At 46.3% G+C, this 70,746-nt stretch overlaps 3 protein-coding genes across 4 annotated transcripts in view; 2 read left to right on the forward strand and 1 right to left on the reverse strand.

The window, feature by feature from the left end:
- The first annotated feature begins 18,252 nt into the window (after positions 1-18,252).
- SALL2 (spalt like transcription factor 2) lies at positions 18,253-40,701 on the forward strand. Of its 2 annotated transcripts, none has more exons than XM_004609491.2 (2): positions 18,253-18,533; positions 36,092-40,701. In XM_004609491.2, the coding sequence occupies exons 1-2, from the start codon at positions 18,461-18,463 to the stop codon at positions 39,043-39,045; spliced, it is 3,027 nt and encodes a 1,008-aa protein (XP_004609548.2). In that variant the 5' UTR covers positions 18,253-18,460; the 3' UTR covers positions 39,046-40,701. The 2 variants fall into 2 exon arrangements, with proteins under 2 accessions (XP_004609548.2, XP_054986737.1); XM_055130762.1 differs by lacking the exon at positions 18,253-18,533 and adding an exon at positions 35,356-35,616.
- Positions 40,702-55,490: 14,789 nt separating this feature from the next.
- Positions 55,491-67,542, forward strand: METTL3 (methyltransferase 3, N6-adenosine-methyltransferase complex catalytic subunit). Its single transcript, XM_004609492.3, has 11 exons — positions 55,491-55,686; positions 60,141-60,358; positions 60,453-60,857; positions 62,207-62,382; positions 64,330-64,546; positions 64,770-64,957; positions 65,268-65,306; positions 65,463-65,571; positions 65,837-65,902; positions 66,074-66,186; positions 67,405-67,542. The coding sequence occupies exons 1-11, from the start codon at positions 55,587-55,589 to the stop codon at positions 67,514-67,516; spliced, it is 1,743 nt and encodes a 580-aa protein (XP_004609549.1). The 5' UTR covers positions 55,491-55,586; the 3' UTR covers positions 67,517-67,542.
- Positions 67,543-67,629: 87 nt separating this feature from the next.
- The window catches only part of TOX4 (TOX high mobility group box family member 4), a 17,734-nt gene continuing 14,617 nt past the window's right edge, over positions 67,630-70,746 (reverse strand). Inside the window, exons 8-9 of the mRNA XM_004609493.2 lie at positions 69,525-69,688; positions 67,630-68,830 (exon numbers count right to left, since the gene is read on the reverse strand). Coding sequence (XP_004609550.2) covers positions 68,770-68,830; positions 69,525-69,688 — 225 coding nt within the window. The 3' untranslated portion in view covers positions 67,630-68,769. The remainder of the gene's footprint in view (positions 68,831-69,524; positions 69,689-70,746) is intronic.

The raw sequence follows: 70,746 nt of genomic DNA on the forward strand, positions 1-70,746 counted from the left end.
TACACTTTGTTTTGCTGCTGGCCAGGGATCACACACTTCTTTGTGCCACCAGGGGATCCCAAATAGCCTTGCCCCCAGGATTGCTCTCAGTAAATGGGCAGTGCCAGGAAGCAGACGTGCAGTTTCATGTTTACAAGGCAGCTGCTTTACCACCCAACTTTCCCCTCTAAATAATTTTTGTTTTAAGTGTTGCCTTTAAGAATTGATTGGGAGGGGCTGGAGCTAGAGTACAGCAGGTAGGGCGTTTGCCTTACCTGCGGCCGACCTGGGTTTGATTCCCAGCATCTCATATGGTCCCCCCCTCCCCAGCACCACCAGGAGTAATTCCTACATGCAGAGCCAGAAGTAATCCCTGTGCAGCACCGGGTGTGACCCAAAAAACAAAAAAATAAAAGAAGAATTGACTGGGAGGAGGGGGCATAAAAGATAGTATAGTGGGTAAGGTGTTGGCCTTGATGCAATCAATGCAGGTTCTATCCCCAGCACTCGTTATGGTCCCCCAAACACCACCAAGAATAATCCCTCAGCACAGAGCCAGGAGTAAACCCTGAACATCTACAGTTAGGATCCGAAAGGAAAAGAAAAACAAAAAACTGGGATGAGGGCTGGAGCGATAGTATAGCGGATAGGGCATTTGCCTTGCACGCAGCCAACCCGAGTTCAATTCCCAGCATCCCATATGGTCCCCCGAGCACCACCAGGAGTAATTCCTGAGTGCATGAGCCAGGAATAACCCTTGAGCATCGCTGGGTGTGACCCCAAAAAGCAAAAAAAAAAAAAAAAAACCTGAGATGTAGCTTAGGTAGTTCAGAGATGGAATACCTGCCTAGCATGTATGAAGCACTGGATTTATTTTTTAAATTTTTAATTGAATCACAGTGAGATACACAATTAATTACAAGACTGTTCATGATTGGGTTCCAGTTATATAATGTTCCAGCACTCATCCCTTCACCAGTGTAAATTTCCCACTACCAATGTCCACTACCAGTTTCCCTCCTGTGTCTGTGGTGGGCATTTCTCCTCTCTCTCTCCCTGCCCCTTTCTCTGTTTCCTTTTGGGCATTATGGCTTGCACTACAAGTACTAAAAGATTATCATGCATATTTCTTTACGTACTTTCTGCACTCAGTTCTAGTCCAGAGTGATAGTTTCCAACTGTTATAGTCATACTGGTCCCTTCTCTATCCCGAGACCCTGGATTGAATCCCTAACACTGCAGAAAGAAAAGGGAAAATAAGGAAAGTAAGCAAGCAAGAAATTGATTCTCATGGACTTACAATTCCATAATCCTATAGAAAAATTGTTGTAACAGACATTGTATTGATTGATATAGATGTTCATATATAAAACAAAAATTAGAGCCAGAAAGAGTGCAGCGGGTAGGGATGGGGGCTGGAGCGATAGTATAATGGGTAGGGCATTTGTCTTGCACACAGCAGACCCAGGTTTGATCCCCAGCATCCCATATAGTCCCCAGAACACTGCCAGAAGTAATTTTTTTCTTTTCTGCTTTTGATATGGGATGCTGGGAATCAAACACCCTACCCACTGTGCTATCACTCCAGTCCCTGCCAGGAGTAATTTCTGAGTGCAAGACCAGGAATAAGCCCTGAGTATTGCCAGGAATAGCCCAGAACTTTTTTAAAAAGAAGGTAAAGATAACTTTAAAAAAGAGGGACGGTGTAACTTCATCATTGCAGATGAAGAAACAAGTCTAGAAAGTAAATTTTCTCAAGGTTATTTGATTGAGAAGTGAGAGTGTGGCTAGTATTCTAGCCAATTAAAAATATAAAGATGACCCATATGAGCTCTGTTAGGTATAAGCAACTAGAGGGTAGGAAGGACATGAAGTTAAGAGCTGGAGAGACTGTAATGGGCAAGGCGTTTCCCATACACATAGCCCACCCTGGTTCAATCTGGCACCACGTATGGTTCCCCAAACACTGCAAGGGGTCATTTTTGAGCACAGAGCCAGAACTAGCTCCTGAGCACTGCCAGGTGTGGCTCCAATACCCTCCAAACACAAAAACTAAATGATGCATGAGACTTTTGGCTCCAAGAAGACTAAGATGCGACAGAAGTCCCCTCCTGCCCCAATGCATCAGACACCAGTTGCTTCTACTACAACTTGTTCCACCACAGAGATATCAGTCATATGCTTGAAGGACACTGCTAAGAAAGATGCAACATTGGCTGCTAGAATTAACACCCTGAGTCTGTCTGTAAGAAAGGTTGCTGGGCCTCTCAAACTTCTTCCACAGTTCTTAGGATTGCTATCACTCCCGACCTCTCCCAGAGTAGGTCCTTTCCAGTTTCCTCTTCCACTTCTACCCACACCTGTCTTCAGCAGAAAACATTTTGTCCATAATCAGGCCCACAGTGCTAACTTGGTTTCTAAGCCAGATGTTTAGTTAGGATTCCCCGAGTACTGCCTGCTATTGCACCCACACACACCCCAACACCCCAGGAAAGGGTAACAATCAATTCACATCTGCTATGAAAATGTATCTTTCAAAGCAGGGCTCAGGACAAAAACCTGTAGCCAGGAATTTTCTGAAAAAAGAAAACATTAGGGGGCCGGAGCGATAGCACAGCAGGTAGGGCGTTTGCCTTGCATGCGGCCGACCTGGGTTCGATCCCTGGCATCCCATATGGTCCCCCAAGAACTGCCAGGAGCAATTCCTGAGTGCAAAGCCAGGAGTAACCCCTGAGCATCGCTGGGTGTGACCCAAAAAGCAAAAAAAAAAAAAAAAAGAAAACATTAAAGCAGAGCATATTGGGGAGTAAGTGGGGAAGAGGGAGAGTTAAAAAAAAAAGGTTGGGGGCTCGAGCAATAGCACAGCGGGTAGGGAGTTTGCCTTGCACGCGGCTGACCTGGGTTCGATTCCCAGCATCCCATATGGTCCCCCCAAGCAACACCAGGAGTGATTCCTGAGTGCATGAGCCAGGAATAACCTCTATGCATCATCGGGCGTGACCCAAAAAGAAAAAAAGTTAGTGATGGTATCACCAAGAAATCTAAAGATTATGGTAAAACTGATATTCAGAATACAAAGCTCAGCCTGAAGGGGCTCTATCAAAACTCTCAAAGAACTGTCATGAGACAGAATGAAGCACAAAAAACATTTTGTTTTTTTGTGCTTTTGGGGTCCGAAAGATAGTACAGAATGCAGTGCGCTTGCCTTGCATGAGACCAACCCAGATTTGCTCCCCTGGCATCCCATATGGCCCACCATTTCCCACTAGGAGTGGTCCCTAAGCACAGAGGTAGGAGTAAGCCTTAAGCACAGCCAAATAGAACCCAAAATCAAATCATTGTAACGAAGTTCGCTTGATCAATCACACAAAAACTATCTTTAAGTAAAAAAAGCAAGGAAATTTAATTATGTAATCTCTAACAGTCTACTGCTAGACAAATTGGCCTGAAGCTGTGGCCCAGAATAGGGGTTCAGATTGGGTTTTATAGGAATTGTTTTGGCAATCATACTAAATGGTGAGACAAAGAGAAAGGCATTAGAACAGAATTTTTTGATTGGTTACTATACCACAAATCACCCTGTAGGAGGAGTACAAGGGGTCCTTGTATCTAGGAATCTTTGTGATGGATATATTCCATTTTAAGTTCCATATGGACATAGACATATGGACATAGACATACAAAACAAGTACTTGGCGGCCCAGTACCCCTTCCTGCCTGGGCAACAGGTTGGTCTGGGGCCTTCTGTTCTGTTTTTAATCAAACCTTATGATTTATGACCCATTTATCGCTGCCCAGTTCCCAGAATAAGTGTCTCAGAGTTCTTGCCTCTTAGTTATCTGTTTAGCAACTAGTTTATGCCCCTAACTTTGCTACTGCACTCACAAGATGGTGATTTAGATCAACAGTGCATCATAATAAAGCATTCCTAAGCAAAAAGTAAAATATTAAAAGAGTACATGAAGATCAAAAACTGCAATTTTGACTTTTTTCATATCAAAAAAGACAACTAAAATAAAGATTTTCCCAGCCACACTCAGGAACTACTCCCAGGACACTGTTCAGGGGTTGTTGCTGGTGATGCTTAGGGGACTACATGGTACCATGGATCGAACATGGGTCTCCCGCATGCAAAGGATGCATTCTACCTCTTTGAGCTATCTCCCCAGGCCCAGCCCACTACCCTGCTCCCCCAAACACCTTTTGTTTTTCCCCAAGTTGGAAAAATATCACTTTGGATGAACTCATCAACATTCTCTATAGATGCAACACAGGTCTTAGCCTAGAGAGTTTAGGAATCATTAGAGAGATCCAGATGACAGATGACATAAGCAGTGGCACAGAGCAATGGCCAACTACTTGCAAGCAACAAAGGAGGAGCCAGCCAGAGAGATAGCTCAAAGGGCTGAAGAACATGCTTCACATATGGAAAACCTGGGTTCCAACCAAGTAAGCACTTCTAGGTGTACCCCCTACCAGAAACAAAAATAAATATAAAGGAAAGTGTAGGAAGGAAGGAAGGAAGGAAGGAAGGAAGGAAGGAAGGAAGGAAGGAAGGAAGGAAGGAAGGAAGGAAGGAAGGAAGGAAGGAAGGAAGGAAGGAAAGAGGGAAGGAGGGAAGGAAGGAGGGAAGGAAATTGTATATGCAGAATGATAAGGTTTTTTGTTTATTTTTTAATAAAAATGGGGATAGATATTGAAAGAATACCTTGCCCGAAGTGACAGGCCTATTTCTCCTGGATCTCCTTCTTTACCTCTTCTTTCTATCGTATGTTTACCCAAATTTTTGGAAATACATACACACTGGTAACACTTATCCTCTGACCAAATATGGGTGTACAGATAATTGAACCAGATAGGACAAAGAGGCTGGGCTGGAGCGATAGCACAGCAGTTGGGTGTTTGCCTTTCACGTGGCCGACCCAAGTTCGATTCCTCCGCTCCTCTCGGAGAGCTACCGAGAGTATCCCGCCCACACGGCAGAGCCTGGCAAGCTACCCGTGCATATTGGATATGCCAAAAACAATAACAATAAATCTCTCAATGAGAGACGTTACTGGTGCCTGCTCGAACAAATCGATGAGCAACAGGATGACAGTGACAGGACAAAGAGGACTCTAAACCTCATCAAGTAGAATGTGGTCATTAAGCCTCCTCTCCATTATCCCCAATTTCTGCTCCAAATTCATTGATTCCCCTGAGGGACCAGGGCATAGCTCGGTAGTAGAGCTCTTGCCTTGCTTGTGTAATATCCTTGTTTGACCCCTGGCACACATAGAAAAATAAAAGGGACGAGTTAGAGGCCAAATGGACTGATCCCTTCTTTTTTAGTGGCTATGGGTAGGTTTACCTGGCAGGACTCAGGGGGACCATACGTAGTGCCGGGATTCAAACCAGTGTTGCAGCCACAGTAGTATGTATGCAAGACAAATACCTTAACCTCTATGCTATCTCTCTGGTCCCTGGTCCATTATTCTTAAATTTGTATATATATTTATCTTTTGAAGGGCCAGATATTGAACCCAAGGTTTCATGCAGGCAGGGCAAGTGCTCTACCACCAAACTGTGTTCCTATCCTATGTATGTATTTTACTATTTAAATATTTATTGATTTTAGATTTTGAGCCACACCTGCCAATGGTCAAGAGCTACTCTTAAGTCTGGGAGTCATTCCTGGTGGTACTGGGTGGGAGCTGGAGAGGGACGTGCTGCTTTGTGATGCTGTAGATTCAGCCCAGACCTCCTGCATGTCAAGTATGCATTCCAGGCCCCTGAGCTCTCTCTGGTCACTAATATTCATATTTAATACCTTTGCCATTTACCTCAAATCTATCCGTAAACCTAATAAAGTCAATATTCACATCAATCCTTTCAATTCTTTTGTCTGTTTGTTTGTTTTGGTGCATACCCAGGGATTTGAGAGTGCTCCAGAATAGAATATCCCCCCACCCCACCCCATCCCCCTGCACCCCCTTGCAAAGCATGCACTCTAGCCCTTTGTGTTATCTCTCTATCTCTCTAGTGCCAATCCTTCCAGTTCTCTATTTTGGAGCATACCCATAGTGCCCAGGAGCTATTCTTTTGGTTGGTTTGTTTTTGTTTTGGGGTCACACCTAGCAGTGCTCAGAGTTAACTCCCATTTGTGCTCAGGTATCACTCCTGGAGAGGCTTATGGGTCGTACGTGGTGCCAGGGATTGAACCCAGGTCAGCTGCATGTAAGGCAAGCACCAGCAGACTATCTCTTGGCCCCACAAGGACTCCTCTGGCTGCAGGCCGGGTGGGTATCATCCTGGAGATCAGGGGACCATTCAGTTCCATCCATTGAAGGATGGAAGCCAGGGTGTCCAATGCAAAGCATGAGCTCCAGCCCTCTGAGTCATCTCCCAGGTTCTCCTTCCGGTGTTTTTTTGTCTGTTTCTTGGGTGGGGGGAGAGGTTTGAGGGGCACACCTGGCTTAATGCTCAGGAATGACCTCTACTCATGCGCTAGTCGTGCCAAGGATTTCATCCAGTGTATGGCACATGCCAACCAAACACCTTACCTTATGTACTGCTTCTCTGCCTGCTTTCTTGTTCTTTGCTCCGCTCTCTGCTAACTCATTTTCCATCCTATTCCAGCCTTTGGACTCATAGGTTGCTTGTTGAAACCTCAGCTCCTCCTAGTTCTCAAGAATTTGGTGGGTGGAGAAATAGTAGAACAGGTCAGGAGCTTGACTTGCATGTGACCAACCTGGATTCCATCCCCGGTGACACGTGTCATTCTGAGTACAACCGGGAATGATCCCTGAGGACAGAGTTAGGAAAGTGGCCCAAAATCAAATAAATAAATAAATAAATAAAAGGGACCAGGTATATCACTCAAGTGGTAGAGCACTGGCCCAACATGTGTGAATCCCTGAGTTGAATCCCCAGAACACCATGGGCTCCTAGCCCACAATCAGCACTAGCTGATATAGTCCACAGCACTTCTGGGTATGGCCCCTATTGAAAATAAATAAATAACAGAGAGGTTAAAGTTCAAATAATTACAAAATAGTTGCATAATAATGAACTGTGCTGTATTTTATTTTTGTCCTCCAGGTACATAGAAGATCTAAAAAGAAAAAGAAATATTTTTTGAATCTGCACTTAAAATCTGAAATTAATCTGACCTTGTCAAAGAGTACTTTTATTCTTTTCATTTTTGTTACTGTTCTTTATTTACAGTTCACAAGGTAACAGGAGTCAAAAGCAACTTCTGTGTCCAACACAGCAACTCCAACAAATCTTTTTTTTCTTTTTGGGTCACACCCGGCATTGCACAGGGGTACTCCTGGCTCATGCACTCAGGAATTACTCCTGGCAGTGCTCGGGGGACCGTATGGGATGCTGGGAATCAAACCCAGGTCAGCCGCATGCAAGGCAAATGCCCTACCCACTGTGCTATCGCTCCAGCCCTTCCATCAACACTTCAAGAATTTTCTTGATCTTGAAATTAGTTGCTGAAGGATCCCTTTCTTAGGAAGAGTGTGTAAAGTGGGAAAGGGTTTATCATCATCTGATTGAAATGACGTAAGATATAAAGTTACGAGAATGGAATTAATCCACAAAATTAGAGTGGGTCCTCACAAGAAAAAAATGAATCCTAGATTGATGGGGAAAATTAAAGCTCTTAAAAGAAATTAAGGTTACTTTTACTTGCTTCCTCCTCATTGTTGCTCATCTCTTTTCCAGTTCTATGGAAACAAAAACAGCAATTTTCTGAGATAAAATCTGCTTCTGGGGGCTGGAGCAATAGCACAGCGGGTAGGGCGTTTGCCTTGCATGCAGCTGACCCAGGTTATTCCCAGCATCCCATATGGTCCCCTGAGCATTGCCAGGGGTAATTCCTGAGTGCAGAGCCAGGAGTAACCCCTGAGCATCGATGGTGCGACCCAAAAAGAAAAAAAAAATCTGCTTCTGCAGAACTTTTAAAAAGTCACTTAACCTCTCTTGGTCTTAGTTTCCTTACTTGAAAAGTGAGAGATTTGGAGATGATCCCTATGGCCCTTTCCAGCACCGGAAATCTCTGGGTGTTGACTTGTTCAATTTTCTTTTACTCTTTCTTGTTTCAGTGCCAAGATGAAACCCAGGACTCACATATGCCAGGTTGAGTGCTCTGTTACTGAGCTCTATCCTGGCCCCTTTGTGTTTCTTTTTCTTTTGAATCACCATGAGCGACACAGTTACACAGTTGTTTGTGATTGGATTTCAGTCATACAATGTTCCAGCACCTGTCTCTTCACCAGACCACCAGTGTACATTTCCCACCACCAGTGTCCCCCATTTCCCCCTATTTTCCTCCTGCCACCCCCTCTGCCTGCCTCTATGGCAAGCACTTTGCTTCTCTCTCTCTCTCTCTCCCTCCCTCTCTCTCTCTTCTCTCCCTCTCTCCCTCTCTCTCTCTCTCTCTCTCTCTCTCTCTCTCTCTCTGTCTTTCTCTCTGTCTCTCTCTGTCTCTCTCTCCCTCTCTCTCTCTCTCCACCCCTCCTCCTTCTGGGCATTATGGTTTGCAATAATAAGGTACTGCAAATGCCCTACCTGTTGTACTCTCGCTCCAGCTTCTGAAAGGTTATCATATATCCCTTTACCTACTTCCAGCACTCAGTTCTTGTCCAGAGTGATCATTTCCAACAATCATTATCATAGTGGTTCCTTCTCTATCCTAACTGCCTTCTTCCCTGCCCCCCCACCCACACTTTGTCTTAAGGCCCCTCCTTAAGAGCCCTCTGACTATGCATCTGTAAGGGCTGTCAGTGACTCATATTTTCTGACATACTTCAGTCCTCTTCTACAAAGCTTGTCTCTGAGACTCCTTTCAGTCTGATTTGTTATCCTTTCTCATCTCTCAGTTAATCATTTTTTTTGTTTCCTTCCTCATCATGCCCCTGCACCGCCACTCCCTTCACTGTTCCTACCTGATCCCCATCCATTGTGTGATGTGTTGGTTTTATTTCTTAGGAGCAACTTTAAGATTCCCAGAGTCTTAGCAAAGTGTCCCTAGAGTTCCCCTTGGAAGCACTCACACTCCTCCCCGCCCCCATCCCAAACTTCTCCCACTCCCGCTAGGCTCACAGCCCTGCCCCCAACAACCTCCCTTTCCTGTTCCACTACCTTGTCCCAATCACAAGTGTTGTGTCCCCCTTTGTTTAATGTGAGTAACAAGGAGCAATGAAGGAAAACGAAGAGAATAAGTTCTATCCTTCCCTTTATGAAGGTTGAAATTCCTACAACCCGTGGCAGAATGAACTCTGAAAAGAAACAGCTGACGAGCCGCGGTCTGAATGACTCTCCTGTCCTCACCCCCTCCCTCTGCCTCTGAAACACCATGGAGACTGCCACCTGAAAGAGGCGGAAATCATCTCATCAGACCCAGGATTGTTTGCCAGTGCCTTCTAATTTAGTCAAGTTTTACAAAAGACACTTTCCCCTCACTCTTTACTGCCTTACTCCCTCAAAGCTAGCAAGACAAAACAACTGGTGGTAACATATGGAAGTAGAGAAACAGGAGGGTTGCTTGTAGATATTTATTCACAGGTCCTTAAATTGTCTTCATAAGATTAAGTCATTCTTCAAATCTGCAGTCAGGAAGTGAAGTCTCTAACTTCCTAGAGAATGAAATCAGCAGGGTGGCAGTAAAGTATCACTTCGCAGTAGAAAAGCAAGCTGTCCAACCAAGCATTGCTGCAGCAAATTTCAACCTGCCATTTATCAGCCAGGGAGATTTGGGGGAGGGGCTGTGTCAGGACTTAACTTGTGGCTCTGTGCTCAGGGATCAATCCTCATGGTGACCATATGCATCATGCAGGGCATCCCACCAGGGTCTGCGATGTGCAATGTAAGAGCCTAACCCCCTGCACTATCTCTCAAGCCCTATTAGCTATGAAGATATTGAGCAAGGAACCTGATTTTGCCTCTTGAAGTCTCAGTTTCCGGGACTGGAGCGATAGTACAGCAGGTAGGGCTCTTGCCTTATATGAGGCCAACCCGGGTTTGATCCCCAGCACCCCATCTGACTCCCGTGCTTCGCCAGGAGTGATCCCCAAGTGCAGATTCAGGAGTAAACTCTGAGTTCCCCCCACAAAAAAACAAAGAACCAAACTATCAAAATCTCAGTTTCCAGGGCCAGAGAAATGTTAGCGGTGGTAGAATGGGTGCTTTGCACTCAGCTGGCTTCCCTTTTGGTTCCCTAAGAACCTCCAGGAGTAATTCCTGAGTGCAGAGCCAGAAGTAACCTTGAACAACAACAAGTGTGGCCCAAAACTAAAAACAAAAAACAAACTCAGTTTCCTCAGTTGTTAAATGAGATGCTCTGCACTACTAAAATGTGTGTTAAATTAAGTTTCCTTTACAGTTGTTTTAAGGATTACATGAGAGCATACTCAAAGGATGAAGCTTTGGCACAAAGGGTGTGTCAACTAAAATAAAATTCTTCGTAGAGGCCTAATTCTTTGGAAAGTAGAAGTACTTCCATAATACTCACTTTTCAAAAAACCTGCAAAAGAGAGATACTGACAGCATTGTCCTGAGAGAAGAGGCTTCGGATGAAAACTAAAATTTGGCACCCATGTGACTATAGTTGTTATTATTTTCAGGACAAAAGCTACTCTGAGTTTATCAACACAGATTGGGTTTTGGTTTGGTTTGGGAGGGAAGGAAGTTTGGGCTATACCTGGTATTGCTCGGGTGTTACTCCCAGCTTGTTGCTAGTAGGCAGGGCAGTTACTTCCAGCAGTGCTGAGGAATTGAGCATGCAAAGGGGTGCTGTGAAATTGAGCATGCAAAGTGTACACATGAGCCCTTTGAGCTGTCTCCCCAACCTTTAAAAGCACTTTTGTTTGTTTACCCATTTGCAGCACAAAGGGATTGAACCCATGGCCTTACACATGAGAGCCATGTGCTCTACCACTGAATCATATCTTAGTCCCCAAGAAACACAGTTTTGAATGAAGTGGAGTTTGGTATCACATCCAGTAGTACAAAGGTTTTACTCCTGACTCTGTGCTCAGGGATCACTCCTTGCAGTGTCTGGGGGATCATTTGCAATGCTGGGATTGAACCAGGGTCAGTGAACTCATGCAAGTATCCTAGGTAAGACAAATGATATTTTTTTCTACCCTCCCAGAGCACTTTTTTTTTAAGTGGAAAGGTACACCCAGCAGTGTTCAGAGTTTACTCCTGGCTCTGAGCCAGGGATCACTCCTGGACTGGCTCAGGGAACCATCTGTGGTGCCAGAATTAATACAGGTTTGCTACTTCCAAAGCAAGTTCTTTATCCTCTACACGATCTCTATGCCCCCTCCCAGAAACACTTTTATTAATTTATTTGCTATTATTATTAGGATCATACCCTGCAGTGTTCAGGGCCTAGTCCTAGCTCCATGCTCAGGAATCACTCCTGGCAGGGTTCGGGGGGCCATATGCAATGTTGGGGATCGAATCTGGGGCAGCCGCATGCAAGGCAAGCACCCTACATGCTGTTCTGTCCTCTCAGAAACACTCTTTTTCTTTCTCTCCTTTTTTTTTTTCTGCTTTTTGGGTTACACCCGGAGATGAACAGGGGTTATTCCTGGCTCATGCATTCAGGAATTACTCCTGGCAGTGCTCGGGGCACCATATGGGATGCTGGGCATCGAACCCGGGTTGGCCGCGTGCAAGGCAAATGCCCTACCCGCTGTGCTATCGCTCCGGCCCCCCAGACACACTCTTAAATGACTTTACAAAAAGAAAAAAAGACTTAAAGGTATGTTCCTCTCAGTGTTGGCTCAAAGGGCTTTGCAAGCAGGAGCCCTGGGTTCAATACCTAGTAACTGTATGGTTCTCTAAGCATAGTCATGACTGCTGCCCAAACAAAAAGAGGTATGTTAGGAGCCAGAGCAATAGTACAGTGGATAAGGTGCTTGCCTTGCACGTTGCCAATCTGGGTTCAATCTTTGCCATCCTATATGGTCCCCCAAGCACTGCCAGAAGTAATTCCTGAGTTCAGAGCTAGGAATAACCCTTGAGCATCGCTAGGTGGGTGGCCAAAAATTTAAAAATTTAAAATGTATATTAATCTCTACAAGTTCAGCATGCAGTTCACACAGCAGAATATACATCAGGAAGGTGTGTGACTTATTTACACCACAGACCAGGAGTGATGTAAGTGTGCAGAAAAATGTGCAGGAAAAACTGATAGTCAAACATAATGATTTTTTTTTTAAAAAAGCAGTAACATGGGGCTGGAGCAATAGCACAGCGGGTAGGGCATTTGCCTTGCACGAGGCAGACCCAGGTTCGATTCCCAGCATCCTATATGGTCCCCCAAGCACTGCCAAGAGTAATTTCTGAGTGCATGAGGCAGGAGTAACCCCTGTGCATTGGTGGATATGACCCAAAAAGCAAAAAATAAATAAATAGCAGTAACATATCTTTGCTTCTTAAAGACTTAATTTTGATATTTTTTTAAAAATACCTGTATGTACAAGGACACTCCTACAACAACTCCATAGACCCCTCAGAATCTACAGTTCATAATTCAGAAACTACCACTCAAACACCACTGTCTCAAACTTGACTCTTCAAAAGAATCATCTGAACCAAGCCATATTTAAATACCTTAGCCCCCCAGAAATTCCACTTAAATAGATCTGAGGCAGAGGACAGAAATGTGAATTCTGATAAATTCCCCATGTGATTACAGTGAGTCCAGAGAGAGTTTAAATCTCTGGGAATTAGCATTCCTGACTGACTCCTCATCTTTCTCTGCCAGGAATCTCATTCCAATCACCTTCTCTTTGTTCCTCAAGGTTCTGCGATTCTTTAACGGAGTGTTGTGCTGATATCATACAACAATGTGTAGAATAAAGGTGACCAAAAAAAAAAAAATTGAGGCCTGGGAGACAACTCAAAATTCCAAGGTTAAAGGGCCAGAATGTGGGCTGGAGTGATAGCACTGCAGGTAGCCCTGCAATTGCTTTGCATACAGTAAACCCAAATTTGATCTCCAGCAACCCATATGGTCCCACAAGCACCACCAAGAGTGATCTCTGAGCACAGAGGCAGTATTAAGTCCAGAGCATTGCCAGGGTGCCCCCCACACACAAAGTAGAAAAGAGGCCAGAGCAATAGTACAGTAAGTATGGTGCTTGCCTTATATGTGGCCAACTCAGGTTCTATCCCCAGCACCCAATACTGTCCTCCAAACCCTTACAGGAGTGACCCCTGAGCACAGAACCAGGAATAAGTCCTGATGACTCAAGGCTTGGTTTCCATGTCTCAGCATGTAGAAGGGAGTACCCTGTCCAGAGCAGCCTCTGCTAGGTATGTTCCAAAAACAAAACAAACAGAAAAATGTGCAAGAAAATCTGATAGTCAAATATAAATTTCTTTTTAAAAAGCAGTAACTTATCTTTGCTTCTTTAAGACTTATTTTTACATTAAGATTAAAAAACCCTTCATATCCTTGTTTTATTTTTTGGTTTGGGGGTCATACCTGGTGATGCCCAGCGGTTACTCTTGCCTCTGCACTGAGGAATTACACCTGGCAGTACTTGGGAAACCACATGGAATGCTGGAAATTGAACCTGGGTCAACCACATGCAAGGCAAATACCTTACTTGCTGTACTATTACACTAGCCCCCTTCATATCCATTTTAACTAATTTAGATATGGACTCTCCTCACACAGATTATACACAAACGTCCCAGCCTAAATTAGCACTTTGAGCTATTCCTGAAGAGAGAAAAAAAATGAGGCGATCAATAGACTATAGGGGAGTCAAAAGAGAAAATAATGCCAGGAGTAACCCCTGTGCCAGGTGTGACCCAAAAAGAAAAAAAAAGAGAGAAAATATTGGCTGGGATGTAGCTTAGTGGTAGAGTGCATGGTTTGATCCTGAGGCAACACACACACACACACACACACACACACACACACACTGATTAAACAATGTCATAAGAAGGAACCGCAGGACCAACGAGGGCTCACAGGGCTAGAGCTCATGCTTTACGTGTTGGAGACTGGTTCATTTTTTCAATTTCTGGCATTACAGGAACTATGTTGTTCCCCAAGCCCCACCAGGAGTAACCTCTGAGCACAGAGCCTGGAGGAGCCCCTGAACACCACAGGATGTGGCCCCAAATCCCGTCCTGTTCCCCACCCCACCCCCCAAAAAAGGAAGTACAAAGGTCAGAAGGTAGAGTCCACCACCACCACCTCCAGAATATTCTTCCTAGAGCTTCTCAGAATCTCCCACTTCGGAAGGAACTGGGGTAAGGTGTCAGGATAAATCCCTTTATTATCTTCAGTACCCTTGAGTGTCTCTTCGGAGGCTTGGGAATGTAAACCTTTGGTTTACAAGGTCAAAACAACTGTAGATTATTTTCCAAAAATCAAATCACCAAATGAAGAAAGTGTTGTTTTAATGTTCTCTTCTGTTAAGAGTATCTCCCTCTCCTTTCCTCCCTCTCTCTGTCCCTCTCTTTTTGCTTTTCATTCTCTTGGGCCCTCTCTCCCTTCTTTTCTCCCTCTCCCTCTCTCCTTCCCCTCCCCTCTCCACTTCACCACACACAGAAACCCCTTTTCAAAGGGTCTTTTTTCCAACTCAGTGAAGTAAAGTCTTTGCCCCTTTGTGGGGAAGGCTCATTAACATTCCCACAGCAGCATCTCTTCAAGGATTTTACTTTTGTAACTCTGTGGGGAGGTCAAGAGGCCACAGTGGAGAGGTAAAGGGGGGAAAATGGTAAATGGGGGAGGGCAGAAAAAAAAGAAGAGGAGGGGAAAGAGTCCTTCCTTTCACAGTAAGGCCAGGGAGAAGGAGGGTGGAAAAAATAGGAAAAGACAAGAAAGACAAAGAAGGAGACAAATATTGGACCTCCACATCTGCCCTTTGGGGATTTCATAGACTCACAAGAAAAGCTGAAAACTCTTCCTCCTCTTTTTTTTTCTTTCTTTTGAAAAAGGAAGCAAATGGTGGAAACAGTGGGACAGAAAAGTGACAGGACCCTGTTTCACTGAGACATCAGCAGCTTTCCTGGCTTCGGTGTTTTCTTGAAAATAGCCTGTGATGACCACACCTGTCCACCGCTGGCAGCTTCACAGGGTGAATTGAACAATGCCAGCAGAGTTCGAGGGTGGAATGTAAGGCAGCAACCCAGGGTCCTGACCCCAAAGGAAAGGGGAAATAATGGAGGTTCAGTGGACTCCAAAGCAAAGATCAGAGTTGCCCAAATCTCTTCAGATGCCAGTACCTGCCTCATTTGTCACCAGCAACCCCCCTTCTGTGTCATTGTCTCTCTCAGGATTGCTGAACAAGGAGCCTGGACTTAGGAAAGAAGTAAAGGGAACTTCCAGTTTACACTCAACACTGCAGCACTGTGAGCGAACTTTTCTTTTTGTTTTTTGTTGGTTTGTTTTGTTTTTGGTTCACACCCCATGGTGCTCAGGGGATACTCCCAGCTCTGTGCTCAGGGGCTCACTTCTGAAGGTGCTCTGTGGGTCATGTGTCTCTGGGGATCAAACCTGAGTCTCCTGCATGCAAAGCATATGCTCAGTCCAATGAGCTATGTTTCCTGCATTTACTTTGCTTTTCTCTAAAGATAAAGCTATTAAGAAATTTATAGCCTAAAGTGCAAAGGGGAAAACGGTACTTGCTTTCCTATTGGTGTTTCTGATGTTCTCCCATCTCAGCCAGAAGAGTAAGAAGTAAGGTTAAAGAAAAGGACCAGGACATTCTAGCTAGAAGATAGGGGATATCTGGATGTTCTATGCCCATTGCACAGTATTACTCTCATTTATGTGGCTAAGAATGACTGGAAGTTAAAGAGCAACAAATGAATCAGTATAAAGTGGAAGGCTGAGCAGGAGAAAATGGATTAGCTGCTAAATTATGTGCTCTTTAAATTTATTTATAATTTGGGAGGCCACACCCAGTGATATGCAGGGGTTACACCTGACTCTATGCTCAGGGATCACTCCTGGTAGGATTTGGAAGCACATATCGTATGTCAGGGGTTGAACCCTGTTTGGCTACATGCAAGGTAAGCCTCCTACCCATTATACTATCTCTCTGCCCCCACTATAATTTTTGTTTTAGGGCCACATCCACTGGTGCTCAGAGGCTACTCCCGAATGTGTTCAGGGGGGTCCCTCCCGGTGGTGCTCAGGGGGCCATATGTGATACAGGAGATCAAATTAGTTTGGCCACATACAAAACAAGCACCATAACCTTTGCACTCTCCAGCCAAAGTGATGTGTTTTGAGGGGACAAGGTTTGGAGCCCCACCCAGGGATACTTAGGAGTTACTCCTGGCTCTGCACTCAGGAATTACTCCTGGAGGTACTTGGGGGACCATATAGGTTGCTAGGGATCAAACCTGGGTCAGCCATGTGCAAGGCAAACTCTTACCCACTGTACTATCACTACAGTCCTCAAAGGGATGGGTTTTAAAGATTGATGGGGTGGGGTGGGGGGGGGTGGTGAAGGAAGGAGGTCATACCGAGTAGTATTCATGGCTATTCCCAGCTCAAGGTTCAAGGCTCTGGGATCACTCTCTGCAGTGGCAAGGATCAAACTTGGGGTCTTGCAAGCAAGGCCTGTGCTCCAGTCCTTTGTGCTCTCTTCCTAGCCTAAAGATGCTATTTTACAGGTCCAAATTCATATACTCAAGGACAGTCTATGGAATATTTGACGATTGTTTTCTGCCATTGTGAGACTATTTTACAGAAAGTTCGGATATCCGGGGCAGGAGCGATAGCACAGTGGGGAGGGCGTTTGCCTTGCACGCGGCCAACCAGGGTTCGAATCCCAGCATCCCATATGGTCCCCTGAGCACCGCCAGGGGTAATTCCTGAGTGCAGAGCCAGGAGTAACCCCTGTGCATCGCCGGGTGTGACCCCCCCAAAAAAAAAAGTTCAGATATCCACTGGAAAGTCCATTGCACTATTAATCCTTTATATTGAACTAAACTTGCCCTCTTGGAGCACTCCTCCTTATATGCAGTGTCACAGAATCCATCAATATGGTCTTCTCAAAGGTAGGATCCTCCAACTATTGGGAGAGAGAAAAGCCACTAACCCTGTTGCCCTTTGTTTGGTTTTATTGGGGGGGGAAGCTGCTGATGATATTCTAGGACCTGTCTCAGGGCTGTGCTCAGGGCTTTCTCCTGTCTGTGCTCTGGATCACTTCTGAGGTGTTCAGGGGATTATATGAAGTACCAGAGGTCAAACCCAGGTTGGCCATGTATCAGCTCTTCCATAGCCCTGGCCCCACTTTTGCTGTTTTAAACATGATTCCTTATTATCTCATCTATTACTTTCGTTTTTTCATGGTAAGAGTCTGATGGCCTATTGCACCAATTCAGAATAGAGTGAAGAGACTGGAGAAATGCTATAGCGGGTAAGGTGCTTGCCTGGAATGAGGCAGACTCGGGTTCAATCCCCAGTCCCACATATGATCCTTTGAGCCTCACCAGAAGTGGGTTCCTGAGTGCAGAGCCAGAGGTGAGTCCTGAGTACCACCAGGTGTACCTTTCACTCCCCCCTGTCCCCTACAGAAGAATAGAAAGGAAGAAATACTAGGTACTGTCAGATGAACCTGGCTTCCAGGACATCTCAGCTGTGCAGCCTTGAATAGGTTACTTGACCTCCCTGAGGCTTCTTTTTCCTACGGGTAAAGAGGAGCATCTGTAAATAGGAATATGAAAATCTGTGTGCTAGTCTGGGTTGTTACATTCAAAAAATGTCACTTGCATGAACGTATCTTACAAACTACCGAAAGCTATAAACATACATTATTAGAATGACTGTGAATCTTTTCTGAATTTTTTTCAACCCTGTCAAATCTGCGCTTTGGAGTGGAGGTAAACTGACTTCGTGACTTCAAATCAGGATCACTGCTAGAAAGTTCTCTTTTCAGTTTATACCGCAGAAGTAATCGCAATGCCAAACAATGTCGCAGAGAATCATGCAAAAACCAAATCAAGCAAGAACCAAATTAAAAAAAAAAAGTGAAGGGGGGAGTGTGAACATCTTGGAAAAGGAATTAAAGACACCGGGTGGGACCTTTTCTGAGCAGACTGCCCGGGAGAGGCCGGGCCGGGCAGGGAGGAGAGGGTTAAATCCTTCCCTCCGCAGTACAAAAGAAAAGAGTGTGCGGAAAGATTAGGATTTTTGCTTTTACAATGGGAGCTGCAGAAGCGTAGGGAAGAAGCTGAAGAAAAAAAAAGGGGGCGTCTCCCCTTTAAAGACTTGCTGAGATTGAGAGAGAAAGAGAGAGTCAAGGGACAGAACCCGAGCGAGAGCCAGCGCTCGAGCGCCGGTGCGCGGGTCTGTCTGTCCGTCCGTCTGTCCCGGGGCAGAGCGTGCACAGGGCAAGAGGCGTCAGTTGGCTTCACACCCAAGGGGGAGACGCGACCAGGTCACCCCGGTTAGGACTCAGTGAACGTGAGCGTTGCCCCCTCCCCGCCCCACCTCTACCCGGGAATGTCTCGGCGAAAGCAGCGGAAACCCCAACAGTTAATCTCGGACTGCGAAGGTCCCAGCGCGTCTGAGAACGGTGGGTGCCTGGGGCGGGGAGGGGAGTCCTGAGTCCAACCTGTGTGGGTCAGGCCGGGCCAGGGGGGTGCTGCCGGGCCCGGGACGAGGCGGGGGAGGACTCGGCTCCCGGGACTTTGCAGGAGCGGTGATGCAGGAACGAGCAGAGCTGGGCAGAGAAACCCCTCTTGGCTTTTCTCCTCCGCTGTAATTCTGTTTGTATTTTCCACGTTGTTGGGGTTGTTGGTGGGTTTTTTTGCCCCCCCCCCCGGGTGAAATGGAGTTTTCAAACTAGCTCTGGATCCCCACCCAAGAGTTTTCTCTCCAGGTCCCCCCTCTAGCTCGCGGGTCTTTGTGCGGTTGCTAAGTAACGTCCTCAGACCTAAAGACCGTCTCTTAGGGGTGGGATTTTCCCCCTTTCTCTTTCTGAAGAGTTGGGTTGCAAGAGAATGAATTGGAGAAACGCGAAGGTTCCCCCCGAGGGAGCAAGAGAAAAAAGTTTCTCATTGTTGGGCTGAGCTGGGAGCAGAAGAGAGCTCCCGAGGGAGAGCGCGAATGTCGGTCAGATGCAGCCGCTGCGGGTGCGCGCCCGCGTCACCTGGGGGAGAGGCTGGACACGAGGTCAGGACGTCAGACTTCAGCGTGTGCCTCCCCAAGCATTTTTTTTAAAGACCAAGCTTTACCAAAAAAAAAAAAAAAAAAAGCAGAAGATCATATATGTGTTGCCAGGCTATTCTGTTTTTGTGAGTAACATATTCTTGATGAGGTGGGAAATATTTTTTTTTCTTCTTGTATTCTTCTATCATTCCAGTAGAAGAGACAAAATTCGGCAAGGACGGTATTGAGAAGTGACATTGCCCAAATGTCAGATAGAGCCAGGATAAAACCTCTCTTCAGGGCCCTGTACTAAGTGAGGCTTTCCTGACTCTGGGGTGGAGTCTGGATATCTGTGTTCTTTGCAAGTGCCCTGGTGCTTCTTAGATCTAGCAAGTTTTGGATATGCTGGCGGCTCCCTCTGCGTACAATGAAAGCCTGAAAATCCTGCTTCAGGGATGAACGATGGTACTTATTTAAATCTTTGATTTGCCCAACAATGTAGTGGAGGATTAAGCACAGGAATCCTGAAGCCAGACTTGCAGAATTCAAATCCTGGCTGCAGAACTGGGTTAGCTGTGCACCCTGGGTGGTTTGCTCTGCCTCTCCGTGCTTGTTTCTTCTGCAAAACACCGAGGGATGTCGGGACTAGCTACCTGATTATTATTGTTCGTCTAAATGAGTTTATACATATAAAACCTTTGGCAAGACCACCGACATAAGAAAGCGCTTGGTCCCCGTGGATCCAGGCGCTTTGCGCGAGTGTCGCTGTTATCATTCTGTGTGAGTTCAGCAGCACATTCGCTAATGCTGATGCCCCAAATTCAGGAACCATTTGACCAATTTCTGGCTGGTTTTTTTTTAATGATATGTATGCCATAAAAAGCTCTGGGATAAGGTTTTTGTCATGACTAAAACTAGATTGTGAATCAAAACAACCTTTCCACCTGTTGTTTTTTTAAAAAAAAAAAAAAGAAAAAAGAAAAATTCTGGAGATGCAATCTGTGCAGCTGGTGCTGTAGAACAGCCTTTTGGCACTTGCTGAGTCTTAGCATCTTGTGTTTGGGAAGAACAAACACATCCTCCTCAAGTCACCGCTCCATCGGGTTCCCACTGTGCCCATATTTAGAGGTTGGCGGCGGTGGCATTCTTCCCTTCTGGGACCCATTAGCCCTCCTTAATGCCACTGCAGGCCGAATGCTTCCCCCTGCTGCTCTATAGGAGACTTCCCTCAGCGCCCAGAGTCGCCTCGCAGTCCTGCTCCCCTGCTGGTTCGATTGTGCAACTGTGCTCAATCCCCTTACCCAACCAGCATCCTCTCCTTTCTCCTCTCCCCCGCACCCCCACATCTCCCAAGTCTGCCCCCTCCACCAGCCCCAACCCTCCCCCCCTCCAGCCTCCTGTGAGGGCAATCTTCTATAAATGAGCCAAAAGGAGGGGCTGGAGCAATAGTACAGCTGGTAAGACTTTTTTGCACACAGCTGACCCACAGGTTCAATCCCCAGCATCCTAAGTGGTCCTCTGAGCACCTCCAGGAGCAATCCTTGAGCACAGAACCAGGAATAAGCCCTGAACAATGCCAGGTGTGCCCCCCCCCAAAACCAAGCAAACTGGACTCAAAGGAGTCATGTTCACAACTGCCCTGTGGAGATAGATTCTCCATCCTTTGAGCTACAGCTTCCATGTTGGGCCACGAACACTTGAGACAGGTGGGAGACAGGGAATTGCTGCTTCGAAGCTATCCCCATAGGAACAATTCAGACTGGAATTCAATGGCACCAATACACTTCAGTTGAAATTCTGTCTCTGAGGCATGACAGTCAGACACATAAATGCAAGAAACAAGAAAAGCAGTCATAACTTCTGAAGATCTGCTTTATCTGTCGATGGGTTTTCTCATTGGAATTCAGGGTTTACTTGTGTGACCAGGACTGTCACTGTCTTATATAAGATAGATCGTCTTCTTTATTTCCTTAAATATTAAGCCTCCCAAGATGTATGTCTGAGTAAATCTAAAATTACTGATTTTGTAAGACAAATTTCTCATTCCCCCCTTTTTCATGGATAGGTTTTCTTTTCTTTTCTTTTTTGCTTTTTGGATCACACCTGGCAATGCCTAGGGGTTACTCCTGACTCTGCACTCAGAAATTACTCCTGGCGGTGTTTGGGGGACATGGGATGCTGGGAATCGAACTCGGGTTGGTCGCATGCAAGGCAAATGCCCTACCCACTCTGCTATCGCTCCAGCACCATGGATAGGTTTTCTACTTATTTATATGATATTCAAACTCCTCACTGTTCCTTCTACTCCAGAGACACTTTCTTATTCTTTGTGTCCCAAAAATTACCAAAGGAGGGTTCTTCATCGGTGCTTAGTCTTCGGTATGCCTGTGAAACAACAGTCATCATGACCGGCATCAACAGACAGCTAGTTTGTCACTCAAATTTTCCAGGACTCTACCTTTAAAAAAAAAAAAGCTATGCTTATTATATGTGACAATCAAATATTAAGCCTTCATGCACATTTTTGTTTGTTTTTTTGGGGGGCCATACCTGGGAGTGCTCAGGGCTTACTTCTGGCTCTGCTCTCAGGGATTACTCCTGGTAGGCTCGAGAAACTATATAGGATATTAGGGATTGAACAAGGCAAGCACCCTACCCACTGTAATATTGCTCCAACCCCATGATATATGTTTTATTCTTATTTTAACATAATTAATTTTTTGTTTGGGGCAACAGATGGTGATATTCAGGGGTTACTCCCTGTTATGTGCTCAGGAGACCATGGGCCCAAGATCCAGGGGCCAAAATCAGGCCTCCTGCATTCACAGCTTGTGCTGAAGCCTGTTGAGCTATTTCTCCAGCTCTTCTTGCGAGTTTTAATTTATTTTATTATGGGGGGGCATACCCATTGGTACTATGGAGGGATTGGGGGTTATTCCTGGCTTTGTGTTTAGTAGTGTTCCCTGTGTGCTAAGGCTGGCATGGGGATAAAGGGGGTGGGGGCAACGTGCAGTTCCTGGGATTTGAACCAGGGTTATAGCCAAGGCAGCCACATACAGGGCAAGTGCCTTCCTTCCTGTATTGTCTCTTCAGTCCATCTTGCTAAATTTCAAAACTTCATCTCTGCAGTGACCTTACACATCACCAGGGCACAGTCTTTCTGAAAAAAGAAAAAAAACAACAACCTGTTTTTCAGTCACTTTTGCTCATCAAATCCTCACAGAATAGTTATTGCACATATGTGATGAGAAGGAAATAGACTATTTACTTTAAAACTCTGGAGAGGGGGAAAAAAGTTCTCTCTCTACAGAGTCTAGAAAACTGGATTAGAGAGCAGAAGGGATGTGAATAGGGAAAATGTAAACTAGTCCATCTGGGAAATAAAAAAAAAACTATCAGAAACCCAGATATTTAGTGAGAAGGAGAAACCAGGACAACAGTGAAATAGATCTAGAGGGAGAACTGGAAATTGGCAGACATCAAGAGCAGCAAAGGGAGAAAGAAGACAAAATAGAGACTTGAAGGCTGTCTTTCTTTGGAAGTAGAGAGCATCAGCTATTGGACCACAAAATCCTTAGCCTTTTACCCACAAGTACCCTTGACAAAGTACATGCCTTATATGGCTGAGACCTGGGTTAATTCTTAGTACTATCAAAAAGAAAAGAAAAACAACAAAAGAGTTATGGGGTTGGAGAGATAGTCTAGGGATTAGATAGCTTGTCTTACATGAAGCTAACCCTGGTTCTGTTCTCAGCACTATACATGGTTTTTTAAGCATTGCCAGGAGTGACCCCTGAGCATAAAGCCAGGAGTAAGCCCTGAGTACCTCCAGGTGTGACATAAAACAAAACAAAACAATGATGGGAAAAGTAGAAAATCTAGTTTTCAATCTAGACTGAACCTTGAAGCCAGGTGACCTTGGCAAGTTCCCTTCTTCTTCCAAGACTTTATCTTTTTGCCTTTATATTTCTGTTTTAGCTTTTAGCCTTTTTTTGTTTTTGTTTTTGGGCCACACCCAGCTGTGCTCAGGGCTTACTCCTGGCTCTACTCTGAGGGATAACTCCAGGTGGACTTGAGGACCGTACAGGGTGCTGGGGATTAAATCCATGTCTGCCTCACAAAAGGCAAATGCCTTACCCATATGTATTTTGTTGCTGTTATTGTTTTGGGGCCACACCCGGTGAAATTCAGGGCTTACTCCTAGCACTTCAGTCAGGAATCACTCCTGGTGGTGCACGGTGGACTATATGGGATGCTGGGATGGAACCAGTCAGCCACATGTATGACCTATCGAATGTACTATCTCTCTGGCCCCACCCACATAAACTTTTTTTTCTAAATCATTTTTTGCTTTTAGGACCACACTTGGTATTGCATAGGGGCTACTCCTGGCTCAGTGCTTAGGGTTTACAGTTGAACTCAGGGCTGCCCCACATATGCGGGTAAGTGCACTGAGCCTCATCCCCTCATCAGCTTTAAAACATTGTGAGAAGTGTGTGTGTGTGTGTGTGTGTGTGTGTGTGTGTGTGTGTGTGTACCCATACATTCAGATATTCCTCCTGGTTCTAAGTTTGAGAATCACTCCTGGCAGAACTCAGGGTACCCTAAGGGTTGCTGGGGATAAAATAATTTTATTTTCGGGTCTAGGAATATAGCTCAAAGGGCTAGTACACATGCTCTGAGTACAGGAAGTCTACATTTGATCCCAGTATCACACGATCCCCAGAGCACCACTAGATGCCACACCTGGGGGGGGGGCTGGGGAAGTAGTCCAACAAACCGGAGTATGTCTTTGAACACAGGAGATCCAGTTTCAATCTCCAGCACCACATGGCCCCACACACACCACTGGGAGCAAGCTCTCAACCTCTGAGCACTGAGCTTGGAGTAGCCACTGAGTACTGTCAGCCACTGAGTACCCTTACAAAAAGAACTATTTCTGTTTATTTATTTATTTATTTATTTGGCTGTTGGGTCACACCCAGCTATGCTTGGGGCTTACTCCTGGCTCTGTGCTCAGGGATCAATTCTGGTGAAGCTCAGAAGACCATGATGGGTGCTAGGGATTGAACCCATGTCAGTTGCGTGCAAGGTAAGTTCCCTACTCATTGCACTATTGCTCCAGTCCAACACAAATTGTATATATTTTTAAATTAAATTACAAAGTTATTCATGATTGAGTTTCAGGAATACAATGTTCAAGCACCCATCCCTTTAGCAGTGTCCACTTTCCTCTACCAATGTCCCCAGTTTCCCTCTTGTCCCCAGCTTACCTCTATGGCTGACACTTTCTTCTTTTTTTTTTTTCCTTTCAGGAACTGTGGTTTACAATACTATTACTGAAATGGTATGCATATCACTTTATCTCCTTTCAGCACTCAGTTCTGGCCCAGAGTGACCACTTCCCTCTGTCACTGTCTTACTAGTCCGTTCCCTGTCCTATCTCCTCTCCCCCTACTGTGGCAAGCTTTCTATGAAGGACCAGTTCTCCTGCCCTTCATTTCTGTTGTCTTTGGGTGTTAGTTATTCTCCTACTCTACATTTCTTTATATTCCACAAATGAATAGATCATTCTCTGTCCCTCTCCCTCTGACTTATTTCATTCAGCATGATACTCTCCAGATCCGTTTACATAGATCCATCTACATTGCAGCAAATTGCATGAACAGATCTTTTCTAATGGCCAAATAGTATTCCATTATGTATTTTATTTGTGCCATAGCTTCTTTTTCTTTCTAATTGGTTCACACCTGGTGATGCACAGGAGTTATTCCTGGCTCATGCACTCAGGAATTACTCCTGGTGGTGCTCACGGGACCATATGGGATGCTGAAATTGAACCGGAGTCAATCTCGTGCAAGGCAAATGGCCTACCCTCTGTGTTATCACTCCAGTCCCTAGTGCCATAGCTTCTTTATCCATTCATCTGTTCTTGGGCACTTGTGTTGTTTCCAGATTTTGGCTATTGTGAGTAGTGTTGCAATGAACATAGGAGTGAACTTAGATCTATTGGTGGTCCTTAAGGTATATTCCCAGGTTTTGGAACTGCTGAGTTATGATGAAACTCAATTTCCAGGTGATATGTGTGTGTATGTGTGTGTGTGTGTTTAGGAATGTCCATATTGTTTTTTGAAATGACTGGACCAGTTAACATTCCCATCAGCAGTGATGAATTATATCTTTTTTTTTTTTCGCTTTTTTGGTCACACCTGGCGATGCACAGGGGTTACTCCTGGCTCTGCACTCAGGAATTACTCCTGGTGGTGCTCAGGGGACCATATGGGATGCTGGGAATTGAATCTGGGTCTGCCATGTACAAGGCAAATGCCCTACCCGCTGTGCTATTGCTCCAGTCCCTGAATTATATCTTAATAGGAGTCACTCTTGGTAGTGCTCAGAGCCACCAGGGTTATAACCATGATGTTCAAGGGGCAATGCAGTGTCAGGATTGAATGCAGGGTCTTGAGTTAGGTATGTGCTCTACATAATTCTACCACCACATGAACTATCAGCCTGGCACCTAAAGGATATTTTTTTATTGCAGCGAAATATTCATTACAAAATTTACTATTGTCAACACAGTATTTGTTTTGCTTTTTGAACCACTCTGGCTCTGAACTCAGGATTAGAACAATATGCAGTGGCTAGGGATTGAACTTGGGTCAGCCATATGCATGGCAAGCACCTTATCCATTGTACTATCACTTGAGCCCCAGAACTGGAATTTTAACTTGTTTCTGTGATTCAGAGCTGGCAGTCTCCATCACTGTATTCAATGAGACTGGGTCACATCTTGAAAATCCTTTCCAGCTCCACAGTGTATAAATTCCACATTAAATTCTGAGTCCTTTGATGTCAGAAAAAATGTCCATAAAAATCCTTTTTATGGGGTCTGGAGTGATAGTAAAGCAGGTAGGACATTTGCCTTGTATGCAGTCGACCCAGGTTTGATTCCCAGTACCCCATATAGTTGGTCTCCTGAGCCCACCAAGAGTGACCCCTGATAGAGAGCCAGAAGTAACCCCTGAGCACACTCCAATGTGACCCCCAAACAAAACCAAACACAAATCCTCTTTATGGGGGCCAGAGGAATAGTATAGCAGGTAAGACGCTTGCTTTGCACCACATGTGGTCTCCTGAGCAGCTCTCTGAATGCAGAGCTAAGAGGAGGCTCTGAGCATCACCCGTATGGCCAAAAAACAAAACAAAACAATCCTTTTTATGTTGTTTGATATACGATACTCCTTTTCTTTCTTTCCTTCTTTCTTTCTTTTATTTATTTGTTTATTTATTTATTTATTTATTTATTTATTTTGGTCATACCTGGTGATATTCAGGGGTTACTCCTGGCTCTGTGTTCAGGAATTACTCCTGGCGGTGCTCAGAGGATGCAGGGGATTGAAACTGTCTCAACCGCGTCCAAGTCAAATAAATGCCCTACCCACTGAACTATTGCTCAGGCTGCAAGATACTCGTTTTCTAGAAAAGAAAATATTTTTTTTCTCAGCAACAAATATAATAATCGTTTGTCTACTGTATGATACAGTCCATGAAATATTAGTAGATGTGGGTGCCAAAAGAGCCTGTGCCACCTAAAACTTATATGATGTTATAATGCAGAGTAGGGATGTGATAAAGTTCCTTTCTTACATATGCTTGAGACCTGGGCTTTATCTTCAGCATCACACACAAAATAAAATCTTAAAACTTCAGCCAGAGGGGTTGGAGCAATAGTACAATGGGTAAGGTGCTTGCCTTACAAGTGGCCGACTCGGGTTTGATCTCTGGTATCCCATATAGTTCCCTGAACATTGCCATGAGTAATTTCTGAGTGCAGAGCCAGAAGTAACCCCTCAGCATCGCCAGGTATGACCCCCAAAAAACTTTTAAAAAATTCTTAACCCCTCTGGGGCTGGAGCGATAGCACAGCGGGTAGGGCGTTTGCCTTGCACGCGGCCGACCCGGGTTCTAATCCCAGCATCCCATATGGTCCCCTGAGCACCGCCAGGGGTAATTCCTGAGTGAAGAGCCAGGAGTAACCCCTGTGCATCGCCGGGTGTGACCCAAAACCAAAACAAAACAAAAAAATTCTTAACCCCTCTATCTCTCCCATCCTCGATCCTGAGCCTCTATTTTTGTTGTTGTTGCTATTGTTTTGTTTTGTTTTGTTTTGCACCTGGCGATGCACAGGGGTTACTCCTGGCTCATGCACTCAGGAATTACTCCTGGTGGTACTCAGGGGACCATATGGGATGCTTGGGATAGAACCCAGGTCGGCAGCATGCAAGGCAAATACCCTATCCGCTGTGGATTGTTGCTATTGTTAATTTGATTTTCTTTTTGTTTTTGGGGGGAGCATTCCCAGCAGTGCTCAGGGCTTACATGTAACCTATATAGGCTCTATACTCAGGAATAACTCCTGGTGATGCTTGGGGAACTATATGAGGTGCTGGGTTAACCAGGTGCAACGTACAGCCCACTGTACTGTCTCTCCAGCCATGACGCTTTATTTTGGGAGGTTTCTCAACTAGTGTTTATGAGCCTAGGAGCTACTGCTGGCAATTCTTGGCTACCTGTGGTCAGAAGCTCAGTGCTATAGCCCAAAGACGCAATGCTGCATGAGCCCCACCATGCTAGGAATCACCCAGGCCTTCTCAGCAGTGCTTGGGGGCCTCCAGGGCTCCAAATGTTGCTGGGGGTGGAACCAGAATCAGCTGTGTCCAATGCGATTTTTTAAAACTTGTACTATCTCTCTGGCTTCAGTATTTTTATTTTTGTTTTCGTTTTGTCTTGTTTTGTGGCCACAGAGCATACTCCTGGCTATGCACTTAGGGATCACTCCTGGCAGGGCTCAGACCATATGGGGAGCTTTGGGTCAAACCCAGGCTGGTCATGTGCAAGTTAAGTGCCTTACCTGCTGTACTATTCTCTCTGCCCCCATATTATTTATTTATTTATTTATTTATTTATTTTGGGGGGACTTTTGGGCCACACCTGATGGTTCTCAGGGGTCCTTTCTGCTGGTATTAGGGGAATCCATGCTATGTAAGGGATCAAACCAAGATCAACCACATGTAAAGCAAGTGTCTTATTCCCTTTACTGTCTCTCTGACAACTCCCTATTTTTATTTAAAAAAAAAAAGGTGGGGCCAGGGATGTCGCTCCATGGTAGAGCCCTTCCCTTGCGTATAAGAGATTCTAGGTTCAATTCCGGACCCCACATGTTCCCCTGAGCCCCACCAGAATTTATACATGAGCAAAGTTGAGAATACTCTGGCACCACTGGATGTCCCTTTTTCCCCCACCACCAAGAAAAAGAAATAAAATTCAAAATTCAAGAAGAGGCACTAGGGATGTGACTCAATGGCAAGATCACTTGCATATGTGAATTCAATCCCCAGCCCTAAAAGGGAGGACGGGGACACACTGTATTTAGAGAAGAGGGGTGAGGGCTATCCTGCCTTGCATGTAGACTGCAGTGGGAGTTACTGAAACAAATCATAATGATGGATACTATCATAATAATGTTAGTAATTGGGTCATAATAAAGTTAGTGTTGGGTCATGTTAGTAATATATTTAGGCAGGTACTTGGACTTGTTTTGTTTTGTTTTGGACTACTCTGGACTTGGTGCTCGGGGTTGCTCCTGGTGGTTCTTGGGGAACCATGTGGTGCCAGGGGTTGAACCTTGGTCTTCTGCATGCACATATTATACTCCAGTCCTTTGAGCCATCTCCTCGACCCTTTCTTTTTGTTTTTAGTGGGTGGATAATACTTGAATTGTATAGAATATGGCCTTTCATCTTTTTCTCTGTGTGTGTGGGGGGGTGGGAAGCACAGTTGGCAGTGCTCAGGGCTTACTCCTTTTGGCTCAGTGATCTTTCTTGGTGGAGCATGGGGGACCATATGGGTGTAGGGAATGGAGCCCAGTAAATGCCCTACTGGCTATATTCTCTCTCTCTTTCTCTTTCCCTCTCTTTATTTCTCTCTTCCTCTCTCTCTCTCTCTCTCTCTCTCTCTCTCTCTCTCTCTCTCTCTCTCTCTCTCTCTCCCCTCATCCTTTCACCTTATAGTTAGAAATATGGCTCCTGGCTCAAAATGTATAGAATGGCCCTGAAAGATGGCTCAAAGAGTTGGAGCACCTGCTGTGCAAGTGGGAGTCCTGGGTTTGACGCTGGCACCTCATAGTCTTCTGAGTACCGCAAGGAGTGAGCTCCAGAGCACAGATATAGGAATAACTCCTGAGTACTGCCAGGTGTAGTCTGAAAAACAAGAACTAAGGGCTAGAGAGATAGTTTGGAGATCAGGCTCTTGCCTTGCAACCTAGCCAATCCAGTTTTGATCCCAGAACCATATATGATCCCCTGAGCATTGCCAGAAGTGACTCCTGAGCACAGAGTAAACCCTTGGTGGTCCCAAACCTCTCCAAAATAATAATAAATAGCACTATAGCACTGTCGTCCCATTGTTCATCAATTTTCTCGAGCAGGCACCAGGGAAATACTCTCAATAGCTTGCTGGACTCTCCGAGAGGGACGGAGAAATCGAACCTGGAAAAAATAATGAAAAATAATCAATAAATAATAATAAATAAGGAAAGAAAAGATTCACATACCTTAGGGAAGGCAACACTAAATGACTTAAAGTCACTGCACTGTAGCACTGTCGTCCCGTTGTTCATTGATTTACTCAAGCAGGCACCAGTAACATCTCCACTGTGAGACTTGTTGTTACTTTTTTTTTTCTTTTTTAGGTCACACCCAGCAATGCACAGGGGTTATTCCTGGCTCTGCACTCAGGAATTACTCCTGGTGGTGCTCAGGGGACATATGGAACACTGGGAATCGAACCCGGGTTGGCTGCGTGCAAGGCGAACGCCCTACCCGCTGTGCTATCGCTCCAGCCCCTTGTTGTTACTGTTTTTGGCATATCGGATACACCATGGGTAGCTTGCCAGGTTCTGTTGTGTGGGCGGGATACTCTTGGTAGCTTGCCGGCCTTCTGAGAGGGATGGAAGAATTCAAACCCGTCACAGTCATATTAAATTCTGTTCAGGACACAGGAGATTTAAGAGAAGAAAACAAGTCCCACAGATTTAGCACTGAGCAGTTCATTTTGCTGTATCCTAACTGGACAGGTTGCTTTTCTTTCTATTTTAGTTTATTCTTTGTTTTTGACCTGGTGATGTTCAGTGCTACTTCCTGCTCAGTGCTTGAGGGCTACTCCGTGTGTGGTGCCAAGGGAACCACGTGGCACTGAACATGGACCTCCCCACGTGCAAAGTACAGGTTCAACCTGCTGAGCTGTTTCTCAGAATCTTTTTTTGCTGTAGCTTTCTGTTTGGTTGTTTGTGTAATTTTTGTTTTGGTTTTGAGCCACAGTCTGCTGTGCTGAGGGCTTATTCCTGGCTCTGTGCTAGGAGGTCACTCAGTGTGCTCACGGGACCATATGTGGTGCTGGAGATCAAACCAACTTGGCCACATGCAATGCAAGCACCTGACCCACTGTACTATCTCTCCAGCCGTGTTGTTGTTTTTAATTTGGGGCCACAACTAGTGGTGCATTAACTAAGTTAGGGATACTGTGAGCATAGTGCTGGGGGTTGATCCTAGTGGTGCTCGGTGGAAATTGCACCCAGGGACTTACTCTTACCAGGGGACAAGTGACAAGTGACAAGTGACAATTGACAAGACACTCAGCCCTCTCTTTCTTTTAAAAAGTGTTCTTAGCACAGGTGAAATTTGTTGTGAGGAGCAATGTGGGAAGGCTTGATATAAGGAGAGTGCTCTGACACATACTTACAGATACAAACGTCAAGTTTTCAGATGCCTTGATCCCCTGCAGGGTTTTTCTTTTCTTTTCTTTTTTCTTCCTTCCTTCCTTCCTTCCTTCCTTCCTTCCTTCCTTCCTTCCTTCCTTCCTTCCTTCCTTCCTTCCTTCCTTCCTTCCTTCCTTCCTTTCTTCCTTTCTTCCTTTCCTTCCTTCCTCCCTCCCTTCCTCCCTTCCTCCCTCCCTCCCTTCTTCCCTTCCTTCCTTCCTTCCTTCCTTCCTTCCTTGGGGGGAGGGGGTTTAGGGCTTAATCCTGGCTCTGCGTTTAGGGATCATTCCTGGTGGGCTCAGGAGACCATATAAGGTGTTGGGGATTGAACCTGGGTCAGCCACGTGCAAGGCAAGCATCTTAACCCCCTGGATTATCTCTCAATCCCTATTTTTTCTTAAAAATAAATATTTTTTAAAAGTTTTTGAGTCATACTCAGCAGTGCTTAGGGCCCTTGGCTCTGTGCTCAGGGGTCACTCTTAGAAGTTCTTGGGGGAACATATGGGGTACCCTGGATCAAACTGGGATTGGCCATTTGCAAGGCAAGTGCCTCACCTAACTACTGTACTATCTCTCCAGCCCAGGGATTTTTTTAAAGTCCTCAGTGATTCTAAGAGGCAGTAATGTTGAAGAGCCTGTCACTATGCCAAGCCCTGCTGTCCCCCACCCTTCTATTTTCCTCTTTGCTCTCTCCAGGAATTCTCTTTGGAGCCTAAAGCAGTAGTCTGAGGACCACCAGGTCTAGAGAGTTATTTAGTTTTCTTTTCCCTTGTCCTTTCAGCTCTTTAGAAATTTAAACTGGGATGTCCAGGTCTTTATCCTACATCCATCCCAGACTTTGCAAGTGGCCCAGGATAGTTTACCTCACCTTATCTGCTATCTAGGGACACTAATACCAGCTTAGTTTATCCCTGTGTTTATGACTTCATTTGTGTCTGCCTAAGAATCCTGCCCCCCTTTTCAGGATAGGCAGTGAGTTGCAAAGTGCTGAGAAAAAAAAGGGTTCCTCTTACAGGTGGCTGTTGATCCGTCACCTTTCACCAGAGACTAAATTTACCTTAAAGAAGAGCGGGGATCAAATTACGCATTGGAAAGCAAGTTTCATTAAAGAGCAAGAAAGGGGACAGTGTTTCCCAGGAGAAGATGAAAAGAAAGGATTTCTTTTATTTTTTTTTTTTTTGTCTGAAGACTTGACAAAACAGCAACTTGATATCAAATATTCAATGCTAATTAACAAATGCTCGGCAGAAAGCCTCCATCTGATTCCCTCTCTCTTACCGAGGCCAGAGAGCAAATGGCAGGTCTGAGCCACACAGAGTCCTTTCTCTAGCCTTACGGAAGCCACGCATTGTGGATGTGCCTGAGAAAGGACAGCACAGGAGTCCAAATGTTCAATGCTGGCATCTCTGTATTACTGTGTGAATGCGGAAAAGCCACTTCACTTCTCCAAGTTTCAATTTCCTTATCTGCAAAAATAAATAACACTGCACTAAACTGTGACTTGCCACAATTGAAAGAGACCTTCCTTTTCCTAGTTTCAGTGATCAGGCCTGCAAGCAGGCACGTAGAGCATCTGTTCACAATACTAAGATCCTGGGCCCAGGAGACAGAGAGATAGTGCAGAGGCCTTGTAGATAGGGCACCGGTCTTGCATGAAGCTGCAGCCAAAACAATGGCCAACGGTCCCCAGCACTGCCAGGAGTGGCTCCTGATTATAGAGTCAGGAGTGGTCTCAGAGTACAAAGCCAGGTGCGACCATCTCCCCAACAACCCTCCCCCCTACATAATCAACATAGACACACAGACACAGACACAGACACACACACAGACACACACACCTACAGAGTACTGAAGTTGAGATGGGGAGCTAACTTAGAGGACTGGAACTCATGCAAGAGGCCCAGCTTGAGTCCTTGGTATTACCCCACTCCCAAAATTCTTTGTTTGTTTGGTTTCTTTTTTTTCTTTCTTTCTTTTTTTTTTTTTTTGCTTTTTGGGTCACACCCGATGATGCACAGGGGTCACTCCTGGTTCTGCACTCAGGAATTATCCCTGGCGGTGCTCAGGGGACCATATGGGATGCTGGGAATCGAACCTGGGTTGGCCACGTGCAAGGCAAACGCCCTACCTGCTGTGCTATTGCTCCAGCCCCCCCATATTCTTTGATTATCTAAAATTTCAAGTATAATTCAGTTACTATTTTTCATCAAGAGTGGCAACAGCAAAAGTGCTTTTTAAAAAAATTTATTTTGGATCATACCCAGTGGTCATCAGGAGTGACCCCTGGCAGTGCTCCGGTGACCGACCATATGTGATGTAGGTTTATTTGAACTGGGATCACAGATGATCTAGACATATACAAGCTAAATGCCTTACCTCCTATACTGTATCTCTTCAGCTCTCAAGTGACAATGAAATTTATATTGAAAAGTGATGTACTGATATTAGGATACCAATCTTAGTCAACTTTTCACCTTAGAAATCAGTAAGGGGGGGCCAAAGCAGTAGTACAGGAGGTAAGGTGCTTGTCTTGCAAGTGGTCAACCCAGATTCAGTCCTGGTACCCCATAAGCCCTCTGGTGCCCGAACATAGCTGAGAATAGTTCCTGGGCTCAGAGCCAGGAGTAAGCCTTCAGTACCACTAGTGCGGCCAATAAACAAAAAGAAAGAAATAGTATAGTGGGTAAGGCACTTACTTTGCATGCAGCTGTCCAGGGTTCAATTCCTGGCACCACATATGGTTGGGCCCCTGAGCACTGGCAGGAATGATTCCTGAGCAATTTTGGGTATAGCCAAAAGCAAGTTGTTTAAAAAAAAAATCATTATTTTTCAAGTTTGCGACTTGGAGTGGTAGTGTAGGGGTTAAGGTGTTTTCATTGCATGTAACTGACACCAGGTCTTTTTTTTTCTTTTTGGGTCACGCCTGGTGATGCTCAGGGGTTACTCCTGGCTTTGCACTCAGGAATTACTCCTGGCAGTGCTTGGGGGACCATATAGAATGCTGGGAATCGAACTGGGTGGGCTGCATGCAAGGCAAACGCCTTACCCGCTGTGCTGTCACTTCAGCCCCATGGCCCCAGTTTTATCCCCAGCACTGTAAGGTCCCCCAAGCTCACTGAGAGCTTCCTCCTGAGCACAGAACCAGGAATAGCATTGAGCACTAGCCCTACACATGCACCGCCCCCCCAAAGGAAAGTTTTTCACGTTTTTGTCTCCACAATTTTTTCTCTGAAGAAGAGTGTGACTACATTACCACTTTACAGAAAGTGAAACAGTGGCATCGTTTAGTATGACCACAAGAACCTAATGTACCACCAAGGCCAGAATAGCGCCGGGATGGAGACCATGTATGTTCGCTGATGTTCCTGCAAACCATAGAAGGAGGGACTTTCCTGCAAGTAAAATAAGCTCTTTCAGGAAGTGGGAAACCCAATTAAGACTCATTTGAAGGTGGAAAGTGAATGCGAAATCCCTCCAGGAAGCGTCTTACCCCTACTTAGTTGGACTGAAAAGGAGGTAGTGTGAGCAGGTATTCAGTCTTTTCTAGGTATTCAAACCCGGGGAGGGCTGAAAAGAGCTTCCGACCGGCTCCTGCATTCCTCCCATTGTCAGGACAAGCCCTGGGGGGCTTTGAGCTAGGTGGGCCCGCGAGGCCTCCGCGGGCCAGCGCCCCCACCCCCACGGTCCCCCCCCCTGCGTGCTGAGTCCGGGAGAAAGACAATGGCGGAAGAAGGGTAAAGACGCGGGTGCGAGCAGAAGGCAGCTCGTTAACTAAGCATGAAGTCTGTGCATTAGGTGTGGGCCGAGGATCCGGTGGGCGACTCGCCTGCAGCTATTATTCCGGGGGAGGAGGGGCCGGGTTTGTAAAGGGGCTTAGCGTTCCGCAGAGCCGAGTCCTGGAATGACTTCCTTGGAAATTCTACCTCGCTGCTCCCCACCCCGAGCAACTTCTTTTGTGGAGGGGGCTGGGCGTCGGGTGGGTGATGGAGGTGGCCTAGCCCACACACCGTAAACCGTGCGTGCGCGCTTGTGTGTGTGTGTGTGTGTGTGAGTGTGGAGTGGGGAGCGTAGGGGCACTCAGACCACTCTCGCAGGGGTCCGCGTTTTTTCTAGGCTCAGCAGATCCTTTATCCAAAGGGAAAAAGAAGTCTGTCGCTTTGCTCTATCGCGCAGGGCTGCTTCCCACTGTGCCCCCTTGGGCTTGCTGAGGAGGCTGGCCTGGGCCAAGACATCTGGAGATGGGGGGGTGGCCGGCGGAGGGCACGGGCCGGCGGACCCCACCCTGCTGCCCCCGCCGCACCTGTCCTGGGGCCTCGGGACGCCCTCCTGGACGCCCGGCTCCCGCCCCCCGACCCGGCCTCTGCCCGCCCCCTCCCTCCTGCTCCCGCAGCGACTCCTCCCCACGCACCCCCCCTCCGCCGCGGCTCCTCCCCCATCTCCCCTTCCCAGCTTTCTCGCTCCAGCTCCTCCCCGCCTCCAGCCCGCTCCCCTCCCCCCGGCCGCCGAGCTCCATCTCCGCAGTCTCGGCCGCGGGGCGCAGAGGCTGCCGCAGCCCCCGGGGCCGCTGCCGCCTCCCCCGATCCCAAGACCCATTGTCTTCAGCCTCCCCCGCACCCCGTGACTATGGCGCACGAAGCCGGGAGGACCTCTCGTCTCGGGGGGCCCTGCGGGGAGTCCGCGGAGCTTGGAGGTGCGGTAGGGCCCGGCCCCAGGGTTAAGGGCGGAGGGGACGCGGGGTACCGGGGGCTGGTGAGAGGTTGGGAGTGGAGGGCGTGCAGGGCCTTCGGCGCACAGGGTACAAATGCACGTTTTCCTGCACGCATAGCAGCTCCCGTCGCGCCCCCCACACCTTGCGCGCCGGGGGCGGGGGGGGTGGGTTGGCTCGGTGTTGGGGGCGGGGGGAGGGGGGACGGGGAAATGTAGCAACGTGCGCGTGCCCGCCCCTTCCCCCATGATGGAGTGTCTGGTGTCCCGGAGGTCAGGCGGGACGAAGCCCGGTCTCGCCTTCTTTATGGCCTGGTGATGAGCTCATCTCCCCGCCCCCCAGCTAGCCGTTACCAGGGGTGGGGGGGCCCGCGGGGCCCTAGAGTCGCGGGAGCTGCGTCTCAGCCGCTCACCCACGCTCTGGCCTGTTTCCTCCCCCTTCCCACCCCCCTCCCCCGCAGGTGATGCTAGCGAGGACGACCACCCCCAAGTCTGTGCCAAGTGCTGCGCACAGTTCTCCGACCCAGCCGAATACCTCGCGCACCAGAACGCATGTGCCACGGATCCCCCCGTCATGGTGATACTTGGGGGCCAAGAGAACCCCAACAACTCTGCAACGTCTTCTGAACCCCGGCCCGAAGGTCACAGTAGTCCCCAGGGCATGGAGACCGAGCACAGCAACCTCCCCGATTCTGGGACCTCAGGACCCACAGAGTCCTCCTGGGCCACAGAGCGCAGGGGAGAAGAGGCAGCTGCAGGACACTTCATGGTCGCTGCCACAGGTACAGCTGCTGGGGGAGGCGGGGGCCTGATCTTAGCCAGCCCCAAACTGGGAGCCACCCCATTACCTCCAGAATCCACCCCTGCACCTCCCCCTCCTCCCCCTCCTCCTCCCCCGCCAGGGGTGGGCAGTGGCCACTTGAACATCCCGCTGATCCTGGAGGAGCTCCGGGTGCTGCAGCAGAGGCAGATCCATCAGATGCAAATGACCGAGCAGATCTGCCGCCAGGTGTTGCTGCTGGGCTCCTTGGGCCAGACGGTGGGCACACCTGCCAGTGCCTCGGAGTTACCAGGCACCGGGGCTGCTGCTGCCACCAAGCCCCTACTACCGCTCTTCAGCCCCATCAAGCCGGTCCAAAGCGGCAAGACGCTGGCACCGTCCTCCACTTCCTCCTCCTCTTCTGGGGCAGAAACGCCCAAGCAGGCTTTCTTCCACCTTTACCATCCTCTGGGCTCCCAGCATCCTTTCACTGCAGCTGGGACCGGGCGCAGCCACAAACCCACTCCTGCCCCCTCCCCAGCTCTGTCGGGCAGCACTGACCAGCTGATTGCCTCGCCTCACCTGGCGTTCCCTGGCACCACCGGACTCCTGGCGGCACAGTGCCTTGGGGCGGCCCGAGGGCTCGAGGCTGCTGCCTCCCCAGGGCTCCTGAAGCCAAAGAACGGGAGTGGTGAGCTGGGCTACGGGGAAGTGCTGGGGCCCCTGGAGAAGCCAGGTGGGCGGCACAAATGCCGCTTCTGTGCCAAAGTATTTGGCAGTGACAGCGCCCTGCAGATCCACCTGCGATCCCACACAGGGGAAAGGCCCTATAAATGCAATGTCTGTGGCAACCGCTTCACCACCCGTGGTAACCTCAAAGTGCATTTCCACCGGCACCGGGAGAAGTACCCGCACGTGCAGATGAATCCTCACCCGGTGCCCGAGCACCTGGACTACGTCATCACCAGCAGCGGCCTGCCCTACGGTATGTCGGTGCCACCCGAGAAGGCTGAGGAGGAGGCGGCCATGCCCGGTGGAGGTGTGGAACGCAAGCCCCTGGTGGCTGCTACCACAGCTCTCAGTGCCACGGAGAGCCTGACGCTCCTGTCCACCGCTGCGGGCCCGGCCACCACGGCGCCTGCGCTCCCCGCCTTCAATAAGTTTGTGCTCATGAAAGCGGTCGAGCCCAAGAATAAAGCGGATGAGAACACCCCTCCGGGGAGCGAGGGCTCTGCCATCTCTGGGGTCGGGGAAAGTGGCAGTGCCACTCGCATGCAGCTCAGCAAGCTGGTGACTTCGCTGCCCAGCTGGGCGCTGCTTACCAACCACTTCAAGTCTACTGGTAGCTTCCCCTTCCCTTATGTGCTGGAGCCCCTGGGGGCCTCCCCCTCTGAGACCTCCAAGCTGCAGCAGCTAGTAGAAAAGATTGACCGGCAAGGCGCTGTGGCTGTGGCCTCCACTGCTTCTGGAGCCCCCACCACCTCGGCCCCTGCAGCGTCCTCCTCGGCCGCCTCCGGACCTAACCAGTGCGTCATCTGCCTGCGGGTGCTCAGCTGCCCCCGTGCTCTGCGCCTGCACTATGGCCAACATGGAGGTGAGCGGCCCTTCAAATGCAAAGTGTGCGGCCGCGCTTTCTCCACCCGTGGCAATCTGCGAGCACATTTCGTGGGCCACAAGGCCAGTCCGGCGGCCCGGGCCCAGAACTCCTGCCCCATCTGCCAGAAGAAGTTCACCAATGCTGTCACTCTGCAGCAGCACGTTCGGATGCATCTAGGGGGCCAGATACCCAACGGGGGCACTGCGCTGCCCGAAGGTGGGGGAGCTGCCCCAGAGAACAGCTCCGAGCAGTCCACTGTCTCCGGGACTGGAAGCTTCCCCCAGCAGCCCTCCCAGCAGGCGTCCCCAGAGGAGGAGTTATCAGAAGAGGATGAGGATGAGGACGAGGACGAGGAAGATGTGACTGATGAAGACTCCCTGGCTGGGAGAGGCTCGGAGAGTGGAGGCGAGAAGGCCATCTCTGTGCGTGGTGACTCGGAGGAGGCGTCCGGGGCAGAGGAGGAAGTGACTTCCGTGGTGGCAGCCCCAGCCGAGAAGGAGATGGATGGGAATGAGAAAGCGCCTCCGCAGCCCTCCCTGACCGCGCCTGCAGCGCCGCCCGACAGCCTGGATCAAGTCCAGTCCATGGAGCAGGGAGGCCATGATGTTGTCGCGGCAGGAGGCCCAGAAGAGGGGCCCAAACCCGAGAGGAGCTCCAGCCCCCTGGTGCTTGCCCTGGAGGGGGAGGGCAGCAGCCCCATCCTGGTGGAGGAGCTGGGCGTGCAGGAAGGCTTGAGAAAGGAGCCTGGGGAGAGCAGTGGCAGGAAGGGCTGTGAGGTGTGCGGCCAGGCCTTCGCCTCCCAGGCAGCTCTGGAGGAGCATCAGAAGACCCACCCCAAGGAGGGGCCGCTCTTCACCTGTGTCTTCTGCAGGCAGGGCTTCCTCGAGCGGGCTTCCCTCAAGAAGCATATGCTGCTGGCTCACCACCAGGTACAGCCCTTTGCTCCTCACGCTCCTCAGAATATTGCTGCTCTGTCCCTGGTTCCCGGCTGCTCGCCCTCCATCCCTTCCCCAGGCCTCTCCCCCTTCCCCCGCAAAGATGATCCTACAATCCCATGAGCCTGTGCACCCAGACCTGCTGCCCTTTGACCAGGGAGCATGACCCCAGAGCTCTGTAGAAGGAACCTGAAGATTGATGAGCCCTAACCTTCCCCACTCCTTAGTGTCCCTAGGGAAATCATTGTGCTCCCAGGTGGAAGGGGGGGTCCTCCCGAGGAACTTTCCTTCACTCTTCATTAGATCTGAAGAAAATAGATTCTCTCCCCTTGTTTCATTCCCTAAGGGAACCCTCTTCAGATTTCCCCGGATGACCATTCTCCCCTCTCCCTTCTTCCTCTCCCTTGCCTGCTGGCAGGTGCACCTAAAGCACCCACATTTGAAGTGACAGTTCAGCCCCCAGGGGCTGACAACTGGTCCTGGAGGACCCCAGGGCATCCTCTCTAGTGACCAGGTCTGCAACCTGAAGGACTTCTTGTCCCAGGACATTCCTGTGCGGTGGCAGAATGTGTACCCTGTCTTTCTAAAGCCGGTACATGGCTTTTCCTGTCAGGTGACTTGCCCACTCAATCCCGGAGTTCTAGCCCCACTTTCACCATCACTTTGGGCTTACCAAGCACTGGTCCTGTTGGCCTTGGAACTCAGACTGGGATGGTGCATCTGACAATGCTATCCAGAGAGGCCAAGGAGAAGAATGCTCCCCACCGTCTTCCAGCTGACCTCCTGCACCCGAGGCTGTGCCTGAGAAGCCCAATATAGAACAGAAGTGAAGTAGCAAATTGTAGATGCCTCCTTCCTTCCCCTGCTCGAGAAGGTGCCAGCACTGAAGAGGTCGCAGTATTTGTATTTGGTGGCTCAGCACGGGTGGACAGGGAGAGAAGTGCTTAAGACACTCTTTCCAGTAAATTATTCGATAGTCATATTGAGGGAAAGTGTTAGCTGCTTGATATGCCAAGACATCTCCAACTTCTCATATTTTTTTCATCGTGGCCTTTCAGCATGAGGAAGCAAGCAGTTTTCTTGCCAAGAAGTCTTCCAGGGGCTATCTTGGGAAACATGAAGTTATTCTATATCTTGAATGAGCATCTGTTGGGAAGGGTAACTGAAAGAGTACTGTTGGGGAGTTGAGGAATGTTGCTAATGCAAAGAGCTTGCTCAGAATATATAGATGATTAAGAAAGGGACATGCTGTACGGGAGGGGACTTTGAATTCTTGATTGGATGGATGTTATGTTTGTTCTCTTGGACTAATAGTGACTTTTAGTGTGCAGCAATGCACCATGGATCATGGGGAATTCCCTAGCACTAGTACGCTTATAGTTGTAGATAGCCCCTGCCTACATTCCCTAGCCCCTTCTGTTTTCCTCCTCTTCCTCTTTTAATGCCAATTTCCTCCCCATTTTACCTATTCCTGGACCAGGGCTTAAGCCTTTGCCACTGTCTGGTCCTTAGCATTCCAGACTTTGGGAGATGTGATCCTGGTGGTATCCTTCCTGCCTCACTGTCTTGTAATGAGATGTAGTATTTACTCTTAACATAGGACCGTTTGGAACAGGAGTTCTGAGGAGAAGGCGGTGAAGGTTCTGCTTTTGATTGTTTTGAATGATGGCTTCTCCTCTAAAGGTTAGGCTCCAGGGCTCCTAACATAGTAAGATGTAAAAGAGCAGACAAGGGAGATATTAGTGTCTTCCCCTCTTCATTAAAGGTGTTTTAACCAAATATTTGTGTGTTTCTCCTTATTTCATGACTAAATAGCCAGCTGGAGTGTGATATGGGCATTCCCTAACATTGAGATTCCTTCCCACTTATATTTCCTGCCAAAGCTGAACATATGGTGTTGAAATATTTGATTTATTCAGCTTTGTCCTAAAACAACCTCTAGAGAATGTAGTTTCCCAGTAGAAACGGAGTTTACATTCTCAAATGGTAAGGGATTTGTCCACTGTGTGCAATTATTGTGCCTGTTTTCTCTTTGCCTAGAACTCCCACGGTCAGGCTTGTATTTTGTTTGGAGGTTGTAACCTGTTGCTGTCAGTCTCCCCTGAACCCCAAGCCAGCCTAGCCCATACCTCTTCATCTGCGGACCCCAAATAACATAATCTCTGTGGTCCTTGATATTGGATGTCAATAAAAAGATAAAAAGCATTTCAGATCTAAATTCCTACCAACAAAATAATATAAGGATGGGAGTACCTTCGTTTAAAAATGAAGCTTTTCGGGGCTGGAGCAATAGCACAGCGGGTAGGGCATTTGCCTTGCATGCGGCCGACTCGGATTCGATTCCCAGCATCCCATATGGTCCCCTGAGCACCGCCAGGAGTAATTCCTGAGAGCAGAGCCAGGAGTAACCCCTGAGCATCGCTGGGTGTGACCCAAAAAGCAAAAAAAAAAAAAAAGCTTTTAAAAACATTGTGGATTTTATTTGGGGGCCACACCCTGCAATGCTCAGGACTGCACTCACCTGGCTCTGTACTCAGAAATTACCCCTGGTGGTATGCTCAGGGGAACATATGGGGTACTGGGGATCGAACCTGGCTTGGCCATGTGCAAGGCAAGTACCCACTATATTATTATTCTACCTCAGATTTTTTTTTTTTTTTGCTTTTTGGGTCAACCCAGCAATGCTCAGGGCTTACTCCTGGCTCTTCACTCAGGAATTACTCCTGGCGGTGCTGGGGGACCATATGGGATGCTGGAGATCAAACCCGGGTCGACTGTGTGCAAGGCAAACACCCTACACGCTGTGCTATTACTCCAGCCCCTCTACCTCAGATTTTTTAAATTGAACATTATTTTATCTCTATAGTGTGGTAAAAATTAGGCATGTTAAAGTTTTAAAACACGGTAAGTTCTTTTTTTTTTCCTTTTTGGGTCATACCCGGCAATGCACAGGGGTCACTCCTGGCTCTGCACTCAGGAATTATCCCTGGCGGGGCTCAGGGGACCATATGGGATGCTGGGAATCAAACCTGGGTTGGCCCCGTGCAAGGCAAACGCCCTACCTACTGTGCTATCACTCCAGCCCCCAAACATGGAAAGTTCTTTTGTTTGTTTGGGGGTCACACCTGGTGGTGCTCAGGGCTCCTGGCTCTGTACTTAAGGGTCACTCCAGGAAGGGCTCAGAGGCCATATGGGTATCTGGGATTGAACCCAACATGGCTGAATGTAAGGCAATCACCCTACCTGCTTGGGTGTTTGCCGACCCACCCATGATAAGGTCTTAAAAAGACCTTGCTTTCTAGTGGCCAGAGAGTATAGTGGTTAAAGCACTTGCCTTACAATGTGGCTGACTCTGGTTTGATTCCCTATCACTGAATAGGGTCTTCAGATCACCACTTGTATGGCCCAACTCCCTCCCAAAAGGAAAAAAAAAACTGCTTTCTGAAGTCAAGGATACAGCTCAGTGGACTGGAGTATATGCTTTGCATGCTGAAGTCCCAGGTTTGAATCCAGTACCACCTGGTCTCCTGAGCACTACCAGGTGTGCCCCCAGAACACAAGAAGAGATCACCTTCCTTTTTTTTTTTTTTTGGTCACATCTGATAGGGCTTCAGGAGCCAGGTGGTGCCAGGCAGGGATTGAATCCAGAGTCCCTATATGTAAAGTATAAATATAAAGTATATATAAAGGCCCAACTATATGAACTATCTCCCCAACCCTTTGCTTTCTGAAAGACAGCAATCCCTAGAACTTTAACAATTATATTCATTAGATTATATCACTGAGTCATATTGCCACGGGGTGGAACCTGTCAAATAATTTGGGAGGGGGATTGGAGGCACACCCAGTGGTGCTCCAGGCTCATTCTGTGCTCAGGGATTACTCCTGGCAGGGCTTGGGACCATATGGAGTTCCAGGGATCAACCCCAGATTGGCCATATGCAAGACAAACACCCTGCCCATTGTACTATTGCTCTGAACTGAGTAAAATAACAATAGAAGCCAGCCAATTAGTGTGATAATTGGATTAAGAGCCAAGACAGGCAGAATCTTAGGGCTACTTCCAAGTGATCAGGCATGGTGTTTGCTTCTCGGTACATCATTCAAGACTCCTGCTATGAGGCTGTCTGGAAGACAGAAGGTAAGGTAAGTAAACCTTTTCTTGCTTGACTCTAGTCAATGAGAACGGATGTTTGATTCTCATGAGCCCCACCAAAGCAATGTGGAATCTCCTTAAACGGAGGTGATGGGCCGGAGAGAGTACAGAGAGTAGAGTCCTTGCCTTGCATAAGGCTGGCCTGAGTGCGATTCCTGGCATCCCATCTGGTGCCCTGAGCACTGCCCAGGTGTGCAGAACCAAGAGTAACCCCTGAATACCACTGGATATGGCCACAAAACAAAAAGATGATGGGGCTGGAGCGATAGCACAGCGGGTAGGGCATCTGCCTTGCACGCGGCCAACCGAGGTTTGATTCCCAGCATCCCATATGGTCCCTCAGGCACCGCCAGGAGTGATTCCTGAGTGCATGAGCCAGGAGTAACCCTGTGCATCTTTGGGTGTGACCCAAAAAGCAAAAATAAATAAAGTGATTGTGGGTAGGGGGCGCTAGAGATAGTACAGGGGTAAAGGTACCTATTTTGCTTGCAGTCAACTTCAGTTCAATTCCTGAGCGCCACCAGGAGTGACCCCCTGAGCACTGCCTGATGTGGCTATGCTCACTGTTTTGGTGTTGTTTTTTTTTTTTTTTTTGCTTTTTGGGTCACACCCGTCGATGCACAGGGGTTACTCCTGGCTCTGCACTCAGGAATTACTCCTGGCGGTGCTTGGGGGACCATATGGGATGCCGGGGATCGAACCCGGGTTGGCCGTGTGCAAGGCAAACACCCTACCTGCTGTGCTATCGCTCCGGCCCCCTCACTGTTTTGGCTTTTGAGGAGAAGCCCACACCCTGCAGTGCTCTGGGACAATTCATGCTTTTGTCCAGGAGTGACACCTGGTCAGAGGCATGAACTGTGGTCACTGTGGTCACTGTTCAAACCAGGCTGTGACAGCCACCTGAAAGGCAAGTGCCCTACCTCCTATGCCATACCTCCAGTCTCTCAGCTTATTATTTGCCAAGTATGTTTGCTTTTTGAACCACACCCAGTGGTGCTCAAAGCTGACTCCTGGCTCTGTGCTCAGGGGTCACTTTTGGCAGTGCTTGGGGGACCATTTGGGGTACCAACGTTAGAGCCTTGTTCAGATTCATGCAAGGCAAGCGTCTTAACCCCTATACTATCTCTCTGGCTTCACACTGCCAGGTATGGCCCAAAACATCTTTTAAAAAGCAGATTGGAAAGATACACTGTGGGTAAGGTGCTTGCCTTGCACGTGGCTGGCCTGACTTCCATTCCCCAGCACTCTATATGGTCCCTTGAGCCCATCCCAGGAGCAATCCCTGAGCACAGAACCAGGAGTAAGCCCCGAGTACAATCATGTGCACCCCCCCACCACAACCAAAAAACAACAAAAAAAGAAGTCAGTGGTGATTAGGGGGCACAATAGGAATCTTGTGAAGCCCTTTGGGAAAGAAATAGCTTTTATCTCTTTTATTCCTGACAAAGCTTTATAACTCTCTTTGCCCATTCATCCTATGGAAGGAGGTGGGTCACCAATCCTTCTCTTCCATTTACCTCCCTACCCCCATTGGACATTGATAATGCCATTTAACTAATTAAAGTAGACTTGGCCTCTCTTTAACTGCCAGTTCCCATTATGATAACAGCTGTCTGGGAGGCTTCAGATGAATACCTCATAGAGATCAGCAGGACTCCCCTCCCCCTTCATTGCTCTGCTTTATTACCTCTTCTGTCTCTTTCATGCTTCGTTTTCCTCTCCTAACCTACATATTCTCCTTTCATTGATACCTGACAGCTTTTATTTACTTTTCTTTTATTCTCTTTAATTTGCTCTGTCTCGGAAACTTTCCCTTGCACCTTCAGCCCTACCATTTCTTAGTCACTTTTCACTGGGTCATCTTTCCCAAAAGTGAATTTGTTCTAACTTGCCAGGATGAGTATATTAATGCAGCTTTCAGGAACGTTTCTTTTTTTTTCTTTTTCTTTTTCTTTTTTTTTTTTTTTTGGTTTTGGGGTCACACCTGGCAATGCACAGGGGTTACTCCTGCCTCTGCACTCAGGAATTACTCCTGGCGGTGCTCAGGGGACCATATGGGATGCTGGGATTTGAACCCGGGTCGGCCGCGTGCAAGGCAAACGCCCTACCCGCTATGCTATCACCCCAGCCCTCTTTTTTTTTCTTTTTGGGTCACACCTGGTGATGCACAGGGGTTATTCCTGGCTCATACACTCAGGAATTACTCCTGGCAGTGCTCAGGGGACCATATGGGATGCTGGGAATCGAACCCAGGTCAGCTGTGTGCAAGGCAAACACCCTACCCGCTGTGCTATTGTTCCAGCCCCTCAGGAACATTTTTTTTTTACTTTTTGGGTCACACCCGGCGATGCACAGGGTTACTCCTGGCTCATGCACTCAGGAATTACCCCTGGCGGTGCTCAAGGGACCATATGGGATGCTGGGAATCGAACCCGGGTTGGCCGCGTGCGAGGCAAATGCCCGACCAGCTGTGCTATTGCTCCAGCCCTCCCTCAGGAACACTTCTTAAAGAGTGGACGCAGTTCAAACTGGCTAGATCAAAAAACATCATTATTATAGGAATCAAGAGTTATTGTAGGAATCAAGAGATTGATTTGCTCATTCAACTTGCTTTGTTTTGATGGTGTGCAGGGGCTACTACTCCTGGCTCTGCTCAGGGGTCATTCCTGGTAGTGGTTGGGGGACCAGGTGGTGCTGGGAATGGAACCCAGGTTTACAACAAGAAAAGCATGTGTTGAACCTGTTGAACTATTTTTTCCAGCCCTCATTCAACTTTCAAGGATTTCTTCTGGGTTCAGATACCAACTGCTGGATAAGTGGAAAAACAAATAAGACACACTTATGCATCTAGGAAAGTTTAGTCTAGGAAAAGAGCAACATAGGCACATATTTTGGGGGGGAACATTTTTTAAAACTATTTTTTGTTTGTGTTTTGGGTGACACCCAGCAGTGCTCAGGGTTTACTCCTGGCTCTGCACTCAGTGTTCATTTCTGGTGAGCTCAAGGGAGCCAAATGGGATACTGGGGAGTGCTCCATTTTCTGTACTCTCCAGCTCTCCAGCCTCTGATATGAACATTTTTAAGATTTTACTCTCTCTCTCTCTCTCTCTCTCTCTCTCTCTCTCTCTCTCACACACACACACACACACACACACACACACACACACACATACACACAAGCTTTCGGGTGCTCAGAAATGACTCATGCAAAGATGGGCAATGGGAAGAATCATATAACTACTTTCAGATATACTTATTCCATACAACTTGTGGACCAATTCAGTTACCATTTACGAACCTATATAAGAACCTTTCCAAGTTCCCTTTGACAATCACAAAAATATGCAACTCTAGGGATGTCTTCAACAAAGAACCTGTTGCAGGAAGCATGGTTAATTTACAAACTGATAGTTCCTCACTGTCTAGCTCTAGTCCCGACCAAGGACAACCAAGAGGTGGTGGCACAGAGGCTTAGCCTTTCCCATAGAACATGTGACTTTGAAAGCATGAGATCTAAGCTACAATCCCTTTATCTTTGTAATGTGCCTGTCAAGTTGACAGGTTGGGATAGGCTAGGGGTTGGGGTGTGGAGAGAATATGGGAACACTGGTGAAGGGAAGTTGACACTGGGGGTGGGATTGGTGTTGAAATATTATATGCCTAAAACTGAACTATCAATAACTTTGTAAATCACAAAGTTATCACAATTTTTTTGATAATTCTATTTTTTATTATCCATTTTATTGGAACAAGTAATATGAAATAAATTTGTCATATACCTGCAAAATTGGCAGGTATATAGGAGGGATGAAAGGGAACCTAGGGACATTTATGGGGAGAAAGGGACATTGGTGGTGGGACTAGTGTAAACAGTATATTTCAAACACTATGAATTACTACTATTGGAATAATAATGAGTTGAATTTATTTCCAAAACACAAAACATTTTTAATTATACGAAAAATTACAAGTTATTGCTTACCTTCTTAGTTCTACATATTTGATTCTCTTTCAGGACCTCCATGCAAGTCTTCAGGGTCATCAATGACCGATTAATTTTTTATTTTTTTTAAGCTTTCATAGAATTTTTAACCACACTCTGCTGACTTTACATTATTCTGAAGTGCATGCAGTATATATTTTAAGAACAATATGGGACAAAAACCAATTATATTGAGGGCTGGAGCACTAGCACAGCGGGTAGGGCGTTTGCCTTGCACGTGGCCGACCCGGGTTCGATTCCCAGCATCCCATATGGTCCCCTGAGCACCTCCAGGAGTGACTCCTGAGTGCAAAGGCAGGAGGCAACCCCTGTGCATTGCCCGGTGTGACCCAAAAAGCAAAAACAAAAAAACAAACCAATTATTGATAAATTTCTGAAGATTAAATTTACCAAGTATTTTTATGATTATTTTGTAATGCTACAAACTCAGAAAGCATACTCACAACACATACCCTTCAAAAAACAAACTAAAAATTCATGAATGAATCACAAATTTTTTTTAACTTAAAAAAACCCATACTATCCTGTTGAGTAGGTTTGGTTCATGAAGTTCACATTGGACTGGAAAAGACTTTATCAGATCTGCGTCATGGTCTGACAGCTCTCCCTGCTCAGTCCTACTTTCTCCCTTATTTTTTTCTTCCCTCCCCCCTTTTTTTCTTTCTGGGTCACACCTGGCGGTGTTCAGAAGTTACTTCTGGCTCTGCACTCAGGAATCACTCCTGGGGGTTCTCGGGGGACCATGTGGGATGCCAGGGATTTAACCTGGGTGGGCTGCATGCAAGGCAAACGTCCTCCCCACTCTACTATCACTCTGGCCCACCTTTTTCTGTTTTGTGTGTGTGTGGGGGGGGGAGGGAAGTGGGATACACCCACTGATGCTCAAGAGCAACTTTTGTCTCAGTTCTTGAGGGTTGTTCCTGGCAGTGCTCAGGGGACCATATGGTGTCAGGGATCAATCTGGGCCTCCAGCATGGAAAGTACATGCTCTAGTCCTTGGAGCGATCTCTCTGCTCCCTGGATTTCTGATTAAGGAATCTCTGTCTTCCTGATACCCAGAACAGACTTCTACTTTATTCTCAAAACACTTTGACTTCCCTTTACCTTTCCTTGTCTTTTATAATGTTTAAAAACTGTAGAGTAGGTTGAAGCAATGGTTCAGCAGGCAGGGTGTGTGCCTTACATGAAGCTGACCCAGGTTCAATCCCTGGCATCCTATATGGTCCCCTGAGAACCAGCAAGGGTGATTCCTGAGCACAGAGCCAGGAGTAACCCCTGAGCATTGCTAGGTGTAGCAACTGCCCCCCTTGAGTTTGGGGTTTTGTTTTGTTTTTTTCAGTTAGGGTTTTTGTTTTGTTTTGCTTTGTTTTATTTTTGCTTTTTGGTAACACCTGGCAATGTTCAGGAGTTACTACTGGCTCTACACTCAGGAATTAACTCTTGGTGGTGCTTGGAGGATCATATGGACTATTGGGGATTGAACCTGGGTAGGCCACATGCAAGGCAAACACCCTATCTCCCTACCTGCTATGCTATCTCTCCAGCCCCAAGATTAAGAAAAAAATTTTAAGTCATTTTGAGCCTTTTAAAAAAAAGATTGTACAGAAGTTAAGGCAATTGTCCCATATGCAGGTTTGATCACTGCCACAACATATGCTCCCCTGAGCCCTGCCAAGAGAGATACTTCAGCACAGGAGAAAACCCTGAGCACTACCAGGTATGGTCAAATAAAAAAAAAAAAAAAAAACATTTGGAAGGGATGCAGGCATGTGGCTCAGTGGGATGTGTAAGGGGTTGGATCCCAGAACTGCCCAATATTTTTTTTTAGTGTTATTTGTTTTGCCTTTTTTTTTATTAGTTTATTTTTAATTAGAGAGTCATCGTGAGGGTACAGTTACAGATCCATACATCTTTGTGCTCATGTTTCCCCCATACAAAGTTCGAGAACCCATCCCTTCACCAGTGCCCATTCTCCACCACCAGTAAACCCAACATCCCTCCCCCCCTCCCCAGTCCCGTCTCCCCCCACCCCACCCTGCCACTATGGCAGGGAATTCCCTTTTGCCAGAACTGCCCAATATTGAGCATAATCCCTGCCTGGTACTGCCCACAACAGAAGAAAAACCAATTTTAGAACCACATAAGAAGCGTGTATTTGATCAGGATTGATCATATGTTCATTGTTTCCATTCATTGCCCAGCCTCTCCAAGCTTTTCTAGTATTTGCTGTGATTCTATGGGCTGTCTGGGCAGACCTCGATTATGATGATTTTTCTGTATGTGGGGGTTTCATTCACTCAGGATGTTTCAACTTGGCTTGAAGGATCTAAGATGACCTCATTTACCTTTGACCCCTTAACAGAATGACTGGAATGCTAGAATCTCTCTCTTTTTCTTTTTTTCCTTTTTCTTTTTAGGCCACAGGTAGCAATGCTCAGGGGATACTCGTGCTCATGCTCAGTAGTCCATGCTGAATGGTAATTTTTACATAGTCTTTCAAACTTCAGGGCTGCTTTCTATCCCAAGGGCGCTCTATCTTCCTCCTCCGAATGCTTCTCCTCTCTCTTGCTCTCTTGTCCTCTCACTGTGTCTTTCTCTTAACATGGTCTATTTATCACAATAACTGAACTCACTGTAATATCTATTTCTCTTGCCCCTATTTTGAGATTTAAAGTCTATCTGAAAAAGCCTTGTGATTTCCTTGGGGGGACAGACAATACAGAAGGCAGGGGGCTTGCTTTGCACACAGCCGACCCAATTCTGGCACAACGTATGATCCTCTGAACCTGCCAGGAGTGATCCCTGAGCACAGAACCTAGGAGTAAGCCCTGAGCACTGCCAGTTGTTACCCCTAAATAAAATCATAAACAAAAATTTAAAAAAATATTTACCCATGGGCCAAAGTAATAGTACAGCAGGAAGGGTGTATGCTTTGCATGTGGCTGAGCGCGTTTGATCTCCAACATCCTATATAGTCCCCCCAGCAGTGCCAGGAGTGATTCCTGAGTGTAGACACAGGAGTAAACTCTGAGTATCACTGGTTGTAACCCAAACTACCCAAAAGTGATGTGAAAGCATTAATTTCCGGCAACTGCCCTTGATTTGATTTTACCTATGCTACTTTGGCTTCCTGTGTAGACCAAAGTAATGTCCAGCCCTTGGATAATACTGATTATACCAGAAACTGAATGTCTTCCACTCAAAGACCCTACCTTTCCTAAATAAAGTGCAATTACTGGGTGGGAGAGGTATCTCAAAGGGTTAAGGGCACACTTTGTATGTGGGAGGCCCAGGTTTAATCCCTAGCACCGCATAGCCTCTGCAGCGTGACTCCTGAGCTCAGAGTTAGGAGCATCCCTCTAGCATCACTGGACATGGCCCCAAAACAACCAAAAAATATTTAGAGGTTGGGTTGTGTAATATTCTCTCACTCCCCTCTCACTTAGATGAATTAATGTCATTCACTCAATTTATTTTTATTTTGGGTTTGGGGGCCAAATTCACATATGTTCAGGCTTAATACCTGGCTCTGTGCTCAGGGATCACTCCTGGCAGTGTTCAGAGATCTGTATTTGGTGCTGGGGATAGAATTGGGTTCAAGTGTGTGAGGCAAGTGTCTAATCCTTGTACCATCTCTCTGACCCTTCCCAAGGCTTAAAAAGTGTTTATAGGCATTAAAATATTTTCCATCCATTTATTTGTTTATAATATAATATAATTGGTTTACTATTTCAGGGGGTTAGCTTCAAGCCTCTATATGTGCATAACTGTCACCAAAGTTCCACTGCCATCTTATCCCAAAAAGGTCCCTCTTTCTCCCTCCCCATCACAGGACTATCTAGTTTAACTGTTATATAATACTATAGATTTCACTTTTATGTTAAGGACTTTGAAAGAAACAGTGTTCTTATAACAAGTGAGGGATTCATACTTAGGAACAATTACTCTAACAGCAATAATGGGCTTATCTCAGTTCAATAGTGATACATATGTCTAAACAGTGGGCCTCACAGGATACATTTCAAACTAGCATAAAAGCTAAAAAAGAAAAAGGAAATTTCTTTTTAAAAAATTTATTTATTTATTTATTTTTATTATTTTTTTTCTTGCCAACTTTCTTGATGGCAGTTGCTACATATGGGTTATTGGGGTTCCCCCAAGTCCAGTCAGGAGTGATCACTGAGCACAAAGCCGGGAATAAGTCCTGGCTCAAAAACCAAATTTAAAAAAAGCTTACTTAGAGCAGTATCCTGGAATAGTATTCCATGATCTCCCGTGAGCTGAAGAAAATTGTTTGCCTCCTAATAAGTGTAACTTTTCAATGTCCAGAGATGTACGTGTGAACCTATCCATCCGCGTTCATTTTGTTTTGTTTTGTTTTGGTTTTGGTTTTTGGGTCACACCCGGCGATGCACAGGGGTTACTCCTGGCTCTTCACTCAGGAATTACCCCTGGCGGTGCTCAGGGGACCATATGGGATGCTGGGATTAGAACCCGAGTCGGCTGCGTGCAAGGCAAACGCCCTACCCGCTGTGCTATCCGCTGTGCTATCGCTCCAGCCCCCATCCACGTTCATTTTGGTGTATTCAATTTTCACTCACTCATCATTTTTTTGCTTGTTTATTTGGATTTGGTTTTGGGGCTACACCTAGTGGTGCTCCAGGCTAACTTCTGGCTCCATACTCAGGGATCACTCCTGGTTGTGCTCAGGGGACCATATAGGGTGCAAGCACCTTAGTCACTGTACTATCTCTCCAGCCCTCAGTCACTCATCTTGAAAGCTAGTATAGCACTGGAGAGACGGTACTGAAGGTAGGTCTCTTGCCTTGCAGGTAGATGACTCAGGTTTGATCCCTAGTGCCATTTATGGCCTCTCCCAAGCTCTACTAGGAGTGATCCGTGAGCACAGAGGCAGGAGTAAGTCATGAACACTCCTGGGTATGTTCCCAAAACAAAACAAAAGACAGTCTAACTTAGTACCACCAGCTAGCCTAAGAGACTGAAGCACATGCTTTGCATCCAGAAGAGCTGGGTTTGTCCCCTTAGAGTAGTCTTGAGCACTGCTAAGTGTGGCTCCAAAATAAACAAACATAAAAGATGGAAATGGATATTTTGAGAGCTTTTGTGAAGGTTCTAGTAGTTGAGAACAGCTCCTTGTTCTTCAGTTAGCCCTCAAATGAAAAACATTCTGTCTCTATTCAATCGAGTATGCAGCTTCAGGAGGAATGCACAAGGAGCGGTGAGGGATTAGTCCAATCAACCCTGATCAGTGGGTGACAGATGTTGAAATACTGATAACTCTTATATCCAGAAACAAATACTTTGATCAATATTAAATGTTCACAGTAGCACATAGTAGTAACTCAATAAATACAAAGAAAGAGTAAAGTACAACTGCTTTATTCCAATACTTCTTTATCTTCAACAACACCCCTTTATATTCACCTCTTTCTTTCATTTTTCTTTTGTACCTGTCTGGCTGCCACCCTCCAGTCCTACTTCTTGCCACCCCTTCCCCTAATCCTTTCACCCTTTCCTTTTCATTTCTATCGATAAATAATTAAACATGTTTCTTGTCTCTTAACTCTTCTTCCTCTCTATTCCCTTCCAACTAGAACACAAGACTGATCATAAAAAAATATGAACCAGGGAGTTAGGTCGAGTTATAGAGCACACATCTAGCATAGGTAAGACTCAGAACACAAAACTCTGCACTGCATGCTCCTCCTTCCCTACAGCCTAGGATCGGAGAGATAGTACAGAAGATAAGGCACTTGTCTTGCATATGGATGTGACTGCAACAGCAGTTTGAATCCCAGCACCACATACGATCCCTTCAGCATGCCAGGAGTGATCCCTGAGCACAGAACTAAGACTAAGCCATGAACACTGCCAGGTGTGGCCCCAAAATAAACAAAAAAAAAAAATCCCCAAGTTCAGCTGAGAGAAATGAGGAGGAGGGCTGGTAGGACTCGGGGAACCATATGTGGTGCAGGGATTGAACTTGGTCAGCTGTGTACAAGGTAAACACCTTACCAGCTGTACTATCTCTCCAGTACTCTTATTGCTTTAAAAAAAAAAATTAACCTGATCCAAAAGCTTTGATAACAAAACCCATGCCTTTCTCAGCTATTCTTTCTCACTCTATTTGTGCCTCTATTTGGCATTATATAGACAGTTGGTAAATCAGTGGTTTCCGTATGAATCAGAGGACTTCATTAAAACAACAATAACAACAAAACTTCTTAAGTTTACTTAAGTTTACTAAGCAAAGAAGTGAACATCTCAAAATGTTTGGCATCAATTAAGTTTCATAAACTTCATATGCACTGTAGCACTGTCGTCCTGTTCATCGATTTGCTCGAGCAGGCACCAGTAATGTCTCCATTGTAAGACTTGGTTAATGTTTTTGGCATACTGAATATGCCACGGAAGCTTGCCAGGCTCTGCCATGTGGGCAGGATACTCTCAGTAGCTCTCTGAGAGGGACAGAGGAATCAAACCCGGATCTGCTGCGTGCAAGGCAAATGCCCTGTCCATATGATCATCCATAAAATCCATATATATACTTATATATATCCCCTCTATGATTATATAAATATGTATTTACATAAATAAATATATTTATGTTATAAATATATAATATATTTATATATTAATAAATATATATTTATTAATATATAAATATATATGTGCCTCTCGGAGAGCCCGGCAAGCTACCGAGAATATCCTGCCTGCATGGCAGAGTCTGGCAAGCTCCCCGTGGCATATTCAATATGCCAAAAACAGTAACAATAACAGGTCTCATTCCTCTTATTGTTCCCTGATCCTGAAAGAGCCTCCAATCATTGGGAAAGAGGAGAGGCTGCTAAAATCTCAGGGCTGGGACAAATGGAGACATTGTTGGCCTCCACTGGAGTAAATGGATGATAGTGATAAGGTGAAACTTCATACTGATACATCTAGCTCCCAGAATATGAAAACACAAAGTTGAGTTGGAGAGATAATCTACTAGTTAAGGCACTTTCCTTGCATGGGGCTGACCTATATCTCCTAGCACCACATAGGATTCCCCAAGCACCATCAGGGGTGATCCATAAGCACAGAGACAACAACAAGGTCCGAGCACTACGAGATGTTGCAGAAAGAAAGGTAAAGCAAGCCAGCAAGCAGGTCTTGGTCCCCAATATGAAGACTCATGTTTTGTTTGTCTTTTTGTTTGCTTGCTTTAGGGTCGTACCTGGCAGCAGTCAGGGCTTACTCCTGGCTCTGTGCTCAGGGATCACTCTTGGCGGCACTTGGGGGCGTCAAATGGGTGCCAGGAATCCAACCCAAGTTTATCACTGCAAGGCAAGTGACCTACCCGCTGGTCTTTTGCTCCAGCACCTTAAGACTCAACATTTTTTTTGTTGTTATTTTGGTTGGAGGGGGTACACATAGTAAGGCTCAGGGGTTGCTTCTGGTTTCTGTGCTCAAGAATAATCCTGGTTGTACTGGAGAGACCTATGGGATGCCAGGGATTGAACCAGGTCAGCTGTGCCCTAGGCAAGCATCCTACCTGCTGTACTTCCCGCCCCATCCCCCCGCTGAAAAATTATTTTTTAAAGAAGTTAATTGTTTTGTTTTGTTCTGGCAGTGCTCAGGGATCACCTCTGGCACCCTCTGATGCCAGGGGATGGAACCTGGGTCAGATGGATGCAGGTGCATTGCCCACGCTACTATTTCTCCTGTCCAGAACTTATTTTTATTTGAGAAGTTTAAAAATAAATTTAGGTTCTGATCTATGACCGTTAGTGATGGAGTTTCATGCACACAACATTCTAACACCACATTCTCCATCAGTGTCCTCAGGTATCGATTTTCATTACACCTTATACGTGAAGATTTGGTGTATATGTATTTACCAAACTTTTATACCTTCACATCTCTGCTGTGTCAGCCCTTTCTTTCCCAAAGAAAACATGCACATTCCCACTCTCCCACAGCCCACACGTAAGTCGGTAGAATAGCTTTGTAAATGAACGCGCAGACATCTATAAACGTGGGAAAGGAACGTCAATATCAAATCGTGAAAAGCGATGTGTGGTCCTGCTTTTCAAAAGTGTACAACACGTATTGCTTCCCCCTGCAGTTCACAGCCCTTCGCGGCGGGACTCACTTAATATTTAACATGGCCGCGGGGGCGTAGTCTAAGCAACATGGCCGCTCTGCCAGGCACCAACATGGCAACGGCGGCGTCAGGGCTTCCGGAAGCGCAACTGAGTGCCCCCGCCCACTCCAACACTACGTCCGTCCTCTTGCCAATAGCTAAGGTGGCTCCCATTTCGGCTTCAAAGCCAGCGCGAAAACAGGAAATGGCTTTCTCCCTTGAGCGCATTTCCCGGGATCTTTTTCCGGTTAGCCCAGGGGTGTCCGCGTGAGAATTGGATTATTTCCTGGTGCTGGGGCTGGGAGGTGCTAGCCCGCCGCGCCTGATTCGAGACTGGTCGGGGCTGGGAAACTAGGATGTCGGACACGTGGAGTTCTATCCAGGCCCACAAGAAGCAGCTGGACTCGCTGCGGGAGCGATTGCAGCGGAGGAGGAAGCAGGACTCGGGGCATTTGGGTGAGGCGCGGGGCTGCCGGGGCCGATGCTAGGCCAGGGGACAAGGGAGGGAACCGTGGAAAGAAAGACAAGCTACCCCCTAGGTATCTTTGCTCACAGTGGCCGTTCCTCTGTTGCATCTTACACGGTGCCCACTCGTCTCCGCTCAGCGGTGCGGCTCCTGCCCTCCTGCAAGTGGCCGCCGGGTCCTTGCAGCTCCTGTCCTCCTGCAAGTGGCCGCCGGGTCCTTCCTCTCCACCAGTTGACTTCCCCGCGTCCTGTTCGCCCGCTTCAGAATGTCGCCCTTGCAGACTCTCGGCCCCACTCCCTTAAAGCAACTGGGCCCCCTTTTTTGCTTGCCCCACCGGCCGCTTTGTTTTGCCTTGTTCAAAGCGGCTGCTTTGTCTTCACCTCCACCGAGGACACCGTGAGAACCAGGTCCGAGACTTCTGAGAACCAGTGCCCGACCCAGTTCTCTGTGTTGCTCAGGGAGTTAAGAGGGAGGACTGGCAGTGTCCCGGCTGTGATAAATACTCCGAGCGGGACTCTGAAAACATGGAGTTTAAATTTTAATCATTTTAATCTTTAATTTTTTTTTTTTAATTTTGGGGCACACCCGGCTGTGCTCAGGGCTTACTTCCTGTCTCTGCACTCAGGGATCTCTCCTGGCTGGGCTCGGGGGACCAGATGGGGTGGCGGAGATCGAACCCACTGGATTCTGCCGTGTGCAAGGCAAGCGCCCTTCCCGCTGTTTCATCGCTCCAGCCCCTAAAAACATAGTTGTTTTGTTGTTGTTGTTGTTGTTGTGTTGTTATTGTTGTTGTGTTTAAACTTTGACTTCCCTTGTGTGGCTGCCTGTGTCACAGTCGTGAAACCCCAAAGAACCCCAAGACTGTCAAGTCTTACACACCCTGCACAAACCCCTAATGACAGAAGACAAATCAGTTAGTTACAAGGGTTGATAAGGACAGCGACGCGTGACAGCTTCTCTTAGTTCAAACTTCAGGCCATTTTTCTCAATTTTGTCTTGATACATATTAGATTGATGGCTTATATTCTGGCAAGTGGGAATAATAGGCTTCCTAGTAGGATTTTCATACCATACAAACCTCCACGGAGTCTCACAAGGGGGCCTGACTTCAGATAAAACATCGTGTCCACTGTCTTCACAGTCTTTAAAATGTAGCTGGGGAGAAGGGATGGTTCCTCTATAAATCCTTGAAGTATGCTGTATGTTCAGTGCCAAATGAATAACTCCTGTCTGTGTACCAGAAAGGCAAAAGTGACAGGAGCTGATGTCGGCAAAGGCATCAGGCAGGATTGACACTTGCAGTTTGGTCTTCAGGGCACGTAGGATTTAGATAATTAAAAGAAGTTAAGAGGGCAGGTGAGTAGAGCAAAGGAAAGTCATATACCACAAAGGAATAATTTGTGGAGTATTGTTGTTACGGCAATTACCCATGAGAGAATTTTTTTTAATGTCTAAATGGCAGTTTCTTTGTCTTCTTGTAGCGCAGTTTGTTTTAAATTTTTTATTGTTTGTTTTTGTGTTGGGGCCACACCTGGCGGGCTTGAGGGACCATATGGGGTGCCAGGGATTGAACCTAGGTCAGCTGTGTAAAGGCAGATGCCCTATCTGCTGTTCTAGTGGGCCAATTAAATTGTTTTTGGGGCAACACCTGGCCATGTTCAGGGCTTTTAATTGAGACTCACACAAGTCATGCTTGTGTGGCTTGCCGGGAATGTTCACACATGACCACCGAGGGCTGGACTTCCTGGCTGTGGCTCTTGTTCATCATTTTAGTTGTGATGCTCTCTGAGGACTGCATCCTTGCTGTGGTGTTTGCACACACCCCGACCTTAGCACAGCCGGAGGGTAGTGCATTGCTAGGGATCACAGACAGCTGCCAGGCAGAAGCGGCCCTGCTCTCAGGATTGCAGCAGGTGCCTGCAGTAACACGAGGGACCTAACATGCTCTTGCCCACATGGTGGGTGTTCTAACTCCAAGCTATCCAGCCCAGGTGCTCCTAATCACTTTCTGCCAGTAATCCATTTTCAAAATGAGAAAACTTTGCGCTGGAGTGATAGTACTCTGGGTAAAGTGCTTTGCCTTGCACACGGCCAGTCCAGGTTTGATTCTTGGCTCCCCGTATGGTCCTCCAAGCCCCACGAGGAATTATCCCTGAGTATAGAGCCTTGAGTAAACCCTGAACATAGCCAGGTAGGGCCCCAAAAACCTACACACACACACACACACACACACACACACACACAATATTGATGTATTTTCTTTAGATGTGTAGAGAAACTTGAATGTTTAGGGATTTCAGAATAGGTAGTGTTCATGAACCACTATATCACTTGCATCAAATAGTTTTTTGGGGGGTTTTTTGGTAGTATTTGGGAGGAAGGGGTTGTTGGACTACACCCAGCAGTACTGAGTTACTTTGGGCATTGCTCAGGGAACCATAGGGTGCTGGGGATTGAATCAGAATTGTCTGTATACAGGCAAGCACCTTAACCTCTCTGCTCTCTCTCTGGCCCTGTATTGTTAAATTTTGTTCATACAGAGATAGATAGCTCATAGGACTAGCATATCTTTGCTTGAAGGACATCCTTGTTCATACTTTGTTACCTCATAGTCTCCCAGCACATGATAGGGAGTGATCACAAAGTAAAATTTAATTTTACCCATAATACTAGAAATGAACCAGGCCTTCCCAGTAACATTAAACAAGGTCTTTTTCAGCTCCAGTGTCTTGAATATCTTGGAAAAAACCAAAAACAATTCCAGGTGTTAATTACAAAAGGAATCATAACCAGAATCATTGCCAGTTGATTTTTTCTTTGATTTTTGGTTGGAGGGAGGTGGTCTTGGGCTTTTAGGCTGTTCCCACAGTGCTGAGACTGTTGCCAGCTCTATGCTAGAGATGGGGTGTTGCTCCTAGTATTGCTGGAGGAGAGGAAAGCCAGGAGGGGCTAGAAGTCACCCAAGGTTGTCTGTGCAATGCAAGTGCCGTAACCCACTATCTCTTTAGAGCTAGCAGGTTATTTTATTTTTATTCAGGGTTTGGGACGGTATAGGTGGGTGCTCAGGTGCTGCTTGATGTGTTCAGGAATGACCCCTGGTGGTGCTTGGGGGACCATATGTGATACCAGGCATTGGAACCAAAGGGCTACTACATGTGATAGGAGGCATTCGAACCAGGGTTGGCCACATGTAAGGCAAGTGCCTTCCCCTCATTACTGTCTCCCCAATTCTAATAGGTGTCTGTGTGAGTACTCATCTGACTGTGCTCAGGGCTTATTCCTGACTCTGTATTCAAGAATCACACCTGGTGGACCTTATGGGGGTGCTGGGGATTGAACTTGGTTCAGCCACTTGCAAGACAAATGTCCTGTCCACTGAACTGTCTCTCGTTATCTTATTTCTGACTTTTTAAATATAGATTGATGATATCAATTGTGATTTATAGTAACCAAAGGGCAGTTGTAGGGACATTCAAAACTACCATGCTGTCAAAGCATAACAACAATAAGAAATTAGAGCTGAAGCAATAGTACACTGTGTTGGGTACTGGCCTTGCATGTGGTTGACCCAGGTTCCATCACTGGCATCCCATATGGTTCCCCCCCAAGCACTGCCAGAGTGAGTGCCAAGCTAGGAGTAAACCCTGAGCATTGATGGGCATACCCCCAAAACATCAAACAAACCAAAAAAAGAAAGGCAAGAAATTTGGAAAATTCTAATTAGAGAAAAGGTAAATTGGGTATTTAGAAAGCCCAGGGTAATCTTGGCAGAACTCAGGTATGAGTACGGTGGATAATTTGTCTTTTTTTTTGGCCACACTCAGCTGTGCCGAGGGCTTACTCATGACTTTATGCTCACTCTTAGTGTTCAGGGGGACAATATGTAGTTCCAGGACTGAACCTAGGTCAGCCATGTATAAGGCAAGTGCCTTACCTGCTGTACTATCTGTCAAGTCTCTGATTTTGACTTTTGTTGTTTTGGACTGAACCTGGCTGTGCTCGGGGCTTTTTCCTGGTTCTGCACTCAGGGATCACTCCATATAGGATGCCAGGGATTGAACCTAGGTCAGCTGAGTGCAAGGCAAATGCCCTACCTGCTGCACTGTTGCCCCAACCCCTAACTTGACTTAAAAAAAAAAAAACTGGGAACAGGGGGAGGTGTCTATACTCAGTTGTGCTCAAGGCTTACTCCTGACTCTGGGCTCAGGAATCACTCCTGGCAGGGACTGGGGGACCATATGGAGTGATCAAATCTAGATCAGCTGGGGCTCAGGGGACAATATGGGGTGTCAGGGATCAAACCTGGGTCGACCACATGCAAGGCAAGCACCCTACCCTCTGTACTATAGAGCTCCATTAAAAAAAATTTTTTTTTAAATAATTTGAGTTTTGAAGCATTTGTAGAGTGATTGCTCTTGTCATTTTGACTTCTCTTTACTCTTAGATCTACGGAATCCAGAGGCTGCACTGTCACCAACTTTCCGTAGTGATAGCCCAGTGTCTACTGCACCCACTTCTGGTGGCCCTAAACCCAGTACAGCTTCTGCAGTTCCTGAACTAGCAACTGACCCCGAGTTAGAGAAGAAGCTGCTGCACCATCTCTCTGATCTGGCCCTAACATTACCCACAGATGCTGTGTCCATCCGGCTTGCCATCTCCACGGTAATGACCTGCTAGGACAGGGTTGCTATCTCCCATTTCCATTCTTCAGTTCCCGGTCAGTGTCTTAACTGCACTTCCTCCCCTTCTTCCCTAGCCAGATGCCCCTGCCACGCAGGATGGAGTGGAAAGCCTCCTGCAGAAGTTTGCAGCTCAGGAGCTGATTGAGGTGAAGCGAGGTCTCCTGCAAGATGATGCCCATCCCACGCTCGTGACCTACGCCGACCATTCCAAGCTCTCTGCCATGATGGGTGCTGTGGCAGAGAAGAAGGGCTCTGGGGATGCAACTGGGACGATTATAGGGCAGAAGCGGCGGGCAGAACAGGACTCCACCACAGTAGCGACCTTTTCTAGCTCTTTGGCCTCTGGTCTGGCCTCCTCCGCATCAGAACCAGCCAAAGAGCCAACCAAGAAATCAAGGAGACATGCTGCCTCGGATGTTGATCTGGAGATCGAGAGCCTTCTGAATCAGCAGTCTACTAAGGAGCAGCAGAGTAAGAAGGTAGGGGCCAACTGAAGTGCTTTCACACACTTTTTTTTTGCTTTTGCTTTTGCCCCCACCCACACTGTGGTGCTTAGGTAGACCATGCAGTGCTGGGGGCCAGACCAGGGGCTTCCTTGTGCAAAAACTTGTGCCCCAGCCCTTTGAGCTGTCATCTTGACCCAGAGGAGAGATTTTGATCTTAGCCTTTCAGCATCACCACCATTCCCTTTCTCCCCTCCCCCCGCCCCCCTTGATTATAATACTGGAATGCTGTAGGCGTCTTGTGGGTGGGTGTGAGGGACACTGCAAAACATCCTATAATCATAATAGGACAATTCATATAACAAAAGGATTACTCAGTTTTATATATGTGTGTCTGCGTGTATGTGTGTCTGTGTCTGTGGTGGTTATGGTGCTTGGGGGCTATTTTACTCCCAGTGGTGATAAGGGAACCACATGTACTGGGAATCAAAAACTGGCCTTCCATATACCAATTGTGTGCTTAGTCTATTGAGCTCATTCTCAGGCCCTGGACCCACATTACGTCCTTAGTCATTTACTATTTCTAGCTATGTGAATTTGAATTCATTGCTTTTGGTTGTTTATGGGCCATATTAGGCAATGCTCAGGGGTTACTCCTGGCTCTAACTTGAAGGCTACTTCTGGCGGTGTTCGGGGGATCATGTGGTTTGAGGGAAGTCACTGTATTCTCTCTCCATCCCTGAATGTGAGCATGACCAAAGTACCCGCCATTATAGAACTATTGTATAGACTTCAGGTTAAACAGCGAAGTGGTTAGCACTTTTATCCATGTGCCTGTTTTAACACGAGCAGTTTTGTTGGGAAGGAATGCTTTCCTGTGGAATTACCCCTGGCGGTGCTCAGGGGACCATATGGGATGCTGGGAATCGAACCCGGGTTGGCCGTGTGCAAGGCAAACGCCCTATCTGCTGTGCTATCGCTCCAGCCCCAGACTTCTAGTATTTTATTTGTTATTTTTTTTCTTTTGGGCCACACCCAGAGGTGCTTACTCCTGGCTCTGCATTCAGGAATTACTCCCACCGGTGCTTGGGAAGCCCTATAGGATGCCAGGGATCGAACCCTGGTCGACTGCGTGAAAGGCCAACACCTTACCTGCTGTACTAATGCTCCAGCCCTGCTTCTGGTATTTTAATACCACCCCAAGTGCAGATTTGTGAGAAAAGACTAAACCTGTGACAAATGTCTTCTCCAGTTTTCTCTTACTAGCTAATTTACTCCTTAAAGGACTTTAATGCCAAGTAATATCCTTAGCCCTTAAATAGAGGCAGTTTAAGGTCTAAAAGTTTATCTACAAACCCTTTTTACATCCAAGGCTTCTTTTACAGGTCAGCCAAGAGATCCTAGAGCTACTAAATACAACAACAGCTAAGGAACAGTCTATTGTTGAAAAGTTTCGCTCGCGAGGTCGGGCCCAAGTACAAGAGTTTTGTGACTATGGAACCAAGGAGGAGTGCATGAAGGCCAGTGATGCGGACCGGCCCTGTCGCAAGCTACACTTCAGGTTTCTTGGGAGGGAGAGAGGTGGGATGGGTCTCTTTGAAGCAATCTTCACCCCTTCGCCCCTACCCCTTGGGAGGGAGGCCCTTCAGGCCACATCTGACATTGCTCAGGGAGCTACTCCTGGATTGGGGTTGGATTGCTCAAGGTGCTTGATGGACTTAAGGTATGAGTTGGAGCTTGAAGCTGGGTCTCCTGCAGGCAAGCGTGAGCCCCTTGAGCTTTTTCTCCAGCCCCAGAGTGTTGTATTTTAAGAGTGTTGTTTAGCATGTGGTTTATCTAAAAAAAAAAAGTTTCTGTGGGAAATACCAGTTGTTACTCCTAATTACATACAGACATACTTCCATGCATTGCATGTATGTATATATATGGGAGGGAGCACAGCTGGAGGTTCTTGAATGGCAACTCTTAGCTCAGTGCTGGTTACTCCCTGTGATGCTCAGGGACTGGAAAGTTGGGCTCCTGTTGCAAAGCGTGTGCTCCAGCCCTTGAGCCGTCTTCCCATCCCTAACATTTACTCCCTGGCGGTGCTTAGGACTTACTCCTGGCTTTGCACCCAGGAATCACTCAGGGAGTGCTGGGGATTGAACCCAGGCAAAAGCCCTACCCAGTGTACAGTCATTCTGCTTCCCATATATGTGTGTGTGTGTGTATGTATGTATGTATATATATATATGTATATATATATATATATAAAAGCATATATATATATACACACATGTATCTAAACACTTCAATTTTATTTACGCACATAGTTTACAATAACATTAATGGTTGGGTTTTTATTTTCTCTCATAAATCATTCCAGCACTATATCGTTCATAAAAATGTCTCCCCCATCCTAACCCCCTACCCCACTCCAGATCACCCTTGCCCATGATGAGCTTCCTGTTGCTGACCATTAGTTGTTTCTTTTTTTTTCTTTGGCTTTTTGGGTCACACCTGACACAGGGGTTACTCCTGGCTCTGCACTCGGGAATTACTCCTGGCGGTGCTTGGGGGACCATATGGGATGCTGGGAATTGAAACCGAGTTGGTCTCAGTGCAAGGCAAACGCCCTATCTGCTGTGCTATCACTCCAGCCCCCAAGTTGTTTCTGTTGCCTTTGGATATTTATTCCCCTATTATGTTTCTTTATATCATGCATAAGAGATTATTCTGTATCAGTACCTCTCCTTCCAACTTCACTCAGCATTAAACTCTCTAAATCCATCCATGCAGCAACAAATTGCATTTCATCTTTTCTTATGGCTGAATAGTATCCCATTGTGTACATATGTACTACAGTTTATCTAGTCATCTGATCTTGGACACTTGGGTTGTTTCCAGCTTTTGGCTAAATGGTGCTGCAGTGAACACAGTAGTGTAAATGTCTTTCTAATAGATTGGGCCCTTGGGATAGATGTTAAGTAGTGGAATTTCTGGGTCATATGAAAACTCAATACCTAATTTTTTGAGGTGTCCATATTGTTTTCCAAAAGGGCTGAACCAGTCTATATTCACACCAGAATGAATGTTGAGGGTTCTTTCCCCCACATCCATGCCAACACTTTTTTTGTTGTTGTTGTTTTTTGATGTGTGCCTGTTTCACTGGGGTGAGATGATGTCTTATTTTGATTTGCATTTCCCTGATGTTATGCAGAGCATTTTTTTCATATAAGTTTGGCCACCTGTATGTCCTAAGGAAGTTTCTGCTCCCCGTATATATATTTAAGAACCTATTTTGTAATAGCAGGACATCTCTGTCTCTGAGGCTCAGTGAAAGATAAACAGGAACTTAGTATTTTCAGTTCTAATTAGAAAGTATCTGATCATAGAGGAATTACAAACATGAATTAGCATTTTTGTCTGTCACCTGTCTGAAAACAGGGCTACAGTGCTTGACAATCAAGCACTGAACTGGGATCTAATTCTGGAAACCTGTACTGATTTTTCCTTTTAATTTCCTCAGACGAATCATCAATAAACATACCGATGAGTCATTAGGCGACTGCTCTTTCCTTAACACATGTTTCCACATGGATACTTGCAAATATGTTCATTATGAAATTGATGCTTGCATGGATTCTGAGGCTCCTGGCAGCAAGGACCATACACCGAGCCAAGAACTTGCTCTTACACAGTGTGTTGGAGGTGACTCCAGTGCAGATCGACTCTTCCCCCCTCAGGTACCTATCTGCTCAGAAAACTTTTCTCAACATGTGGACTTATATTGATAAGATACATACATGTAGGAAAGCAGGGCATAATCAGCAATATCACGCTGATCGGGAATGGAGTGGGATAGACTATGCTTCTAAGGGAGTAGGAAAATCAAATGGCAAAAGAGGGACTGGGGCCATGAATCTGAGAGTGAAGAAATGGAAGATGACCAAATGCCACCTCATGCAGTGGATCTGTTGTGATATCCGCTACCTGGACGTCAGTATCTTGGGCAAGTTTGCAGTTGTGATGGCTGACCCACCCTGGGATATTCACATGGAGCTGCCCTATGGGACCCTGACAGATGATGAGATGCGCAGGCTCAACATACCAGTACTGCAGGATGATGGCTTTCTCTTCCTCTGGGTCACAGGCAGGTAATGCAGTTCAAAGATATGTAGGTGTGGGCAGAAACATAGTAGAGAGTGAGTACTGGATTGGCATAAAATCCTGGGTTTTCCTGGCCTAGCTATTAAATATATTACTGAAGTCAGCCTTGGGGGAAAAAATGTGTGAAAATACTTCCTTATAAAGAGAATGGCCATTAAGAATATGATGTCTCATGTTTTCATTTTGAGATCCATCCTAAATGGTGCACTTGCATGTAATTTCAACTTACCATGTATCTTAAAGGGAGAAAAAAAAATAAGGGCTTGAAAGTAGCAATTCAATCCTTATTTCTTCTAGGGCCATGGAGTTGGGCAGAGAATGTCTGAACCTTTGGGGGTAAGTAGCCCTCACTGTGTTGCTGTGTTTTGAAGTAGAAATTGCTGCAAATGAGTTTCCTTCTCCCATAGTATTCCCTAATTCCTTGCCTCTGCAGACAGTGCTACCCTGACAAAACCTGACTAAAGCTATAGTTCTTTTTCTTACACCCCACAGTTATGAACGGGTAGATGAAATTATCTGGGTGAAGACAAATCAGCTGCAGCGCATCATTCGGACAGGCCGTACAGGTCACTGGTTGAACCATGGGAAGGAACACTGCTTGGTGAGCAGCAGTGGGGCCCAGTTTAATAGGTGGAACAAAAAGAGGATTTTTTTTTTTTGCTTTGTTTTTTGGCTACATTCAGTGGTGCCCAGAGCTTACTCCTGGATCAGTCCTGGAGGTCTCAGGGGATCATTTGGGGTGCTAGGGATCAAACTTGGGTCAGCACATGCAAGGTAGACGCCCTACCTACTGTACTATTGCTCTGATGTCTGCTTTCTTATTGAGAAGGGATTTCATCAGATAATCTTTTCTCTGTCTTGAGCAGGTTGGTGTCAAAGGAAATCCACAAGGCTTCAACCAGGGTCTGGATTGTGATGTGATTGTAGCTGAGGTATGTGCTTCCCAAGTATCCAAGGTTTCCACATTATATTTTATTGGTATCAGTTATTCAAGTCAGGTGTTATGCTCATTTCAGGTATTCATTTCAATCAGAAACATAATGGGGAAAAGGCTAGAATAATCTTGGGTACTTTAAAAGTAGCTAAGAGCCTTTATTTCCTAGGTTCGTTCCACCAGTCATAAGCCAGATGAAATCTATGGCATGATTGAGAGGTTATCCCCTGGCACTCGAAAGATTGAGTTATTTGGACGACCACATAATGTGCAACCCAACTGGTAAGTGGAGAACTGGAGTGATAGGGCGCTTCCCTTGCACGTAGCTGACCCAGTTTCCATCCTCGAATCCCTAATTTCCCCTGAGCACCAAGTGCAGGTCCAGGAGTAACCCCTGAGCACCTCCAGGTGTGATCCCAAAACCCCAAACTAAAACCAACTAACCAACCAATCCAAAAAAAAAAAAAACTGGTAAGGAGACTAGAGAAAAGGCAAAACTGGTCAGAAACGAGATTAGTAATAGAGTTTGATCACATATTCCTCTATTTTATGAATTGGTTTCAGAATATTCGTAAGCCACCTAAGCTTGTATTTAAAGTGTAAGGGTTGTACAACATTGGAAACGGAATACGTTTTAGGACCAAACTAGTGCTAAGGTGTCTACTCTTATCTATGGGATATATATAGTATCTGCCCCCTGCTGGTTACTAAGAATCTAATTCCTCAAGAGTTTTGTCTTTCCATTTCCTTAGATTAAAAGATATGCTGATCTGCTAATGACATTTTACTTATACAAAGTATATTCAGTGGCCACAGCAACTTGGTGAATTGGGCCTGATAATCAGTAATTAAGGATTTTTTTCTTCTTTCCCCAGTTTTTGAGACACACCTGGTCCCATTTAGGGCTTACTTCTGTTTCTGCACTCTGGGATCATTCCTGACAGTTTCAGGGAGCAGTAGGGGAACCTGTGTCGGCTGGTGCAAGGCAAGCACCCTAACTGCTCAACTATCACTTTTAAGTGCTTCATATTAGCATCAGATTCTGTTCATCAATTTATAATATCATACTAAGTTTTTTTTTTTAAGTTGGAGCCAGGCAATAGTACAGTGGGCAGGGTACTTGCCTTGCACACAAGCCCATCTGGGTTCAATCCTTGGCACTAAATATGGTCCCCAAACCCATCAGGAGTAACCCCTGAGCACTGCCAGGTATGGCCCTCAAATAGAAACAAAAATAAGAACTGGCATGTATAGTCATTCATTTCTAAGATACCATCTTTCAGCAATATCTTTTTTATTTATTTATTTTTGTGTGGAGCCACTTCTGACAGTGCTTGGGGACTTGATGGCCCTGGGGTTGCTCAGGGAACCATTTGGTGCAGTGGATGGAACCCTGGGTTCCTGCAAAGCATGTGCTCAACCCTTAAAGCTATCCCTCCAGGCCATCAATATCAAACTTAATTCCAGGATTTTTGGTTTGCCTCTTTCCCTTTGCTTTAGGATCACTCTTGGAAACCAACTGGATGGGATCCATCTACTAGATCCAGATGTGGTTGCTCGGTTCAAGCAAAGGTACCCAGATGGTATCATCTCTAAACCCAAGAATCTATAGAAGCACTTCCCCCACAGAAATAAGCAATCCATAGCCATGGCTCTTTAGGTTGCACCTGAGGAGTATTATTTGTACAATAGTTTTTTTCTTTATTTAAATAAAAATTTATATTGTAGTTGGGACTTCAAGGTCAAAGTTTGGCTCTGCCACTGAACTGTGTGATCTTCTGATTCATCTCAGTATGATTCTATGTAAACTGGAAATACTACCTACCTCATTGGGCTGTTGTGAGGATTCAAACAATGAATGCATGAAAATAATTAAAATGTTGATTCTATAGCATAGGATCAAAGTAGTTAGCAGTTATTACCATGTGAAAATGGTTGTCAAAAAGGAACAATTTCTCAAGATACAATTTTTGGTTTCCTTTAAGGTATCATCTGAGACTGTCATGCCCTAGATTATGTTTATTACAACTATGTGGCTTTGTTAGTCTGTTACTAATTAAGAAAAAAAGTACAACTTGTTATTAGTAAGTGCCTAGGCTATGCAAAGACTTAATTTATATGCAAGTGAAAACATCTTTGGCCTTTTAAAAGATTTTATCAAACACAACTGAACAAACACAACTTTAGGCTTTGGTGAAATCTCTTTAAGGATGTGGATTGTGTTTTGCAATCAGACTAATAATGCAGATCGGGAGGAATGCTGCTACAGAAATACTATGTAAAAAACAAAATAAATAAGCAACGCCAAGGTAATGTTTTCCCTACAGTCCAGTGTTTGGAAAACAAGTGTACTGTTCTTAAAGCAACATACAGATATAATGGCAATAAACCGTTCCCTGTTTTAAAAGGTAACCTTTTAATGCAACCTTTTATCCCCTTTAAAATAGATGCACAGAATAGTATTTCCTTCTAGGCTCAAAGTTGAATATTCTCCCATTATTTTAATAATTTTTTAGGCAAGTTCTATGTCAATTATACCAACAAATTTCTTCAACCCCCCCAACCCCTTCTACTACCACCACTCCTACTAAATCCCTATGTCCTGCTTGTCCATATTCCCTTCACCCTTTCTTCTGTTTAGTCACTGGTATTTCTGCTTGTACTTGAAAATAATTCCAAATTATAGCAAACTCAAATGGCCCTGCTCCATAATCTGCGTCCAGTTGAAAGATGAAAAGGGAGAAGCATAAAGGACCTCCATGGGTTGAGATCAGTCACTACCAGAAATCCAGCTTGTGATTTGAAAACAGACTCTTGAACATGTTCCTGGTAGATACGTCTTGCTGGCTTTGAGAACACGAAAGACTATTTTACAAACACTACTGTGTTTGAATTTCTAGAGGCTACCCAGGCCAAGAAAACATCCCTAAAAGAGAAAGAGACACAGAAACATAGAATTAGAATTATTCCCGTATCATTTCCTGAGATGCTGTAAAGTAAGATGCTCCAATGGAGAGTAAAGTCAGGTGCAGTCCATTTACTGGGGAGGATTTGAAAGGAGAAATATCATTGCCTTGTTTCATAGATAAGTAAATCTCAGGAAAATTTAGGGAGAACAGAATCTCAAATTTTCCCCTCCTGAGATTACTTATCACCATTCCTCCCCAAATTCTAATTCCCTAAGAAAACTGATTTGTATACTAAAAACTGTCTAATATTAATACTGTCACTAACAATATGTTACATTTTCTCATTTGTTTTGGGTATATGTTACATTTTCTCATTTGTGCTGGGGTTAGGGATGGAACCTGGATCAGCCACATGTAATTACTTCCTGTATCAGCTCTCTTGACTAGAGGGGGAATATTTGTTGTTTTTTTTCCATTATAGTCACTGACTTATAATACTGTGTTAATGTTACATGCAAACAGTGTTCCAACCCCACATCCTCCACCACAGTGTCTGCTTCCCTCCATCACTATCTCAGTCCCCCACCCCACCCCAACTTTTTAAAGTTGCCTCTATAATTAGACACATAGATAGCAAGTTATCCTAACTCTCAGGATTTCTAGCACAATTAAGCAATACCAGAATTATAAGAAAGGGGACTAAAGGCTTACCTGCAGTGCTTCACCACACACTCGTTGCTGCAGTACTCGTTGTCCCAGTCTTTACTCACAACAGGCGGGTTCTCGCAACCAGACCTCACACATCGAGGTTGGGGTGAGAGTATCACAGGAGACCCACTCACCAATTCAACATCCATTTGAGAGGGAGACTCAACCTATGAGAGTAGACAGCATCAAAGATGAATTAAACTGATATCTACATAGCTAACCTAGCTATCTGATCAAATTAACTCGGGATTCAAATGAGCAACAAGTGTTACAAGCCCTTAACTATGAGGGGAGGGTAAATTTATAAAAGAAATGAGTACTTTGTATTCTTTCTGTATCTTTCACTTTGTTTTTATTTATTTATTTTGCTATATCTGGTAGTAATACTCCTGGTGGTATCCAGGGATCTCTTGCATGTAAAATGTGCTCCAGCCCTCTGAGCCATCTCTCTTGACCCTCGCCTATCTATATAAACTTTATAGCTTTGTTTTTTTGGGGGGGCACAGCCAGTGGTACTCAGGGTACCATATGGTGCTGGAGATAGCTCAGTTCATGCTCTGAACTATGTTCAGAGCATGAGCTGAGCTATTTCTCTGGCCCAGAGCTCTTTTTCTTTTACTGGGGAGGGAGGGGGAGCACACCTGGCAGTGCTCAGTACTTACTCCTGGCTGCAATTATGGATCACTCCTGGCAAAGCTGGAGTGCTGGGGGCTGAATCTGGGTTGACTGCATGTAAGGCGAATGCCCTACCTTTTGTACTTTTTCTCCAGCCCCTGGCACACAGTGCTCTTAATTTTTTTTGTGTGTGAAACAAGGTAGTTTTTATTGAACAAAACTTGCTTAGAAAGGTGTGAGAAGGGCTGCAGTGGTAGTACAGTGGTAAGGCATTTGCCTTGCATGTGGGCAACCAGGGTTTCAATCCCTGACATCCCATTTAGTCCCTGGAGCACTGCCAGGAGTGATTCCTGAGTACAGAGCCAGGAGTAACCCTTCTTGAAAAGAGAAAAAGAAGGGAAATGTGTTCAAGAGAGAAACAGGCTTTTTCAGAGTGGATATAAGCAAGATAATGTTTTCAAGGGAGAATATGGGCTTGAAGAGCAAGCTTTTAATTTCTTTTACAAGAAGTTTTTGGTTTTTTTTGTTTTTGGGCCACACCAGTGGTGCACAGGGCTTACTCCTGGCTCAGAGCTCAGGGATCATTCCTGGTGGTGCTTGGGTGACCATA

Source organism: Sorex araneus, chromosome 3, assembly GCF_027595985.1.
Source record: "Sorex araneus isolate mSorAra2 chromosome 3, mSorAra2.pri, whole genome shotgun sequence".
In the NCBI taxonomy this organism is placed as follows: Eukaryota; Metazoa; Chordata; class Mammalia; order Eulipotyphla; family Soricidae; genus Sorex; species Sorex araneus.

What these genes read in the sequence shown, in the direction of transcription:
- METTL3 (XM_004609492.3), top strand. Translation starts at nt 55,587, where the DNA reads ATGTCGGACACGTGGAGTTCTATCCAGGCCCACAAGAAGCAGCTGGAC. An exon ending in ATGGGAAGGAACACTGCTTG is followed by an intron (nt 65,572 to 65,836) that starts GTGAGCAGCAGT and finishes TGTCTTGAGCAG; the next exon opens with GTTGGTGTCAAAGGAAATCC. An exon ending in CATAATGTGCAACCCAACTG is followed by an intron (nt 66,187 to 67,404) that starts GTAAGTGGAGAA and finishes CCTTTGCTTTAG; the next exon opens with GATCACTCTTGGAAACCAAC.
- SALL2 (XM_004609491.2), top strand. Translation starts at nt 18,461, where the DNA reads ATGTCTCGGCGAAAGCAGCGGAAACCCCAACAGTTAATCTCGGACTGC. An exon ending in TCCCAGCGCGTCTGAGAACG is followed by an intron (nt 18,534 to 36,091) that starts GTGGGTGCCTGG and finishes CCTCCCCCGCAG; the next exon opens with GTGATGCTAGCGAGGACGAC.